At 38.4% G+C, this 72,089-nt stretch overlaps 2 protein-coding genes and 1 long non-coding RNA gene across 4 annotated transcripts; 1 reads left to right on the top strand and 2 right to left on the bottom strand.

The window, feature by feature from the left end:
• Positions 1–6,031: 6,031 nt before the first annotated feature.
• Positions 6,032–11,619, bottom strand: LOC308701964. The gene is made up of 4 exons (XR_014031540.1): positions 11,313–11,619; positions 8,564–8,956; positions 8,149–8,214; positions 6,032–7,953 (listed from the first exon to the last, which is right to left on the bottom strand). It is a non-coding gene; the product is annotated as an uncharacterized lncRNA (long non-coding RNA).
• A 4,419-nt stretch (positions 11,620–16,038) lies between these two features.
• LOC308701955 (uncharacterized protein) lies at positions 16,039–22,341 on the bottom strand. 2 transcript variants are annotated; one of them, XM_081384451.1, is made up of 6 exons: positions 22,282–22,341; positions 19,196–19,594; positions 18,307–18,372; positions 17,614–17,733; positions 16,565–16,611; positions 16,039–16,137 (listed from the first exon to the last, which is right to left on the bottom strand). In XM_081384451.1, the coding sequence occupies exons 1-6, from the start codon at positions 22,322–22,324 to the stop codon at positions 16,111–16,113; spliced, it is 702 nt and encodes a 233-aa protein (XP_081240577.1). In that variant the 5' UTR covers positions 22,325–22,341; the 3' UTR covers positions 16,039–16,110. The 2 variants fall into 2 exon arrangements, with proteins under 2 accessions (XP_081240577.1, XP_081240576.1); XM_081384450.1 differs by having other exon boundaries at positions 16,565–16,614.
• Positions 22,342–49,798: 27,457 nt separating this feature from the next.
• On the top strand, positions 49,799–54,104 carry LOC308701948 (SLAM family member 5-like). The gene is made up of 6 exons (XM_081384437.1): positions 49,799–49,900; positions 50,446–50,766; positions 50,945–51,226; positions 51,328–51,462; positions 51,725–51,777; positions 52,149–54,104. Exons 1-6 carry the CDS (start codon positions 49,852–49,854, stop codon positions 52,215–52,217), a joined length of 909 nt encoding a protein of 302 aa, XP_081240563.1. The 5' UTR covers positions 49,799–49,851; the 3' UTR covers positions 52,218–54,104.
• Positions 54,105–72,089: the final 17,985 nt, after the last annotated feature.

Consider the following 72,089-nt stretch of genomic DNA (forward strand, 5'->3'; position numbering starts at 1 on the left):
ATTTACAATAGTATTTGTCTATGTATGTCTCATTGCACTAATAACACTCAGAAAATCAGCAACCATAATGCAATAAATATATTCCACTTAAATGTCAATATTGTAATGACCTGGCAGTCAGTGCTAGCAGCTGGGTGCATTATGGGTAATTGTTTGTTGGGAGTTGATGCGTTAAAGCAAAATGGTTGGGTTTTGTGTTGGTAAAATTGTGTGGTTTTTATGCTTAAGTTAGTTCAAGTGTTCTTGGTTCATTTACTGCTTTATGTAAAAATGTGGTTCTCACTGTCATGGAAAGAGATGTGTAAGATGGGGTTTTGCCTTTGCAGTTCATAGTCTGTGTTCTGAATAGATGACAGTACTATCTCCGGCTGATCTGTGATACTGATGCTCTTCTCGGAGAGCGGTGTATGGGATGAGTGCACTTAGCTTGCGCTAGCAATTAGCCTATTAAAAGAAATAATTTAGCTCCAGTCTGCGCAAACGTTTAATAACTGGCAGTTATCACAATAATCACAAGGAAGTTAACGAAAATAGTACACAGCATAATACACTTATGTAAAGCAAAACACAATATCTTACATTTACTTGAGTACTTAAGTACACTTTTTGAGTATCTGTACTTGAGTATTATTTTTTTCTGGAAACTTTTTACTTTAACTTGACTACATTTGGAAAAACAAATATCGTACTTTTTGCTCCACTACAATTCTGTCCTTGAGTAGAAAGTAACATCAGTCAGGGGATGATTCTGGTTGCATTTTGGTTGGAAATGAAAGTCAGGTTGACATCACAACCCTGCATCTGACTGACGTCAGAACCCGACGTTGGATATTGATTGAAAATAAAAGTCGGGTTGACGTCATAACCCGACTGATGTTGGTTTCTGACATCACCCCGATTTTCATTTTCAACCACAATACAACGTCTGTCCAACATTGGAGATCAACATCAATCTGACATTGGATTCTGACATAAACCCGATTTTCATTTTCAACGTTGGGTTTGGTTTTCTAAATGCGAATTTTGTCACTTTTTTGGAGCACACTAGCTTATAGATAACAGTAAGGCTAACATATTCATACTAGAAGCCAAAAAACTTTAAATAGGGCAATATTTGGGGGAACAGTCATTTGGGTGTCCGAAACCATTGTGGACGTTATTCAGTGCACTTATTCAATCTCAAATTCAATCCCACTACTGGAACTGTGTTCTAGAAATAAATTTGATATTGATATGAGGGTAGGTATGCAGGCATAGATTCAGAGGCATACAGTACTTTAAGTATTACATACAAACAATAATAAAACAATGCACTGACATTTACTTTTTACTTTTGATACTTTTCTGTACTTTTACTTAAGTAAAAATAGGTCTTTGCAACTTTTACTTGTAACAGAGTAATATTTGACCAGTAGTATCTATACTTCCACTCAAGTAAGGAAGTTGTGTACTTCGTCCACCTCTGATATCTTGTCTGGTGATGACTCCAAGCAATGGAGTTTGTAAATCCAAGCAATGTAAACATAGGAAATTACCAATCGCATGCTCGACACATACTAATAAGGTAAAGATATATATATATATATATATATATATATATATGAACTTACATATTGCATGAACGCATCTACACAGAACAAACCCAACAGCATAAACATGATTTACTGTCATCTTCTACCAGTGCGTCACTAATAACGGAACATGCGGTAAACAATAAACACTGTTCCCAGGACTGGCTTTCTGACAGGCAGGTTATAAGGATGCTGCAGCTGCACACATGCTTCATCATTTGGCAAAAAATACATTTACATTTTTGTTCCCTGGATTATATGCAAATTAATGCATAGTAGTATTTCTATCTCAACTATTTCTTCATTTAATAAATGCTTAACCCATTCAGACCCTGCGTCCATTACAATGGACATCACATGTCAACCCCCCTTTTTTTTACTTCTGGAGCATTTCACCTAGTTTAAAGCCTGCAGTTCATTAGATTGGACGCTTGTCATCCAATCAAATGGTAGTAAAGCTTTGCATGTAGTAATTATTGAAAAAAACACTACTTTGAAGAGAAGCATGTCAGCACTTCACTCCAAACACAGAAGCAAGCAACATTTTCTGTGGTTTTATTTACTTTTTTTGATATGTTTGCCAGTATTTCATAGTTTGTATGTAAAATAGAAAGATTGAACTTATTAATTAAAGTTAAAAATCGATTGTAGAATTTCACATTTTAAATCAGGATTTTTTCAAATGTGTCTGTCCATTAGAATGGACAGTGGGTTCAAAAGCCTGTTACTGAAATCACATTCCAGTAATTGAAGTCCAGTAATGCTGATTGAAATTTCTTATATAAAAATCTATATCACAGTACCGATACATTTTTTTTTTACTTTTTCATATGCAGAATATATAGTTCTTGAAGTGCTTGAACATATAGCTGATGGAAGTATCTCAGATGTTGACTTTATGTGGAGTGATGATGAGGAAGATGGAGATGTAAGAAAAATATCCGTATTTAAAACTTTATAAAGTAAAATGACTAGCTTCCGGCCTAACGAAACATAGGATTTGACATAAATCGAAAGCGTAACTTAAAAATGAATTATTTTTTCGTACACGAACGCATCGCTTCGCTTCAATAGGCCTTTATTAACCCCCAAGAGCCATGGAGCACTTTTATCATGGATGGATGCACTTTTATGGACTTTCAAAACAGAAACAACCATTCACTGCCATTATAAAGCTTGGAAGCCAGGACATTTTTTAATATAACTACAATTGTATTCGTCTGAAAGAAGAACGATGTCATATACACCTAGGATGGATTGAGGGTGAGAAAATCATGGGCCAATTTAAATTTTTGGGTGAACTATCCCTTTATGGGGATAGTACACCCAAAAATGATATTTGTCATCACCTACTCATCCTCATGTTGTTCCAAATCTGTATGAGTTTCTTTATTTTGCTGAACACAAAAGAAGATATTTTGAAGAATGTCGGTAACTAGACAGTTGACAGTATAGCCATTGATTTCCATATTTTTTCCTACTATAGCCTATATTTCCTAATAACTACATATTATATTATTGTGATATAATATTATCATTATTAGTAATTATTTTGAAAATTATAATAACATTTATCAGTAATTTCTCAATATAGATATTACAACACCGTATAATTAATTACAGCAAAAGCAGATCAAATTACAAAATACAGTACAAATACAGTAAAGTACTATTTGGTAGTTTACAGTACTGATCTTGTGTACTGTAAAGTGAATTACAGTACATTTACTGGAAATCAAAATACATGCATCATGCATGGCAACCGCGCTGCCAGTAGAAATACAAGAAAATCGCTAACAGAGAAATTGTTTCAAGGATGCACACAGTAAATTACTCTAACGTGAATTCGTTGATTGATTCCTAGGTTTATTTTGTTATGAATAAACAAATGTGCGATCTATAAAGCAAAAACCTACAAATAAAGTTGAAATGTTGTAATGTTCAAGTTTTTGATCTAAAAAAGAAAGATTCGCAAAGAAAATGACTCTAACATGACCATATTGATTGATTCTAAGATATTTAGTTTATTACAAACAATGTGCAATCTGTAAAACAAAAACCTCAAAATTAAAGTTGAAATGGTATACTGTTGAAAGGTTTTTGACCTTGAGAAAAAGCTTTAAGTATATACTAACAATTTTTATGTTTATTATTTAATTTTATGTTGGTACATTTTTGTGAAGTACACCTGTTTTGACGTGACGTCCATTGAAATGGACAAAAAAAAAATTACAATTAAAGCAAAACATTTTTTTTTATTTTTTTATTTGGTCTCATTTATAGAAGCCTCATGAGCTGGGAAAATGTACTTTTATATTTTTCAGAAACCTAAAACATAATTCAGGTCTGAACGGGTTAATAAAACACAGGATACATTTCAGTTATTTCATTATTGTATTACCTTAATAAATAATTTTTCTACAAATAGCTTGCAGTGCCATTTTAAAGAAACCAAACACATTATGAGATTTCTTATAAAAACCTCTTTACAGTGTTTTACTCTTACATAAAGGTTTCTTATTAAAACCTCTACAGTGTTTTCCATGTATAAAGGTTTCTTATAAAAACCTCTTTACAGTGTTCTTCTCTTACATAAAGGTTTCTTTTAAAAACATAAGCCTGTTTATATGAGGCATTAATAATAACAAAATCAATTGCATGTTTCACCCGACAATACCAAGAACAAAAAAACAGGCTGCAACTTAATTGAAGCACTGGTGCATGTTTCTGAATGGCTAAAAATGTCACATCTGCATCTTAACATTAACAAAACAGTCTGTATGTTCTTTTCTAAGAGGTCCACAAGTGTACAGCAGGCTGATGTTTTTATTGAAGGAGAAAAACTCATGGTTGTTTCCTCATGATTATTTTAGACTCTAATTTAACTTAGAGCACTAAGCTCTTTTAAACAGTTAAAAGTACTGTTTTGAACAGTTTCAGTGCGGCTTCAAAGGGCTTTAAACGATACCAGACGATGAATAAGGGTCTTATCTAGCGAAACGATCGGTCATTTCAAAAATAAATAAAAAAGGTTAAGTTTTATGAGCACAAATGTTCGCCTTGCTCTGTTCTGTGATGCGCGTTCGTGACGTCACGTAATACGCAATTACGTTGAAAAGGTCACGCTTGAAAAATTGAAGAAAATGTTCTTTTTGGCTTTTTAATATTAAAACACCCAGGATGCGCACACGAAATGGGCATTTTAAACGTTAAACTGACACAAATACATTTGAAAATGTGTATATGGTCCTCCTCCCACACATTTGTGAACACTCAAACTTGACCTTTTCAACGTAATTGCGTATTACGTGACGTCACGAACGCGCATCACAGAACAGAGCAAGGCGAACATTTGTGCTTATAAAACTTAAACTTTTTTATTTATTTTTGAAATGACCGATCGTTTCGCTAGATAAGACCCTTATTCATCGTCTGGTATCGTTTAAAGCCCTTTGAAGCCGCACTGAAACTGTCATTTGGACCTTGAACCGTTTGGGTCCCAATGGAATCCATAATATGTGAAAAAATCCTGGAATGTTTTCATCAAAAACCTTAATTTCTTTTCGACTGAAGAAAGAAAGACATGGACATCTTGGATGCCATGGGGGTGAGTAAATTATCAGCAAAAGTTTTTTTAAAAGTGAACTTCTCCTTTAAGAGTTAGCTGGTTGTATAGCTACAGTTGCTACACTGCAGTGAGGACAACACAAGTATAAACAATTTAAAAAAATGATGGAGAGAAATTAAATTTTGAAGTGAACTAATTGACTTTGCCACAAGCAGAGAATCTGAACCAAATATTTATTGTGCACAAGTTTTATGAACTAAATCACAAACCCATAACTAACCCTAAACAAAACACATACACACAATCACCCAGTGACTGAAAAATTGGGACTGAAAAATTGGAACAGAACAGAGGAATGAAGTTAAGGGTCATTTAAACATGAGGCTAAATTTCACAAAATGTTTTTTTTAGAAACTTAAATATGTTATACAGTATATTCAGTCCAATGGTAATAATGTTAACCCTCTGGGGGTCTAAGGTGTTTTTGGGGTCCTTGAGATGTTCTGACATGCCCTGACATTCGTGCTTTTTTTCAGTTGCTTATAAATAAGCATTCATATTGTCATTAGAAAGATATTTATTCTTGCAAGAATAGTTCCCCGTCCACCCACAGTCCAGCTACAGGCGGAGTGAGACATTTCAGAGGTGTTTTGCTGGCAGTTTTATAATGTTTCTCCTCAGAGCTATCTCTTACAGCCCCCCAAACAGAAGAAACCCCTGTGGCTCCTCTAACCCCTCCCCAGCCCGGGAATCTTCCCACCTCTGAAGCCTCACACACACCCTTCCAGCTGTATCAACATCATAAAAAGAAACTCAAAATACAGCCAAGTGAATGAATGGCATTCATTTTGTTAAATCAGTGATATATAAAACAAAGACAAGAGAATTTTTTCCATAACACTTGTAAATATATATTTTTATTTAAAAGGTTACAATTACAACAACAATTCAAGTGCAATCTTTCTTTGTAAAAACTAAAGTATACATTTTATCATACATATTTCAAAGTTTCAAAGGACACATTACTTTGAATATATAGCTTATACATCGGAAGAAACACTATAATAACATTATTTGACAAAACATACTATAATTAACATAAGAGCAGAAATTGGCAAACAAAAGCTTATTTGATGTGGCAGTCTATAGAAATTTATAATCTATCCAAAACTAGTCAAAGAAATGTTGTCTTTCATATCTCTGTAACATATGTCTATCGTTTTAAGGAATATAAATGATAATTTGCAATTTAATATGTTGCTTATACAAATACATTTTATTTCAACATATTTCAGTCGATTTTTACTCATCTCAGTATAGCAATATAGTTTTCTAAAAGCGGATCATTCATTCACACACAGAAGCGCGATTCACTTGTGAATGAAAAAACGTACTACAGTGTATCCGTTGCTCCTCGAAATACCAGCACTTCTGAGGTACATTTTCCATTATTATTCTTAGGATAGTATTATTCCTCACAGCGCTGCAAGACGGTGTAAACAAGTACGATGATTTGAATAAACTTGATGTGTTTTCTCGAGCTGACATGTGGGCGTTCACAGTTTGAATGAGCTGCCTGAGATCATTTGCGTTTGAATAGCACGCGTTCTCCGTGGGCGGGATCACAATAAAAATAATGAGCTGAGATGTGAACGACTGGCATCTCTCTCTTTTTGTACAGATTACATAAACAGAGAATATTTGATTTAGTTTTGAATTAGGTAATTTAAAAGTACACACTTGAATGTTTATAAAGATATATTGCTCATGCCTGGGTGAATAGTTCTCGCTGAGTTTTAAGTTTAGAGATGTGCTCCAAAAAAAAGTGCTCCAAGCCGTACAGGCAGAAAGCACACCCTGTTTATTTTCTTTATCTTACAAAAACACTTTTTTTTCACTTGTAAGTGGACACATAAAAAGTATACATTTAACAGTTTATTTTTTCATATTTCTTAAGTCTGTATGACCATAAATGACGGAGTATTTTAAGTTTAGCCTATTTTGCTGCTATGTGAAAAAAATCGAGCAAAGTGCGCCGGCGCGCCGGATCTACAGTTTAGGTCAGTACAGTATCATATTGTGTGTGTGTGTGTGTGTGTGTGTGTAGTGTATTTACTAGTTGTCATATCAATGTATTGAATAAAAATAGCATCAAAATTCATATAACACTTCAAGCTGTTGTATGGTTGTTTTTACATTTCAATTCCAATTTCTAGAGAAAAATAAAGAAAGAAAAGAAAACATACACCATTTAAACAAGACAACATATTTGTCCTAGATTTGTTGAATTACTGAGGGGGGAAAAATACTCTGAACCTCAAATGAATTTACACAAAACTGAGAAAGTTAGAACGTGTAAGGTTGTGCCCCACTGTCCCCTAGTTGCAAAACATATATTTTAAACATTTTTATTATCACAAACTTATTTTGTTTATGCTTTAACTGAATTCTCCCACCATCTAGCTTTTAAATTGAATCGCCAGGACTCATGGTCACATGACGATAAACAATAAAATTACTTCCATGACCATCACATGTACCCTTCACTAACAGACTTGTGGAAGGCCCCTTGAGATTCAGTTGTTCACTCAGAAATATCTGAGCGGAAAGTCCCGACTGACCAATCAGAATCAAGTATTCCGGAGAGCCAGGTAACACTTTTGCACAAAAAGTTTTCCTATAGTATCTGTATGTGATGCTTATCTTTTTTAGAGCTCCTGTGGCGATAGTAAGTCACACCAGCAGCTGAAGCTACAGACACCAGCAGAACAGCAGCAGATATTCCTGCAACAGCACCTGAAGATAGACCTGATCCTGGATCAGCAAAAGAGAAACAGACATTAGTGTGAGTGAATCTGACTGTGATTATAATATTCATTAGATATATTTAATAAAGATATATATATTCATTAGATAAAGTGAAGTTCCCCATAAGAACAGTGTTTTTATTAAATAAACTGTAATACATGTTATGCTAGATTTAGACTAGAAGTAGAGAGGAAAACATGCCTAAGTCAGCCGCATGCTTCTCCATATATGGTTCTTTATTGGTTTCATCTTGATCAGTCAGAGAAGCTGGAAAACACAAACCAATAAAAATAAAAAAAATACGAAAGAACACAAGAATTGAAGTTTTTGACAATCTTTTGATTCAGTGTTACAAAGACACATGGATGCAGGATTGTATGGATCACAGGATCACAGTATTGCATATTTAATTCAAAAATGACTTTTTGACAGTTAGACAGTTTGACAGTTTTTTAAATGAGTGATCAGAAATGCAGTTTATTAAATTTACAGCATGCCAATGAAATTTAATGATTATTATAATAGAAAATAGAAAAATAATTGAATTAAATAATATTTAATTCCTTCAACAAAAACAACAAAAATACTTAAGGGAAAATAACATTGAGTGACTCACCACTGACGACCACACTGAATGTTTTTATGGTGTCATCATGAGAGCTGCTGATTTTTTTGGTAATTTTTGAGCTGTCACACTTTCGGTTTCTGTTTAAGCTTTGCCTTTTGCCTGAACTTTCGCTTCTGATCAGCTCTGCTTCATAACGTCCAGCATGTTCAGATCTGATGTTTGTGATGGTCAGAGATCCGGTCTCATAGTCCACCTCCAGTCTGTCTCTGAATCTCCCGTCTTCTCCATCATATAAACAGCTCGTATTGTGATGTCCGTTGATCAGAGCTATGCGAGTGTCTTCAAAATACCACAGCATCTTGTCATGATGTTGTTTAGTAATATTAGTGTTTAGAGTAACAGAATCTCCCTCCATCACGGACACTTCATCACCAAACACACCTGGGGACACAAATAAACAATTATGTATGTGTGTGTACAAATTTCACATAGGCTACATAGACTAAAGATATCCTGAAATTGTCAAAATACCACACACAGGCAACAGGGATAGATCCAATAGCAGTATTTAATCAGGGGAATCCGTAAATCATAAACCAGTCCAGTCAAGGGTCAAAACCATAAAAGCAATCCAAGAAACAAGACGAAACAATAACGAAACAAGAAATACGAACGAACAAGAAACAATACACACGAAGTTTTGTGACATTAAACAAGGACTCCGTGACAAACACTGAAACAACCAGGGTATATATCCACAGATACTAATGAGGTGACGGGAAACAGCTGTGTGCAATGATACTATGAGTGACAGAACAGGATGATGGGAAATGTAGTAAGAGTGAATGACACCGTGGGGAAAGAGGACCTCTAGTGGTGACCCAGGGAAACACAAACCAGACACTGTGACAGAAATCAGATTTTGTAGCGACTAGCTAACTGTTCCCATAAAAAAAAAAAAAAATAGATAAATAAACATAACAAATAATTAATATCTAAATGCAAAAGGTTACGATTGAAGGTGGGTTAAGGGCTATGGGACAAAAAACAAATCATTAGCTTTGATTAAAAACTACAGAATTGAAAGTCTCCACTATAGCCCTATTCAGACGGGACTAGTTTAACATGGAGAGGTGGAGTGATGTAATTTTACCACAGGACGTCTGTAATAATAATGGCCATCAATTCGCATGGGATAAGAGATTTTAATAAAACTAACAGAAGTGGAAGGGGAAACTCGATTTACGCACCGCCGTCACTCCTGTCGTCGTGTATATTTCGTTGCTTCCTGATATCATCATCAAATATAGCCTAACCTATTTGTATAAAACAGTTATGTATTAAATACATTCAGATTGTATTATGTTGGTAATAGCACTTATCTAACGTTAAAATAAGTAGGCCTATCTTGCCTCTAAAAACTGATTGTGGAAATTACAGAATATTTCCGTAGCCTACATTAACAGCGGGTCTAATGGTGTGTTCAAGGCAACCTGTAACCCATTTTTTCCAACCTTATACCCGTGAAAGTGCACTGGAACGGCAGTCAAACCCGTGACTTCCCACCCGTGAACTCGTAGATCGATGTAGCCTACTCCCAGGTACAAGCTCTGAGGTCACAGCCCGGCACATAGCACATATAAATATTATTAATACTAATATAATATTAATGATAATAATACACAAACGATAATGTATTACAATGTTATGTGTCTGAAACAATAAGTATGTCGTGAAAGTGTATTGCCGCATCATGGAAATGTTAAGGTGACATAAACCTGAACTTAACAGCATTGATCATGCTTATAAAAAATAAAAAAGTCATATAGCCTAAATATGGTTTGTTTACATCTAGCTACCACAATTCCTTGTGCTCAGGTAGTTTGGCGTGACTGGCCTGGAACGCTACAAAGTCGTGTGTCGTGTGATTTACGTGCTCAAGAACCTGCCTGGAACGCAGCATTATGCCTGGTTCAGATTACACGATTTTGGCATGATTCGACAAGGAGCGTCGACGACGCAAGATTCGATCGTTTCATCTTGTTTGTGTCATAGTGGGCGACAACCTACAAACAAACAGAGTTTTTGCTTCTCGACATCACGATAAAAAGTCTAGCATGTTTAATTTTTTTTTCGGTCCTCCAGTATGGTTCCGTCAAGTGTGTGTGTGTGTGTGTGTGTGTGTGTGAGTGAGACGGCACGCGATGACTGGTCGTAACAGACTAAGTCATGTAGGCTAATCTAAACCAATCAATGGATTATAAGGGATTAGGCTACCTGAGGTAATTTTCCCAGACCTTTTTTCCTGAAGGTAGCCTAAAACTCGCCGTAATCTTTACTGACATTGTCCGTGATCACTGATGGGACTAAAATCATTGAGAAGCTCTGGTAGAATAACTAGGCTACTTTACCCAATCTCTCCATGTTAGTCCCGTCCGAATGGGCTTTTATTCAAGCCTCTGTTTGTTTGTTTTAGCTGTGTTGGAGAAATAACTACCAACCAATGATGCTTAAGAAATAAGATATTTGTAGGCCTATGTGTAATAAGAATAAAAAGATCGTATTGTGGTTTGTAGCCTATAGTAGTCACATGATTGACTTTCCCAGAACAGGAGACACGAAATAAATGCCGTCTAAAAAATGTATACCTGTTACAAGAAACATTGTCACCTTATATTCCTAAACTATAGGCTACAAAATTATTTAAACAGAGACCAACAAGATGCGATGTTAGAATATGATGTTAACTTAAACTAGAATGCGTTATAGGCTAACCATAAATTCAAAAACGTCTTACCATCAAGGAGCAAAAACAGAGAAAGCAGAAAACAGCGTCCCATTCTTTCATCAGTTGTGTTTGATTTACATAGCCAGTGTTGCTCCATTGATCTGTTCAATCTCTCTCTGCCTGATCCAGATGAAATAAAAATAATGTAAAGTCTTAGCCGGACATATAAAAAAACCGTATGCCTATTGGTTGGTTGCGAATGACAAACATTTAGGCTAAAGCATAACATCATTCAGCGTGATGGAAATCCCCAGGTTCCCCAGATAAAAATGAGGGTTAAACACCTACAAAAGGGTTTTTCCTATAAGCAGAAAATGAAAGTCACACGTGACGCAGTTGAACGCATAGTGAAACAGGGGCGGAGCCAGGGAATTTTTAATGCATGTGCTGAGGGGGTGCTAGATCATAGACAGGGGGAGCTGCTAGGCTATACTGTATATGTAATAAATTAGCTAAACTTGGCCACTAAATATTTAATATTCAGTTATTTTAGTGATCACAATTAAAGTTTTAATTTATTCAATTGAACAAGCGCAACATTCAGTATTCACTCAAATATTCTAAAAGACTTATTAATAATAATGTTATTTCAACAATATATCTCGTTATTACGACATAATGTGTGTGCGTGCAACAAGCAAGATGTGCATTTGTGAAATGGTGGATGAAATTGTTTTTTAAATTAAGGTACAATTTGTCCAAAACGAAATTCACTTTAAAGAAAGGCTTTCTACAAAACAAAGTTTAATGAAGTGGTCAAAATCATGTCTGACCCACTCCAGGTGTCTCAATATATTGCGCCTCTTACTCGTGCTGTTCACTTTTCATATTCAATATAGATGGAAAAAAATAACATTATAATATTTTAACAAATATGAAACTAAATGCGCTTTTTTTTAATGGCTAAAACAGTATATTAGGCTTATCAGACTGTCTATTTGTAAAGATTGCTGCACATTCATTTGATTCTGAATTTTGCACACACAAGTTGAAAGGCATTTGTTCAAATCAATTTCACGGATAATTGTGCATGCATTTATTAATAATTATGATACTAAAATCATAAAAAAGTAGGCTATGCTATGTACAAAAAATCTGATAAGCCCAGAATATGAACGCAACGTTTAATTACACGTTAAGCATTTTCCTCCCATAGAAAACCTTTCTAAGAATATTTAATGAGGCTTAATGCAGATCAGAATGTCCCCTTATGTCGAAATAACATATAATATGTCAAAATAACGAGACATTATGTTGAAATATCGACTTAATATCTCGAAATAACAATATAAGTTTTCTTTTTTGTTCTTCAAAATGCGGTTCAGGGCTTCCATAGAATACAGCCTGAATATAATTGCTTCCAGAAATTATTTTTGGGGGTGCTATCGGGGTGCTTTGGTCTTTCTTGGGGGTGCTGAAGGCAAGCTCCTGCTAGCTCCTCCCTAGCGCCGCCGATGCATGCGGATTAAGCAGAGAGCAGTCTGTTTTCTTTCATTTTGAATTGTTCTGTTTAAAAGTACACATTTCACGATTTCTATAGATATATTTCTCAGGTCTGTGAGGCAGGTAGGCTACGTTAAGTTTCGATTAATTTATGAGACGAGCACGTGCCGGCACCTCCCTATCGTGATATATTGTCTGTTATAGCCTACATTCCTCTTATTTATTAAATCCAGGTAATTGGTTGATGAAACATTGATTAAAATTAAGCTACAATTAATACAAAACGAAATTCACTTTAAAGAAAGGCTTTGTGCTTTCTGTTTGAGGTCTCTGTGAAAGTTTTAAAGCAGTCTTTTAGCACAAATAATCCGTTCCGTTCTGCTTGTGTTTGTGCAAACTGGCTGGTAAGTAATAAATGTGTTTTATATGTTTGTATATACTGATTTAGTTCATGCTTTAGTTTTTATACAGAGTAACACGGAGATGCATTATTTTCAGATATTTTAAAATTGAACAAAGCATTACTTATAAATTCTGGTTTGGACACTTTAATAGCTGAAATCAATGTACAGGACGACAGAATCACTGTATATGATGATGTTCTTGATGGGAGATTCAGAGACAGACTGAAGCTGGACGATCAAACTGGATCTCTGACCATCACAAACACCACAACTGAACATACTGGAGTTTATCAACTAGAGATAAAAGATCATGTGATCAAGAGTTTCAATCTCACTGTCTATGGTGAGTTAAATAATTTTTACACACTTATTTTTGACTTTCCTTTTCAGCCCATTGAATACTTTCATTTTGAGCAGTCTATTGTTTATGAATGGCATCACAAACTCTCTATATTAAAACAATGAAAAAAAAAACTGCCCTTTTATTCACTGATGTGATTTATTCTGGATATCATCATGTTCATTGGTGTGTTCAGTGTTGAATGTGTGTGATGCGACTCTCTCCTGGTACGCAGGAATCAGTGTATTGTCCAGCATCAGTGTGTGTGATCTCAGCATCAGTCTCTCTCTACCTCTGGAGGTGGAATATCAGGATAAAAACACCTACAGCTGTGTGCTGAACAATCCCATCAGCAACCAGACCACACATCTGGACATCAACACACTCTGTCACACATGTGCAGGTACCACAGCTCTGATGATATTATTCACTAATGTGTGGATTTTATTGAGACTTATAACTTAAGATGCCAGACATGACGAATGAGCTTCTGTCATCTCATGTTTTTTTTTTTAAACTGTTCCTATTTTTTTTTTCTTGTGTGGAGCAGACAATTAGACCTTTTTTAATTCATGAAAGACTAAAGGCAACTTTTTTTTAAATCTTAATTTAATTTATCATTTGTTTCTACAGAAGGCCACGCCCCCTGTTGTGATTCAGCTGAAGCTGTGCTGCGATTGGTCGTCACTGCGCTGATGGGCGTGGCTTCTGCGGCTGCTGTTGTTCTTCTGGTCAATGACGTCAGAGCTTCAAGACGTAAAAGGTAAAACGAAGCAACCAGAAGAGATGTCATTTTTAAACGTAAAGATGAAAGTATGTCTGGTCTAATTGTTTAGTGATGGCAAAACGAAGCTTTGCTTTCATATTCTCTCCATCTGAGGCTAAAACTATGAATATTCTTGAATATTTGTTTTTATTCTGCAACTCGTTTTTGTTAAATGTTTTAAAATGTTCTTAATGTATGTTATGTTGCTATTTTAATTTCCTTTCAAAAATGTATGCAGAAACTCCACAAATAGCCTACACACATTTGTCACACCAATGCGGCACCCCAACACTGCACGTTTTCTTTGTCTCCCTAATCAAGCACACCTGATTCAACTCATCAGCTCATTAACCCCATGATTAACCCATGTGATAATGAGCTGATGAGTTGAATCAGGTGTGTTTGATAAGGGAGACAAAGGTGCCGGCAGGACAGGTTTGGGAACTGATATACAGCTATGATCATTAATGCCTATATTATCACTGAAGGGGAGTCATAATAAGAATAAACTATGAATTCAGATTCACATTGAATGACAGTTGTGTGGAAATTGCAGTCATTTGCAAGAGACAATTTCTCACGTTGAGCACACGAATGCGTGTGTCTTTTATTTAGATGCAGAAAAACAATGGCGCTGCCGAGCTCCCCACGTCATCACGCATTCAGAACATTTAAAGGGACCGCGATCCCTAAACAGTTATGAAGAAACACGCTAATAACAAAGTGCTGCATTTATAATCTACAGTGTAGAACTACGCTTAACAAAAAAGGTGAATTATGTATGTCACATTCACTACAGTTGAATAAAAACACATTATAGCATTAAACAGTTTTTTTAAAACACAGTGTAAATAGGCTGCACATCATAACACATTAGAGGAAATTTCACATTCTAGCAGCCGTCTTCATGAATAACATTACAAACTATGATTTGAAGCAAAATAAAACAGAAAAATAAGACAGAGGTAAGAGGCCACATATCAGACAATGAACACATGATTCTCTTTTCTTCAGGATTATAGATATTGTAGTTTTTCATGTGGAATTTGTAAATTAAATAAATTTTGTTACTGATAGATGTGTGTTAGTTTTATACAGAATCATTACAAATAAGTTTATGGAGAACATAAATGGGATTTTTACTTTCATAACTGATTTTTAAACATTCAGTAACATTATATAGACATTACAATTTTATAAGCTTGAAAGATCATTTCACCCTCTGAGGCCCGAAGACAGTAATATTTCTGAACAGTGACTTCATGTCTTTTTCTGATGGCATAACTAGTGACCACATGCATTAATATTCATCTGACACTTATTATAATAACTCCTGTGATAAAGTGCATGTGATGCTCATCTGTTGATGTGAATAAACACGTCTGCTAAATGACTAAATGTAAACGTGCACTGAGTGACTGTCACATTTAACATGAGGTTTATTAAATAATCTTAGTTAGTGTTATAATATCAAAGCAAAAGCAATGGAAATTACTGCTCAAAACATCATCCTGTGATTTTACCCACATTTAAATTAAGAAAATATCCCTCAAAAACAATAAAATATCCAGCAAAACCACACAATCATTAGATTGAACAGCAAGCATTGCACAGAACGAGGGAAATAATGAATACATATACATATATATATATATATATACAGTATATATATATATATATATATATATATATATATATATATATATATATATATATATATATATATATATATATATATATATATATTATATAAATGAATAAATAATTATCCAAGAAAACTGCTTTGCTTTGTCAGTATTTTTCAATGGTAATAATGTTAAAGTATAGTCGGACACTGATCCTGCTGGGATCCTCTCAAATCACACAATCTGTATTTTTATTCTGCAGAGAGAGAGAGAGAGAGAGGGAGAGAGGGAGAGAGGGAGAGAGGGAGAGGGAGAGAGAGAGAGAGAGAGAGAGAGAGAGAGAGAGAGAGAGAGAGAGAGAGAGAGAGAGAGAGAGAGAGAGAGAGAGAGAGAGAGAGAGAGAGGAGAGAGAGAGAGGGAGGAGGAGAGAGAGAGAGAGAGAGAGAGAGAGAGAGAGAGAGAGAGAGAGAGAGAGAGAGAGAGAGAGAGAGAGAGAGAGAGAGAGAGAGAGAGAGAGAGAGAGAGAGAGAGAGAGAGAGAGAGAGAGAGAATCAGCACATCTGTCATCTATCAGTGAATTCAATTCTGGTAAATGAGTTGATTTGCCATTAGGATGAGTTTGTCAGTGCAGGGGAAATCAAACACAGATCTCTGAAGTAAAGAAGTTCAGTACAGTATCTTACCTCATCTTTTTCCAGTCCTTCGTAAAGTCCTTTGGTTTTCTCCCTGTCTGCTTTAAAAAAACAATCACATACACAAAATTAAACACTCAGAATGGGATATTGTACACACACACACACACACACACACACACATACATATATATATATATATACATACTGTAAACAAAAAATGTGTGTCCCACTCTCCCCAACTCACAAAACGTATCCAGTGTTGGGGTAACATCAAACGTAACATGAGTTACATGAGTAAACCAACCCAGCAAGCCCAGCCCAGGTGAGAAAAAGTAATGCAAAAGTGATGTAGTGCATTACTCTCCAGAAAAAGTTACTAAATAATGTTGCTATTGATTACCTTGGAATGTCGAGACTGACCAGTCAGAATCAAGTATTCCAGAGAGCAGTGTAATAATTGTGTGTGAAACACATAGGGCCACAGTGGGGGTGGTGTGGCGCAATGGATAAGACACATGCTTTTGGTGTGAGAGACCCGGGTTCGAATCCACTGTGAGACACTAATGTGTCCCTGAGCAAGACACTTAACCCCTAGTTGCTCCAGAGGCGTGCGACCTCTGACATATATAGCAATTGTAAGTCGCTTTGGATAAAAGCGTCAGCTAAATGAATAAATGTAAATGTAAATAGGGCCAGATAACAGCTTGTGGCAGTGCAAACCTTTCAGCGTTAAAAACTTTACCAAAGACACGCAGTAAAAAGTGGTTATTTTTCCAGCTTACCTTCCCGATGCAAATTTATGAAAAAAAGAGTATTTAAATGAATCATGCAAGGTGATTTACTAAGGTTTGCAGTCGTCAATGTACTGGTATTTGCACCATTATTTATTTGCATTATTTGCACCCCCCTCCCCCCCCCAAAAAAAACACTTTAATTTGCGCAGATCTTGGTGGATTTCATTGGTCATTATGGAAATGATCCGGGTGTGTCTGTGTTCTTTTATTTGTGTATCGAACTTTCCATTCACATTGCCCTGTTTAGTAAATCAGGCCCCATAATGTTTTCCTCTCACTATAGTATCCGTAGATAACACTTACCCTTTCTCAAACTCCTGTGGCGATAGTAAATCACACCAGCAACTGCAGACACCAGCAGCAGAACAGCAGCACTTATTACTGTGATAACAGCTGGAAACACACCTGAATACACACCTGAATCTGAAGACAAACAGCCATTAGTGTGAGAGAATATGACTGTCTGTTTATACAATATGCTTTGGATATATTCTCTATGGACATTATATCTCTATGGACACTTTTACATTGTAATGTGGAAAGCTTACTCCTTTATTCCAATGTGAAATAATCCCATAACAGTTTATGAAATTTGTGTATGTTACCAAATCATTTTTCCAAAGGAGAATTAGAGATTAACTTCCCCTGTTTACAGCTAAACTATCGATGCACAAGAGATGCCTTTTCGCTGTCTGTGACCCCTAACATCTGTCATCTTGAACTTTACATATGTTTGATCAGCCGCATGTTTCTGTTTGCCTTTCCAGTAGCACGTATCCATCAGCATTATTAATTATTTCTGATATATTATAAATAGGTTTTTAAGATAGTTTGACAAACAATATTTATAGATATTTGAAATGTGTTTAAAAGAACAACAGCAATATCGTTTTAAGTGAACTATAAAGTCAAGCTCCCTTAAGAACAGTGCATAAATAAACTGTATTACATGTTATGCAATATATTAATAGATAAAAAAAAAGGAAGAAAACATACTCATGTTAAACTCCCGCTTCTCCAAACGGGGTTCTGCAGTGGTTTCGTCTTGATCAGACAGAGAAGCTGGAAAACACAAAGCAATAATAAAGCAATACGAAAGAACACATGACTTGATGTTTTTGATGTAATCTTTTGATTAAAGATTACAAAGACATATTAATGTTGGATTGTTTGTAGGATCACAGGATTTCAGTAATGTCATATTTAATGTATATAAAAGTCAGAGTCATCAAAAATACAGTTTTTATGTTGATGAACTATTCAATTTACAGCTGTCACAGGTCTGTTTTAGTTTCATTTTCATGGACTTTTTGTGTTTTTGTACATGAAAGTTTATAATACATCATGGAAGATGGACAATTTGAATAGATGTGTAATATTAAATATTCAGAATATAAAAAATAACTGTTTCAACATCTCTTATGACAAATACACCATAACAGACAGTTCTGCATGCCATTCTCTGATATATTTAAGAGACTCTAACACATCCTCTATGTGCCACATTATGGAAAAAGATGAAGAGGGTGCAGAGATTTCCAGAACGAAGGTTTTTTATCTAAGAAAAGTCCAAGCAGAGCGACAGTGTTCTCGACACACACACACATGCTCTTGTACAAACACTAACACATTCAACAACCGACCACAGAGAATGAATGGGGAGGAACTTAAATACACAGAGGAATCAATATAAAGAAAAAAGAAACGCGTTGAAAGTGAAAATAAAACTAAAAGTCCATGAAAATGAAACTAAACAGAAATGTGACAACATCATGCCAATGGCATTGATTGTGGTTTTATATCATCTTTTTCTAATAGATCATTTTATTTCTTAAAAAAAACTTATTGAGGGACTTATTGATGTAAATAACATCGAGTGACTCACCACTGACGACCACACTGAATGTTTTGATGGTGTCATCATGAGTGCTGCTGATTTTTTTGGTGATTTTTGTGCTGTCACACTTGCGGTTTCTGTTCAAGCTTTGCCTTTTGCCTGAACTCTCGCTTCTGATCAGCTCTGCTTCATATCGTCCAGCATGTTCAGATCTGATGTTTGTGATGGTCAGAGATCCAGTCTCATAGTCCACCTCCAGTCTGTCTCTGAATCTCCCGTCTTCTCCATCATATAAACAGCTCGTATTGTGATGTCCATTGACCAGAGCTATGCGAGTGTCTTCAAAATACCACAGAATCTTGTCGCGTTGTTGTTTGGTAACACCAGTCTTTAGAGTAACAGAATCTCCCTCCAGCACAGACACTGACACTTCATCACCAAACACACCTGAGGACACAAATAAACAATTAGGCTTCTTGTGTCTGTGTGTAATGTACAGGTTTCACCATAAAAATATAATCCTGAAATCATTGTGTTGACCAGCTAACCATCCCCATGAGGACAACAGATCAATAAACATAATAAAACAAACAAAGCATGAGCACCCTCAGTTATTGTAAAAAACCCATATTAACTAAACAGATTTGCCAAATGCTTTAAAACGTATTAGTGTTTGCGCTCTAGACTAGAATGTCAAATGTTTCTATTTACAGTGTGTTTTTGCAGCGGTGAGAAATGTAGCCAATCACAGACATGTTTGTTGATCTCTTAAACGCAGTGGCCAATCAGAGGTGTTTAATTTAGTCAATGTCAGTACCACTCAAAAACGCCAGAGTTTTTGTTCATTACTATGCACCGCGAATCCTCTCATTATAATAAACTAAGTGTAGACACGATGTAAATAAGAGATTCATTGTGCAGTGTAGACAGCTTCATTGGTTATAATGGAACTTGTGAGATCGAGATGAGTAACAGCTTTGTAGTAGGGATGCACCGGAATTTCAGCCGTCGTAAATTATCGGCCAAAATGGCATTTTCTTTTTTTGCTCGAAATAAAAAAAAAACCTGAAAATATAAGCCGGAAATATGCCGCGCCGCCCCTCCGTGTTCAGCGATCAGGTTTCACTCTGGTTCAGCATGTTTTTCAAGCGGCTCCGCTTCCGAAGATGCACATCTTCAAAGTGACTGCAGTGTTTCACTGTGTGTGTGCTGTGCTTTCCGGTCCATGTGTGCGCTGCGCAAGTTCTCTGGACTTGTTTCTCTTTGCAATAGCTTATGGCGCTTACGCTTTCGGTACAGCACGCTTTGGCACTTTTCCAATGCATGGTATGGTACAGCTCACTTCGACTCGCTTTAAATGGTACCACCTCTGCTGAGGTTCCAAGCGTACCGTACCGATACTAAAATGTGACGTGAAAACACTGCAGATCACTGATTGGTCAGACAGAATCTTCACTACCAGCGTCATTGCATTTGCAACACGAGACACCAAACCCGCTAGATTTAAATAGCCAGTAACAGCCACCGCTGTAGCACTTGTTTTTAAACTACTTGCTTGACTTGCTTGAAGAAAAAAGAAAAAAAAGAAATGGCTGAATCGTGGTCAGAGGACGAAGTGCAGACGTTACTCTAGTTGGTTGCCGCAACTATAACAATCAGTCTATAATCCCACCCACTTTGAAGCGGCACTAACTGCAGTGGAAAAGCAAACCGAGCTCATGCCAAGCTAAGTCGTACCACGCAGTGGAAAAGCGAAGCAAGCCGAACCGTACCGCGCAGTCCCGAACCGTACCGTACCGAGCCGTACTATGCAGTGGAAAAGCGCCACTAGTCTCAGCCTCAGACGTCTCGCCCACGAACTGTTGGATGACCATCTGATGCATATGGCACACTTTTCTGGAAACACTTCAGGAGTTTTGAAGTCCCGATCTGATTGGTTGAATTCGGGAGACGTGTGTGTCGCGTTCTTTAACGGTCCGCCTGGAAACAAATACCGTGACGCCTAAACCCGTCATGGAACAAGAAAGCCATTGTGTTTACAACCGTGACAATGAGCGCTTATCTGGATCAACTAAACGCTGGATTTTCAAAAGATATGAATATCGTGGCTTCATCGTTGCAGTAAACTTGCACAACATTCTTGAATTAATTTATTTGCACGCCGGCCTTTTATTGTGGGGAGATTAACATTATATTGTCACGCCCCTAAACATGACACGGAACCAAAACAAACTGTGATTGGTTGCGTTACATGTCAGTCAAATGTCCTCTGGGACAAGAAAAGCTGCGATAGAGTCCAGACCTTCTGCCGTCAGTCTGAAGATCTGGCTATGCGAGACTAGCAATAGCCCTACTCTGCTGTAACATGGTGTGTATAGCAGTGCTGGGCAACGCTAGTAAAATGGGATATCTCATTCACTGATCCACTCCCTGCTATCTGCTCACATGCTCTTATAATAATAGCTTTGTGGAACTGTGCATTAGTTTGATTGGTCAAAAAATAATCAATTAAATGTTTCAATTGTAATCAATTAAAAAATATAATTAACTACATGTTAAATCTGATTATGTTGCATAGAACTAAATAAAGAATAATACAGTATATTGATATATAGATATGAAAATATTGATATTTAATATTTTAATATAGGCCTATTTTATGTCCAATGTTTGTGTTATTTTAAACAAATGTGTGGCTATTTTAGTGGCTTTTTTATTTTTTTATTCAGATTCAGTAAAATTATTTAATTAAAAAAGTCTAATAATAATAGAATGTTAAAAAAAAAAACTAATATAAAATAAGAAATGAATAATAAATATTTAAAGGTCATTTTCGGTTTCGGTTTTCGGCCAAGTGCATCCAGAATTTTCGGTTTCGGGCCCAACATTTTAATTACTGTGCATCCCTACTTTTTTTTTTTTGTGTGTGTGTGTGTGTGTGTGTGTGTGTGTGTGTGTGTGTGTGTGTGTGACGGCGACTCCTTTCGCCTGTCCGGAAGAGGAAGAACTAGAAATTGCCTGTTTAAAACAGTGACAAGTACAATACAATGTAAGGTTTTAGATATTATTTTTAAATAACATTCATCGGTGAAAAGGGAAAGCATTAAACGACAAAATCAAATGGTCTGTCTTACCATCGAGCAAAACGCACAGAGTGAGCACAAACCAGCGACCCATCTTTTCATCTGCGGTGTTTCTCGGTTGCTATTGAGAGTGAGGAGTCACGTGCCGACTTGGGTTGATTTGGGCGGGGTCTGAGCCTGTCGGCCATGATGGAAGGAAACGCTATCGGTTGCCAGGGGCAACGCCTTCAGAACTACACAGAAGCGCGACTAAACATTCCAGAGCTCTTTCATTTTTGCGCATTTATTAGGCTATTATTATTAGGCTATTTATTATTTCAGCGGGACACAGACTGATCTACGAATACGAAAAAGAAAAGGAAGAAAGTAAAGCAATGCAAAAAGATAAAGCGAAAGAAAAGGGACCTTACAGGAACAAGCTCACACCAAGCGCAAAACAGCGGTATTTAGAGAAGATAACATATAATTCGTCTTGTGTTGACCTAACGGGCGATCTTTGGTCTTGTGAATCTTGTTCCCTGGCCAAACTGAGGGCTAAGTGAAATTTCATAACTTTATATTTAGGCTATTTAACTTTACCGTTGTTGTAATATTAGACTAGAGCGCTGACTTTGTATGTTTGACTGAATCGTTTGCTTTATTTCTTATTGTATAGCTTCTTGTACTTTTTACTTATAGGCTACTTACTTTTATAATGGCTATTATTGATAAAACTGAAATTCAACAAAAAGAGACAGGGTTTAGTTTTTTTATTATTATTTTTTTTTATTACAGTGATGATCAGAGTACAAATGCACATTATATATTGCCTGAACCATATTAATAAGTTTAATATTTTTAAAATTTAAACGGAAAGAACAATTTAAATATAACAATTTAAAAAAAAAAAGTTGTGTTATAAATATGCTAACGTTACATGAAGTGAATATAATAAATATGCGTTGCCTGAACCACATTTGTGTAATGTTTAAGATTTCTTTAAATGAAAACGAAAAGAGGCAGTGTAGTGTTTTATAACATATTTCGTTTTATTGTTGCCTAAAATGTACATACAGAGTGAGATAACCGGAGTAGCAGAGCGAGCTGAGTGACGCGCGTCCTCGGGAGTCATTCTCCTGAGCTGCACTTGACATTGAAGTCCGAACTTTGCGTACTTGCTATAGAGAAATGCCTAATGTCGGCGCTTGGCTTCTTGTGACAAACACTGGAGCAGTTTTTACTTCCAGGCATGGTAAAACAGTGCGGAATTGCGAAAACCTCCTCTACTACCGAGTTAACAGCACACGTAAACAATGATGTTTTGCCGCTGGAATCCTGCCAACATGGCGGATCGAGGGGAGGGGCCAGTGTTGCCAACTAATTTTCTGGGGAAGTTGCTAAAGGCAGATCAATTTGTTGCTAAAAGTTGCTAAATGACGTTGTGACGTCATTGCGCTATGACGTCATTACGTAATCGCAACGCAACACTACGCCATTATGTCATACGTATATTATTTGAAATGCTCATTTAGATTTGTTTGTAAAAAAAAAAAAAAAAAAAAATAATAATAATAAAAAAATATAGGCCTACATATATATATATATATATATATATATATATATATATATATATATATATATATATATATATATATATATATATATATATATATATATATGCACATGTATACATAGGCGTATATGCATACAGTATTTGTAAAAACAACACTTTTTCATGATCAGATTTTTTCATTTTTAAATACAACATTGATATTGTACAGTTAAACACTTTACAATTACATTTAATTTTATGTTTAAATTATTTTGCCAAAAATGTGAAATGCGTGCTACTGCTGCTGCTGCCGCCCGCAGCCTCTCTGCCTGGCTATATAGACCAGCCCCGCCCCTGTGCTCGTTGTCTTTTGTTTTCTGGTTTTCACAGCGATTTCCACATTTCCACAGGAATTATGAATGAACCGCTCTGTCTATTTAGCTAGCTTGTACGTGTGTTGTTTGGATTATAATCACTTTTCAAAAGTTGCTAAAAGTTGCCAAATAAATTTAAAAAATTGCTAAATTTGTTGCTAGGTGCTTTTTGAATAAAAAGTTGCTAGGGTAGTCTGAAAAGTTGCTAAATCTAGCAACAAAATGGCTAAGTTGGCAACACTGGGAGGGGCTCTATACCGTGACGACAACTCCTCACTCTCAATAGAGTCTGTCTTTCTTCCTGCCTCACAGAAACGCCCTCAATAATATGATATTTAGTGTAAATATAAATTTCGGATAATAAATACACGACCTGTTTAATATTTATTCACATCAAATTACAATAATCACTATTTCTTAGACCAAATGAAATAGCCTACTGCATTTAATTCTCGTCAGGCGAAAGCGAAAGCAAAAAGAAATCCGCGTAAATCCCCGTCTAGCCCAGGGGCGGGATATCGTCAACTAAACCCACACACCATTATTTTCGACACAATATCTTGTGAGACGTAATCAGGAAGTCTCTTTGAATAAGCTACACATTCCATTTAAATAGACCCAAAAAGCCACAGTGATTTTCCTTAGCAGAAAATGAATGTGAATCACTGAATGCCTGTGACGCAGTATAGGCTATATATTATTCATAGTGAAACTGCAGTAGACTATAGGCCTGAACTAACATGAATACACTATTTGACTCACTCCGAGTCCACGCAAAGCACCATTTCAATTGAAATAAGATGAATCCATCACTGATTTTAGGGAAACATTCTAATAAGTCGAAGCCTGGATTCATGCATTCCCCTATTCATGAACTTTTAAGTTTATGGACGCTTCTTTCTCTCCAACACAATGTAATGTATAATTCAAAATTCAGGTAAGGCCTTTGAAAAATCAGTAAGAACATTAAGTATTAAAAAATGTATTGTTAATATACGTGGTCTTTCAGTAATGGGTGGTCAGGTTGTGTTGGAGGATATGAGGATTCACACAGACACACACACACACACACACACACACACACACATTAGATTATCTCACTTCTGCTGTGTCGAAGCAGTCTGTTTTCAGACACTTCCAGCGTTCACATCTTATAGTGCTCAGAGAGATGGTTCATGTTGTCGTTCTGTTCTGCTTGTGTTTGTGCAAACTGGCTGGTAAGTAATAAATGTGTTTTATATGTTTGTATATACTGATTTAGTTCATGCTTTAGTTTTTATACAGAGTAATAACATGGAGATGCATTTGCTATTATTTTCAGATATTTTGAAATTGAACAAGTATTATTAATTCTGGTTTGGATTCAGGACTATCATCTGAATAACTTTAGGGACAGATTCAGATTCCTTCAACTTTTCTCATTTTTAGCTTTTATGTTCATTTATTTGTTCTTTCGCTTGGCTTCTGTTCTTGATTTTACTTTTACATAGTACTGAATCTGATCCTAAGTAAACCAACAAAGTTATTTAGGACCCTTAATCTGCGATCAACTCTGTTCTCCAGGAGTGTTTGCTGACACAGTGAAGTCAGTGTCAGTGATGGAGGGAGATTCAGTCTCTCTAAACTCTGATCTCACTGAAATGATGGACGAAGATCTGATTCTGTGGAGGTTTGGAGATGAAAACACTTTAATAGCTGAAATCAATGTACTGGACGACAGCATCACTGTATATGATGATGTTCCTGATGGGAGATTCAGAGACAGACTGAAGCTGGACGATCAAACTGGATCTCTGACCATCACAAACACCACAACTGAACATACTGGAGATTATAAACTAGAGATGAGCAGTGTGAGAAAGAGTTTCAGTCTCACTGTCTTTGGTGAGCTAAATCATTTTTACACACTTATTTTTGACTTTCCTTTTCAGCCTATTGAATACTTTCATTTTGAGCAATCTATTGTTTATGAATGACATCACAGACTCTCTCTCTCAGCACATTAAAACACTGTAAAAAAAAGTATGATTTATTCTGTATGATTTATTCTGATTTATTCTAATCTTTCTCAGCTCGTCTGCCTGTTCCTGTCATCATCAGTAACTCTTCACACTGTTCTTCATCATCATCATCATGTTCACTGGTGTGTTCATCAGTGTTGAATGTGTGTGATGTGACTCTCTCCTGGTACAGAGGAATCAGTGTATTGTCCAGCATCAGTGTGTGTGATCTCAGCATCAGTCTCTCTCTACCTCTGGAGGTGGAATATCAGGATAAAAACACCTACAGCTGTGTGCTGAACAATCCCATCAGCAACCAGACCACACATCTGGACATCAACACACTCTGTCACACATGTGCAGGTACCACAGCACTGATGATATATGTGTGTATTTACTGACCTGATCTCTGTTTTCTGTTGTAGATCAGACTGATGCATTCAATTCTTTCTTTATCATTACAGCACCGGACACACAGTCTTCTTCACAATCTCCAGTGTCTCTGATAGTGTTGATCTCTACAGCTGGATCTCTGATGATTGTTGCAGTCGTTGTGATCTTCTGCATCTGCAGGAAATGTAGAAAAACTGATCAAGAAGGCAAGTGTTTGGCATTTATCTATAAAATGACACTGGGCAGCGCTCTTTACTCATCTCACTCAGAAAAACACTTTCTGCATTTCTCAAACTGCATCAAAACACAGTGGAATTACAAAGACAAGAATTTCATTTACCATGGCACATGTTATTTAGTGGTGTGACAATAAAAGTGATTTGAAGACAGACATGCAAATCTGCATTAATGTAATGATACAATAACAATACTACATGTGTAAAAGATGCAGCACTCAACTGGTGTTTAAATTCATTTCTAGAATAGCAGTGACTATATAGAGCTTGGTTATGTAAGACTATAGTTTGAATGAATCCCTTTTCTTTGCATGACACATTGACATACAGTACACACTGGCTCTTTCAGCATTATCCTGAACATTGTACAAGCATTCATTTAATGTGTCATTGAACGGACAAGAGGCTCTCAGGAGCGCATGTGATCATCACATCCTTTTCATTTTCCCACAAACAAGGTTTCAATTTCTTCACATTCAGGCTTTTATAGACAAACAGGAAGTCAGGGAAAGTCTTGTTTTTTAAGTTTCATTTCAAGCTATTCACACATTGGCAATAAAAAGTGATAAATAGGCCTATATTAAAATTCTTACATATAGCCCCTTTAATGCTGTAACTTTGACAGCCATGATAATAACACATACAATATGTTGTGAAAAAAACATATCTAGTTGTTTAATGTATCTTGTATTATTTTTGAAACAGATCAGACTCTTGAAAAAGAGATCATATACTCTGAGCCAACGTTCATTGAAAGAAATGCACATAAAACGGTAAGATGATTTTTTTCTAAGTTATGTTGTACATCTCTGTATAACTTTAGCAGGCAGTCAAATGTATGTATGCTTTGTACAGTATCATGATACAAAAGAAAACACAATAGAACCATTTCATATAAATAAAAGCCATAAGATCATCATTCAATGCAAGACATATCCCAAAATCTATCATCAGAAAAAAAAAAATATTATTATTGTTGTTGTTGTTTTTTTTTACAGAATTTTATAGAGGAAGATCAAGTGGACTATGCACCAATCGCCATGAGAAGTTAATTTTTCTCCTGCAACAACCTTTACAACTCCTGCTGACAAGTTCTTTAAAACTTGTAGATGAGTTTTGGGATTGTTGACAATCACTGCATGTAGCACCTAAATATGGAAGCTTGTTTCCACCACTGAATAATAAATAAATAATAATAATTGCGACTTTTTATCTCACAATTGCGATATATCAAGTCAGAATTGTGACTTTTTTTCTCAGAATTGCGAGATATAAAGTCGCAATTCTGAGAAATAAAGTCGCAATTGCGAGATATAAAGTCGAAATTCTGAGAAATAAAGTCGCAATTGGGAGGTATAAAGTAAGAATTGCATGATAGAAAGTCGCAATTGCGTGTTATAAAGTCAGAATTGTGAGATATAAACTATTCTGAGGTAAAAGAAACAAACAAAAAAAAACTTTTTTTCCCTTAGAATTGGACTTTATATCTCACAATTCTGAGAAAAGATGTCAGAATTGCGAGATATAAACTCGCAATTATGTGTTATAAAGTCAGAATTGCGTGATATAAAGTCAGAATTGCGAGAAAAAAAGTCACAATTCTGACTTTATAACACGCAGTTCTGACTTTATATCTCGCAATTCTGACTTTATAACACGCAATTGTGACTTTATTTCACGCAATTCTGACTTTATATCTTGCAATTCTGACTTTATAACACGCAATTGCGACTTTATTTCACGCAATTCTGACTTATAAAGTCAGAATTGCGAGATGTAAACTCGCAATTGTGAGATAAAAAGTCGCAATTATCTTTTAAAATGTTTTATTTTGTGGCGGAAACAAGCTTCCATACCTAAAGCCCCGTTCACACCGGCAGCAATTTCAGCCGCCCACTATCTCCGACAAACAACAAACTAAATTTTTTGAAAATCGAAACGTTTTGAGCTTCGGGTGCATCGAAAAATGTCACTTTATAACTTCAGACGAGAATAGTGCGTGGCGAGAATTACCAGTATTTTTCCACAAAAATGTAATCTTATTCTTCAAACACTATTTATGTAAAATGGATGGCTATGATTAATTGTGTAAAAAATGGTTAAATAATTATTTAGGGCCTTTTCATGTTTAACTATTACAGGCGCAAATTCTGCAAGAGCGATTCGTGATTACGGTCTTGTGCACACTGCAAGTGCACATGAAGTGTGCCATTTGGGACAGGGCCACAGTTGTTTCATGATTGGTCGAATTCCCCGAATACAATGATCACATGTGTTTGGTGTTTATTCTGACACATAGACTGAGTCCGAAATCGCATACTCTCTTGTATGTACTTTGCGACCACTGAAAATGTACATTATGTAGCCTATAGTATTACGCACTACATTTGCCATGTTGTCATTATCATGTGATCTACCAGCGTCAGTTGCATCGCTTCACTGCCATTCATTAATCCTCTCCCATGGCCTCATGGGATATTAAAGTGTCCATCATATGCACATTTCACATTCTCACCAGAACAAGCAATCATCCGGGTACTTTGTGCCTACTCTTATATGAGTACTGTGAATTCAGACATACTTCTTTTATCACATACTGTTGTTTTGCCTAGTATAAAATTGGGAAATATGCGATTTCGGACGCAGCCAATTTTTTATAACAGTAAAAACTCTTTTCATGTAGCCTAATCTTAATGTAAAATTGAGTCATGTTTATCAAAATAAAACTGATAAAAGATATAGTACCACTTTATTGGTATTTAAATAGTATAGTCTTATGTTGAACTTTATTTTTGTACATACATGCGCTGTATTAACCAATACACAAAGTACTGAATGAAAAGAGCCATGGAAAACATCTGAGATGTCTGTGTATTTGACAAACAGGCTTTTGCATCTAATCAACTCCATCTGTGATAAAATAGCCTACGCAAAACGTCTCTACAGGAAGCAGAAGGTGTTTGACTTTAACTCTCTGTTTTCAATTCCTCCCCAAATGAAACGGCAAATCTCACCGGTTGAATCCAGCAGGAGTCGAACACACCTAATGTTGATTTGGCTAAAACAATGAGGAAACTTGTGATTTAGTTGCGGTCAGATGACTCCTGGAGTTTGAGGATCTGGTCCACTAACATCTCAGTATTAGAGTCACATTGAAACCTGTGGTTAGATATATTTACTGCTGAGCTGTACACAAATTGTGGTTTGACTTGTTGGGTAGATAAACAGCTTGTTCATGAGAATGTGTGTACCGCTGGATTTGTGTGCTTGACGTCTGTTTGTGAGTGTGTGTCGGAGGTGTGAACAGCTTGTGGTTGAAGGGCTTTTCCATTCCTGCTCATATGAAGCTCAGTCGACACAAAACAGCTTCACTACAAAATGCTGAACCCATCAATAAAGTCTGACAGATAAAAGATTCTCTAAGACAGTGATATGTTAGTGTGAAGCTGAACATGTGAAATGTGAAAATATCATGTGTAATCAATACTTATTACTTATCAATACTCATGTACACGCTCCTCTCCATGACCTCACATATAGTCATGGCAGATGAGCAGTGCTAGTTTCAGTGGTTATTTCTAACTCCAGTATACGAGAAACCGAAGTTAGTTCTAAGCAGATCTATTCTTGACATCACACTTTTTTTATAAAGTTCATATCCGGTTTTTTTTTTTTTTGTTTTTTTCTGTCAATGTCTGGGGACTTTAAGAATAAACACAATTTATAATTGTTGCAATGTTGAAATTATAATTCTGATGTTCAGAGTATTTAATAATTTCTTTAGTTTTCATCAGTCTCAGGAGTAACTAAATGTATATAATATAATAAATTTGTAAATTATATAATAAGTATAGTAAATTTGGCAGACAATTTTCAGCACTGCTGTCCAAAGGCAAAAAGCAGTAACCATATTTAGACACTTTTTGTCTTTGTGTGGGTGTAACATGATACTGAGTCATAATGCGTTGTGACTGATCACTCTATTAAAACCTTTACAGGGAAAAAACCTGTCAATGTGGAGAGATGATTCTTGATGTAAAATAGTTAAGGTTAATGGGCCATGTTAGCCAGAAAAAAAACCTTGACACTTTAAGGGGTTAATTAATTTTAAGGCTTTTATTGGTAAGTAGAGCGCCATCTAAAGTCCAAAATTAGACTTCTGGAACAATAACAACTCCGAATTTGAAAGATCGGGTGAGCTATAAATACATCTCACAGTTGAGAAGCCAAAGCCCCAATAATAAACATGAAAGTGGTGTTGTTTTTCATATATTTTATGACTGTGATTTCCACACACTGGAGTCCAGTTTATGAACACTAAAAGACAGGACCTCTTTCATGAAACAGGAGCAAAACAGATGTCTTTGTAATTGTCCAAATCCCTTAATAATGTTCTCAAAGGATTCACATAAAAACGTTATTTATACATTGTTTGTAGAAGGTTTTTAAAATGTCTACATGTTGGAAGAAAACATTCTCAGAACAGCATTCTTGGACCATATATGACAACTAACTTCAAATGTATAAGGTTGTGTGTCTGTTTTAAAAGATCATCCTCTGAAAGTTTAGCCTGTCCCATTAGTTATTCTTCCTAACTTTTCTCTTAAATTGATGTAAAGGCTATGCAAGTGTTAGAATGAAACACTTTCATAACACTGATCATGAAATCACCACATATTGTCGTTAGTATTTGATGAACGTTCTCATAATGTTGGCAAAAAAATTTTTTTTTGGACAAGATTCTTTGAACGTCCTTTAAATATTAAAAATCACTATTAAACTTTCTGGCTTAAAGTTAGTTCTTTCATGACAACTCTCGGAGTGATTGGCATGGAAATGGGTATGACAATGTTGTATGTTTGGTCTTGGTTAAACAGATCAAGACATGCTGCTGTACAATATAGCGTACATGAATTACCCGTAGCGGATCTATACAGGTGGAGCTGGGGAAGGTGGAGGAGGGTTTCTGAAGTGTGCTGCACTGCTAAGACAAAATGCTACCTAAGTATTTGAAGGTGAGCAGCGAGCTCATTGGCTGCTGATACGGCAGGAACCAATCAGCTGCACCCTATAGATGACGATGTGATTATGAACAGGTGAGTTAAAGGACCTATTAGCCTGCACCATAAAGTTTCATGCCAGAACTTTGTATATGTTACACAGCCAAATCCCCTGTGTCATGTCATGTTACTGTGTGTGTGATCTCAGCATCAGTCTCTCTCTACCTCTGGAGGTGGAATATCAGGATAAAAACACCTACAGCTGTGTGCTGAACAATCCCATCAGCAACCAGACCACACATCTGGACATCAACACGAGAGAACGGATAATACAAATATTGTGACATGATGAAGTTTTAAATTCAAGTTGTCAATAAAATCAACAAGAGGTTTAATGTGTTGGTGCAAATGTATTAAAAAAAGATAAATGTTTTGTCAAATTATATGGAAAAGTAAACCACACTATATGAGGAAAGAAACAATACATTCAAAAGATAATGTGGTCTAAAGGTAAATGTTAGTAATGCAAAACGAAGATTTTCTCACAAATGCTTTCCTCAATACTGTATATACACTGCGGCCATCTGGTGGCCAAAGTATTCTTTAATATTTCTTCAATATTAATACATTTAATAATGTCTTAAATGCCATGCATTTTATATTTATTTGTCAATGATATGTTTTAAAATGTATTTTATGCTGCTTTGCACTCATTTCCTTTAGCACCGTTTTAACTGTACACAGCAAAACTGCATTTACTTTGGCAACAACAACACAAATATTTGTCATGGTAATTAAACACCTTATAATTCAAACTGAAAATTAAATAGCAACTGCTAAACTGATATACATCTATGAATCATACATCATACGCCCATAATATGCGTAGGCCTATATTTATAATTAAAGGAGTGTCACAATAACAAGAAGTTACAAATTCAAATTGAATGAATGATTCATTTGACCTGATGTTACCATATGTTTAAAATTGTTATTATTATTTAACTCAATCAATTATAATTATTATTGAAAGATTTCTGTACTAATTGTGAGTACATCTTACCCCAATGGTCTTCTTTAAACTTTCATTACAGTTAAAATTAATTGTGTGAATTAAATCACATTTACAGCATTTGCCCACATAGACAGTGTAAATAATGTACACATCATAATAACACAAAAATTAATTCTAAATATGATATGATTTATTTGTTCTTTAAAGAGTGCAACTGTCAAAGAACAATTTTCCAGTGGTTTGTTTGTATATATTTGTAAATATTTTCCCATTTATTTTGATAATATAGATTTCACAGAAGTATTTTTAAGCCTGAATCAAATCATGAACCTCAAATACGAATTATACAGCATTCATTTCTCTATGGCAAAAATGAATGGGATTGTATCTTCCAGAAAAATGCTTTGTCTTTAACAGTAAAAGTGCTTCAATACAAGTTTCAAAGTCATACAGTATATCGAGTACAGTCTACAGATATGTAGATTAACAATCTAGATTAATTAACAATGTAGATTAACAAAAGCACAATCATTAACAAAAACACTTACCATTGTTTTTGTCTAATAAACATATCTACTATAATAGTTTAAATAACTGCCCTGCAAAACTGACCTCAGATCAATCAGACCTACAAGGCCTATGAAAAAGAAATACAAAACCTGTGCTAATTGAAAGAAATCAATGGATAAAAAGATTGAATCCAATATTTGGTAATAATATAGCATATTATAAGCAATTTTTCAGAGGTTGGACATTTTTGGCATTGAACACCACAAGTGTAAAAAGGTAAGAAAAAAAAATCAGCAGTCATTCTACCCTGTGTAAACAAAAACATTCAGTTTTAGTCTAATGCAGTATATTAACGAACATTTTCAGGAAAAAGAAAATCTCCAGGGCCAAAATGTCCAGAACACAACAGGCACATTTCAGCAAATTGCACAATAAAAGAAAATATTGCCATGCCAAACAGCTAAAATTGTCTACAGTGACTGTTAAAATTGCAGATGATACCAGATCTTTATCTACCTTTTAATGCAATATGAAAAATTAACGAAACAATCAAAAATAAAAAATCTTAATAATAATAATAATAATAATAACATCACCTGGTTGCATAAGTGTGCAATATAATTATTTATATTTGAGGGATGTAATAATGGGGGATGTTGAGAAATTAATCAACCACATCCAAACTCTTAATGAAAAGTACCGTAATTATTTAAGTGATGCTAATTATCCATGATATAAAATAAGCCGTTTCTGTAGGATTTTCTTAGCCATGGCCTGCAACAAGCTTAAAAATGATTTGTTGGGATCTCGTTGTGAAGAGGTAACACTCAGGAGAAGGGTGCAAAAGTATTTACAAACCATTAGATGTGCCATGGAATACCATGAAGGAAGTCATCAACCTGTGGAGGCAATACCCAAACAGCAACGTCGGCCCAGATCCGGCCCACATCTGGTACGCGTTAAATCCACATCGGGAACCAGACAGTACATGTGGCCTGGATCTGGGAAGAAATTATGTTGCTGTCTAGGTAGGGTAACAATGACAAAATGTATCAAGGAGGCTGCCAAGAGACTTACAGTAACATTAAAAGAGCTGCATGAATGTCTGGAAAGTACTGGTCATTTGCTGCATGTGAAAACAACATTCAAGCCAATAATCTAAGCCCACCTAAATTTTGACTACATTTTATGGTCTGATTAAACCTAATTACCAACCACACAGATAGTTCCTAATATCAGAACATTTGGCACAAAACCTGTAGGCCTCCATTAAAAACCTGAGGATGAATAAGTCATTAAAAATATGGTTTCAGATTAGGAAGAAGACTGATTTGGAAAGGCCCATTCTGAAGCAAGACTTCAAAAAACTTAAAGAATGTTTTGAAGAGGGCTGTAGACAGACAGGAGATCCCCGCAATATGATCAATCTAAAGCTCTTTTGCAAGGAAGAGTGGTAAACATTTTCAAATCAAGATGTGCTAAGTTGATGGACATTTTCAAAAAGACTGGCTGCTGAATTAAAAGCAAATGGTGTTTCAACCAAGTTAAGTTAAAGGGTGTGCACACTTCTGCAACCAGGTTACTGTGTCTTTTATTTATATTTGTTTGTTACATGAATTTTGTTGGTTTAAAACCACATTAAAGGAGGAAAAAGGTCTGACATGATTTTACTTGGATTCAATTTTGTTACATCTCAATAGTCTGCAATTGTAACAGGGGTGTGTACACTTTTATAGCCATTGTAAACATCCAGTAGCAGGTCATTTAAATCTGTGCTTTGGACGATGGCATTTAAAAGTGCTTTATCATGGTATTGTTTGGTAACAATGGATCAGCTATAATCCGGCTTCAGTGGGTGTACTGTTGGGTCGTCATAATCTGAAAGACCTGAAATATAATCACACACATAATTAAATACTGATTTTGCTCAATAAAGATGATGTTTTCTTCTCACTACAGTATCTGTAAGTGATACTTGCCCTTTCTGGGGCTCCTGTTGCGGCAAAAGTAAATCACACCAGCTACAGCTACAGCTACAGCTAGTGCAGACACCAGCAGAACACCAACAGATATTCCTGCTACAACAGATGAAGACAGACCTGAACCTGGAACAGAGAGACAGACATTAGTGTGAATTAATCTGTCAGATTGATCTATAACAAATGAGATATCAGAAGGTCTGAGATGTGAATCTCATTCAGTTTAACCTTAACATTAATAGAACATCATTTAAAGGTTAGTATGATGTTGCTGAAACACTCTTTTAAACATTCAAACACTTGCTGTTAACAAGCAGAATGTTTACTTATTACTAACCAGATTGACTTTATTTCTACATCTACAGTGGCTCTTGTTGAGAATTAGAGGTTTAGATGTAAATAATGTTTTTGAAAATATTTCATTTGAAGCCACCATCAGCCTAACTACAGGAAACACTGTTTCCTGGTACTGTCAAATGTTTGTTCCTGCTTCAGTGTTATTTTAACCCTCTGTAGTATGGAAACATATGAACACTGAATGGTGTTAATGAATCACCGGGAATTCTGCATTGTTGAAGCCAGAATGTTAGTGGTCCTTAATATTTAAAGGACGTTTGAGGAATGATGTTCACATAATGTTTTCTGCCAGCATTATGAGAACATTCATTCAATACTAATGACAATACGTGGTGATTTCATGAAGATTGTTTTGAAAGTGTTTAATTCTAACACTTGCATAACCTTTACATACATTTTAGAGAAAAGTTAGGAAGAATAACTATGGTACAGACTAAACTTTCCCACGTTCCAAGGATGATCTTTTAAAACAGCCACACAACCGTATTCATTTGAAGTTATTGTTATTCTAATGTTTAAAGGATGTTCTAAGAATGTTTTCTCCCAACATGAGGACATTTTAAAAACCTTCAACAAATAATGTATAAATACGTTTTTGTGCAAACCTTTTGAGAACATTATTGAGGACCAGACAACATTGATCAAACATTCTATTAACATTACTGGAAGTACGTTTGTTCGTAACTTTGAGAGAACCTTGCCAGAACATTAGCCAAAGTTATTTTCTCTGTCAGCTTGGGCTGCTACAGTTCCAAGTCATCAAGATAGTATATACACACCCTCACTGTGGAATATAAAGAAACATGATATTGTTACATTAAAAAGTACCAATATCGTGTTTCTTTATATTCAACAGTGAGGGTGTTTTCACTGCCAGATGGACAAATGCCTGAATGTCTTACCAATGACAATAACGTCAAAGCTCTTTACACTGCTGACGCTGCGACGACGGCGACGGAGGCTGCTTCTGCTGATCTGTAGTTTATAGAGTCCAGAGTCTGTTGTTCTGGTGTCTGTGATGGTCAGAGATCCAGTCTGATGATCCAGCTTCAGTCTGTCTCTGAATCTCTCATGACAATGAAAATCTGTGCAAGTCTTATTGGGATCTCCACTGATTTTAGCGATGGAAGTGTCATTAAAATACCATGTCATCACATCATTTGGGTTGTTTATTACACCAGGATCTAAAGTGACAGGTTCTCCCTGCTTCACAGATTTTTTCTTCATTTGATCTTGTTCAGCAGCAGAAACACCTGAAACACAAACCAACAGATAATTGAAGGATCTTTTGGGGAAAGAAACACCACAACGAGAAAAAAAAAACTTGAAAATATTTGTGCAAACTGCACATTCTTTTTTGACCTTCAGTCTGTAAAGCAACTCTAGAATGGTACAGGCTATAAAAACTGCATTTATGAACTAGAATGCTTCAGATCCAACACATGGCCAGAGGAATTTCAACAAAAAACTATTCTACCAAATTCGATGAGTTATTTTTTCGAACCTGTCCCAGGCAATTTGTCCAATTTACACAAAATTTGGCATATATCACCTAGGTGTCATGGGCCATCTGTTCTTGTGTTTGTTTTGGGGTGCATGGGTTTTGGTTCAGTTTCATGTGGTTGTTTGTTTCCATAGTTTTTCTTTTGATTGATTATGTTGGATACCTGGTGATCGTTTTGTTAATTAGTTTGTTTGGATATTTCAGCCCTGTGTTTCTTTCAGTCCATTGTCTGTTCTCAGACATACTGGTTGTTCTGCTCATGGTTTACCAGTCTTAGGCCCTGTCCACGGGTATTTTCAAAACCACAGTTTTTTCTATGCAGTTTAGCCGTTTGTCCACAAGCAAATGCAGTATCCGGTCACTGAAATCTAATTTTTCAAAAACTCCTGCCAGGGCGAAGATTCTTTGAAACTTCAGTTGTGTTGTCATGTAGACGGTGAAACCGGAGAAACCAGAGAAACCGGAGATTTTGGCTTGTGACGTCGGAGTGCATGCTATTATCTCCTTTGTTTGATGCTAGACTGTGCGCCACTATCTCCTTTGTTTGATGCTAGACTGTGCGCCACTATCTCCTTTGTTTAAATGAGGCGAGACTGTGCATTGGCAGACATAGCCAAAATATTGATGCTAATAGCTGTGCAAACAGGGCTTATTACATGTATACAGATACATGCACAGTTCTCCCATTATATTGTGGAACAGAGGCATCAGATCGCAATACTACACAGCTCACTGCTTATGACAACATGTTGTTAGCCTACCAGAACCGGTAGGCTAATAACCTTTTTTTTCAGGCTTCTGATTGGCCAACGAGGCTTTACGGTTAGGGTTATATCAATACCTGTTGGTTTAGCATGCTCTTGACAGTGAATATATATACATTTTTTACTTTTACCGTGCTTGTGTGGACATGATTCTTCTTTTTCTTTTTTACAAAGGAAAACTATGTGTGGACTAGGCCTGAGTATCCTGAGTATTTTTGGTTTGAGTTTAATAAAATCAACTGCTGCCTGCAGTTAGATCCAGCGCTTTTCATTACCTGCTTTAACAGAAGAACAGACTGACTAAATGGACATAGCGGCAGTAAAGATCCTCCTCTCTCAACATCTCGTCCACTATGATAATGCCAGCCTCTGCCTGTTTTTCCTGGCAGGTTTGAATCTGCAAAAACCAAAGCACACATGCCTGGAGATGGCCCTCAACGGATATTCATGGAGTTTGTGGACTGGGTCCATTTTTGCTGCAGATCTCCCTTTACCATCAGTAAGATGGAGGAGGATCACAAAACCACAGTCCACGCCGTGAGCATCGCCACTTCAGCCAAGCCTCCGGCATAATTAAAGCCTAACCCTACCGCAGACATAGAGCCTTAGCTGAGTTAATGTTGTCTGTGATGTTCCATTCCATTCCGATGGTCTCTGCCTGTTCCGTATCGCCAAAAAGGCCATTCCTGAAATGTATGTCTGTCCCATGTCAGCCAAGAAGGCTGATCCCGAAGTGTCTGTCTGTCCCATGTCAGCCAAGGAGGCCACTTTTAATCTTTCTGTCCATCTTGAATTGGTTTTGTAACCCTCTGCCCATGCTACCCAGTTCTTCAGCCCTATCTTCGCTGGCTCCTGCCAGCCATTTGGCTCTTCCTAAACTGTCTGCTCCTTGTATCCTGGATCCACCTGGGGCTTCTAGTTCACCAGGTCAGCCCTGGGGTGTCAACTCTTCAGCTCCAAGCCCATAACTCCACCTCAGCCTGTCGACCAGTCGGCTCCACCTGAGACGGCCGTCCCTAAAGCTCCTTCCTCATGCCTCTGGCTCCACCTTGGCTACTCACTCCCTCGGCTCCACTTGAGATGGCCGTCCCTAAAGCTCCTTCCTCATCCCTCCGGCTCCATCTTGGCTACTCACTCCCTCGGCTCCACTTGAGATGGCCGTCCCTAAAGCTCCTTCCTCATCCCTCCGGCTCCACCTTGGCTACTCACTCCCTCGGCTCCACTTGAGATGGCCGTCCCTAAAGCTCCTTCCTCATCCCTCCGGCTCCATCTTGGCTACTCACTCCCTCGGCTCCACTTGAGATGGCCGTCCCTAAAGCTCCTTCCTCATCCCTCCGGCTCCACCTTGGCTACTCACTCCCTCAGCTCCACCTGAGACGGCCGTCCCTAAAGTTCCTTCCTCATCCCTCCGGCTCCACTTTGGTCAGCCATTGCTTGTCGCTCGCCATGGACTTCCAGGCCTTCATCTGCGACTCGTCCCTCCACCCATCAGGCTCCGCCTTCCCTCCAGCTTCACTTTGGTCCTCAGTCAGAGCAGACTGACTTCACCCTTTTCTCCCAGGCCCCACCCCTACTTAAACCGTGAGTGGTTGTCGCCTTTGGCTTTTGGCTTGCTTAGTTTGGGGACATTTAGTTGGGGACATTTAATATTCAACATTATTATTGATCTGCTTGAATTGACACCATTATATGAGAACTGAATTGAGCTAGACGATGGCATCACTGTTCTCTACAGAGCAGATATATATATACACTAAATTAATAACTTTCTTACAACAAAAATGGAATGAACTTAAGCTGGACTATGACACTATTTTCTTCTAGATCTGTGGTACAGCCGAAACTTTGTTGCATTCTTTTCCTGTTATCACTGTAAAGCTGCTTTGAAACAATCCATATTGTAAAAAGCGCTATATAAATAAAGGTGACACCACCGGTTTTTTTTTTTTGTTTGTTTGTTTTTTGCCTACAATGACTAATTTATTGACAAAATGTATCTATTTCCAAAGGTAAGTGGTGCTATAATCTAAGAAACTTAAAAAAAAAAAAAAAAAAAAAAACAGCTCTAATTGTCAGTTTCAAAAAATGTGATTTAAACATATAATCTGCATTTAAACATTTGTTACATGACTTACCAGTAACAGAAACACTGAAGATTTTTTCACTGATGCTGCTGATGCTGAAGATCTTTAGTTGATAAACTCCAGAGTCTGTGTTTCTGATGTTTGTGATGGTCAGAGATCCAGTCTGATGATCCAGCTTCAGTCTGTCTCTGAATCTCTCAGTGCCTTCATTACATTTAACATCTGTACAAGTTTTACTGAGATCTCCATTGATTTGAGCGATGCGAGTGTCATTAAAATACCATCTAATTCTGTCTTGTTGGGTTTTTACAACACCAGTGTTTAGAGTGACTGAATCTCCCTCCATCACTGACACTTCATCAACACCAGATACACCTGAAGAAGAAATTAATTGGTGATAATGCGGAAAAAATATGCAATAGCAAAAAAAGTGCTGTGAATTTACATAAAACATATCATAAAGATTGTGAGTAAAAAAAGAGCCTGGATTAAAAATGTAATGCATGACACATGCAAACAATTCATAATGGATTTACATATTCACTCATTAGACAAACATACAGGAGTCTCATCGATAATTTTAAACAATTTAATGAACATCATAAAACCGACATCCTGATCCATATTTTACCTCCCTTCCCTATTTTTTTTTTTTTTCACATTTGGACTTTCCTAAACATCTGCATTTCACTTTGTACATCGAGGCCAGCAATGCAACACTGCTCTGCTAATTTGATCTAATATTTAATGCTTTTTAAATGTTATAGGAAATAAAATAAAATTACTAAGGGCGAATCTACAAGATTATTTATGACAAGGGGTGGCAACATAAAAAAAATGGCCTTGTGGATTTATGGCCTGACTTACACATCTGTCTCTATGACTTTGAGAAACAGTTGCAGTAATCATCCATACTGTTTAAAATAATTTTAATGAATCACAACATATTAAAATCCAGGGCACCAAGATCTAAACACATTAACAGATTCTAAATTTCTTTGAGCTTGTAGGTCTATCATCAGAAACGTACTCGGTTACTAACGTAACCTCGGTTCTCTCTAGAAGAGGGAACGAGTACTGCGTTTGATAAAACGCTGCGGGAAAAGTCTCTTTTCACGAAATACTGAAGCAAAATTATCCTTAATTTTCATATTTGTAAAACGCATTGCGGCAGTGCACAGCCATGGCGAGACAGCTCGCTCACTCATTGGCTGTTCTGCGGCAACTGCATGAGCCTATCGAGCGAGGGCTGATGCAACATCAGACCAATGAGAGCGCTTCGCGCGCTCCTCGTCACATCCCGCCGAAACGGGTGTGGCCATCCCCTATAAAAGGAGCTCGAGTAGGCTGATTCAACTGGTTTTCATCGCCGAAGCGAACCAGAGCGAACCGCGCGCACGGCAGGGAACGCAGTACTCGTTCCCTCTTCTAGAGAGAACCGAGGTTACGTTAGTAACCGAGTACGTTCTCTTACGAGAGTTCTCTCGTACTGCGTTTGATAAAACGCTGCGGGAACCACTTGTAAGACGCCGTGCGTGCTGGGATGAGAAAACACCGACCACTGGAAGCTAGTCCAGGTATACAGTGCATAATCACCCGGTAGACTCAGAGAGTCTGGAGGGGGGGGGGGGGGACAACCACCCTCAGATAGCTGCGTCCTAAGACGCGATATAACATCACATAGGCAGGGGAAGGCCTGGCTAATGTGGGAAATGTGGGTCTTACGCAAATTTGCCCAGATATATGCGCCCTTAGGCGCGAAACAGCGCCACATAGGCAGGGGAAAAACCTGGCTGATGTGGGAGATGTGGGTCTTACGTAATTTCGCCCAAATGGATGCGCCTTTAAGCGCAATACAACGTCACATAGGCAGGGAGAGCCTGGCTGATGTGGGAAATGTGGGACTTACACACTTTCGCCCAAATAGGTGCGTTCTAGACGCGATATAACATCACATAGGCAGGAGGGAGCCTGGCTAATGTGGGAAAAACATGGGCCAGAAAACTTCGGCGGCGCTGTGCGTCTGCGATATCAGTGCCGAGGTAGACAGCTGATTCGGCTAAACCGAAAGCAACCTGGCCTGCAAGGCGGGAACCTCTAGGTTGTAGAACCTTATGAATGTAGACGGCGAGGCCCAGCCCGCCGCCGTACATATTTCCTGTAAGGAAATCCCGCTAGACCAGGCCCACGATGAGGCAACGCCTCTCGTGGAATGCGCTCTAATGCCCAACGGGCACTGAAGGCCCTTGGTAGTATAAGCCATTGTTATGGCGTCAACCACCCACCTGGACAGGCTCTGTTTCGAAACAGCCGTTCCCTTGGAACGTCCACTGAACGAGACAAAGAGCTGCTCCGTCTGCCTGAAAGCAGCGGAGCGGGACACATAAGCTCTTAAAGCCCTAACGGGGCAAAGACAGCTCGAGTCCCCTTCCTCGTTTGATCCCGGCAGGGCAGACAGGGAAATAACCTGAGCCCTAAACGGAGTGTTGAGGGATTTCGGCACATAGCCGTGCTTAGGTTTGAGTATGACTTTGGAGTCATTGGGCCCAAACTCCAAGCACGTTGGGCTCACAGAGAGCGCGTGCAGATCGCCTATGCGCTTCACCGAAGCGAGGGCCATCAAAAACACCGTTTTGAAAGACAGATGTTTGAGACTGACAGATTGGATAGGCTCAAAGGGGGGACCTTTCATGGCTGCCAAGACCGTAGAAAGGTCCCACACCGGGACTGAGGGAGGTCTGGAGGGATTCAGCCTCCTAGCTCCCCTGAGGAAGCGGATGACTAAATCGTTCCTTCCCAGTGACTGGCCTGGCGTTGCTGTCGAGCACGCCGCGATAGCCGCCACATAGACTTTGAGCGTGGAAGGGGATCTGCCCTTGTCCAACAGCTCTTGTAGGAAGGAGAGAACCTCCGTCACCTCACAATCGAGGGGTGACAGGCCCCGAGCTGTACACCAGCTGGAGAAAACCGACCACTTCGAGGCATAAAGCCGCCTGGTGGAAGGCGCTCTAGCCTGAGTGATGGTGTTCAGCACTCCATCCGTGAGACTAACGGGTAACCGTTGAGTGTCCACGCATGAAGGGACCACAGCTCTGGGTGTGGGTGCCAAATCGAGCCCCTGGCCTGCGAGAGGAGATCTCTCCTCAATGGCACTGGCCATGGAGCGGAGTCTGCTAACTGCATCAGGACTGGAAACCAGGCTTGGTTGTCCCAGAACGGTGCTATAAGAAGTACTGGGCATTTCACTTCCCTGACTCGCTCCAGCACCTGAGGTAGGAGGGAGACTGGGGGAAACGCGTATAGCGGGCAGTGCGGCCACTTGTGGGACAGCGCGCTGTCGTTCTTTGAAAAGAACACGGGGCAATGAGCGTTTTCTGGGGACGCGAATAGGTCCACCTCCGCCCTGCCGAATCTCTGCCACAACAGCCGGACTGTTTGTGGGTGTAGAGACCATTCGCCCGTGGGAACATTGTTCCTGGACAGCCTGTCTGGACCCAGGTTGAGTGTCCCGGGCACATGCACCGCTCTCAGCGAGCTCAGGTTGCGCTGAGCCCATATTAGGAGGCGCTCGGCCAGCCTGTAAAGGGAACTGGATCCGAGACCGCCCTGGCGATTTATGTAGGACACCACGGCCGTGTTGTCCGAGCGGACTACGACGTGTTGGTCCTTGATGTGGGGACAAAAGTGCGTCAGCGCGTTGTGAACTGCTAGCATTTCCAGGCAGTTGATATGATGGAGCTTTTCTCGTTCTGACCAAAGGCCAAAGAACGGCCTGCCCTCGAGCAGCGCTCCCCATCCCGAGGTGGATGCGTCCGTAGACACCACTTTCACTCTCGAGGAAGTCCCCAGGCTTACACCTGAACGGTACCAATCGCCCGCCGCCCATGGTCTCAGGGCTGCTGCGCAGTCTTGATCGACTTTGAGGCGCAATCGGCTGAGTGCCCACGCTCCGCGTGGCACTCGCGCTTTCAACCAGAACTGCAGAGGGCGCATGCGAAGCAGGCCCAGCTGGAGAACTGATGATGCTGAGGCCATGAGGCCCAGCATCCTCTGAAACCGTTTGAGCGGGATAATCGCACCGCAGCGGAAGGACCTCGCTGCGTGCTGTATGCGCAGCGCGCGCTGTTGCGACAGCCGCGCCGTCATAGAACGAGAGTCCAGAACGATGCCCAGAAACGATATAGTTTGGCTGGGGTTCAGGGAGCTCTTCGTCCAATTGATCGTGATACCAAGATTCTCGAGGTGATCGAGTAACATGGTTCTGTGCTCCACGAGTTGAGATCGTGATTGAGCTATGATCAGCCAGTCGTCCAAATAGTTCAGCACTCGCATGCCCCTGAGTCTGAGGGGAGCGAGCGCTGCGTCCATGCACTTCGTAAATGTACGGGGTGCCAGGGACAAGCCGAATGGCAGGACTGTATACTGGTATGCCCGACCCTCGAAGGCGAATCTCAAGAATCGCCTGTGGCGTGACGCTATCTGTATTTGGAAATACGCGTCCTTTAGATCTATCGACATAAACCAGTCTTCTCGGCGAATGTGCGCGAGGATTTTGCTGGTCGTGAGCATTTTGAAACTGCGTTTCACTAAAGCTCTGTTTAGTCGTCTTAGATCTAGTATGGGTCTGATACCACCGTCCTTTTTGGGGACTAGGAAGTATCTGCTGTATAGCCCCCCTTCGCTTTGAGCTTGGGATACATGTTGTATCGCCCCTTTGCTCAACAGTTTTGATATTTCGGCGCGAAGTAGGTGTGCTACTTCTGAATTCACCGAAGTTTCGACGCGCGCTGTGAAGCGTGGAGGGCGCCGACAAAACTGTAGCGAGAAGCCTCTCTTTATAATGTCTAGCACCCAGTCCGAAACCCCTGGAAGCGCGGCCCATGCGTCTGCATGGCCGGCTAGGGGTTGGATGCGAAGCACGCTCTGTTCGCTGTGCGATGGCGGCGCTTCGGGGTGCGCTAGCATAGGCGTTACGCCTGTGACATTTGAGGCGGGGAGCGCGCGTAATACAGCGGGCAAAACGCTCATCCTCGACCCCGCTACAGTGTTTATCTGAACGAGGGAGGTCTGAGAAGGTCTCATGGGACTCATGCAGCCTACAAGTGAACGTGGGCGGGGACCGGGCACGTTTACTGCTTTGGCCGCGCTGTCTGCTTGAACAGAGCGGGCGCGCACAGGTCCCGTTTTTACAGGGAGCCTGTGGCTTGCCAGACATAGCGTTTGTGGGCACTGGGAAGTGGGCACTTTGACTATGTTTGGGGCGCGATCGAGCTGCGTCGATCTTATGAGTACGGGCCCTGTGTGCAGGGCTGTGCTTGTGTGTAGGGATGGGCACAGAGAAGTGGGCATCAACACTACATTTATAGCACCATCGGCCTTGGCCGGGACACCAGAAAATACACTCTTTTCGGGATTTATCTGGGTAGCCGTAAAAACGGCTTTTGTGTGCAGGCAAGCGGGCAGCTGTGCGGGCTTGTGCTCTGCTGAGAACGCTGAAGCAGTCGCAATTCCTGGGACTGAGACAGCGGTGCGCTTTGGTGAGGGCCCGGTCGCAACGGGGCTTACACACCTGCGCTTTCCTAGGCGTGCTAGGATTTCTTTGGGGCTTCCGGCTTCAACACAACCCTTGGTCGCGGCCCGCGGTGAGTGGGGCGGCGGCTGGTAGAGCGAGAGCGAGGGCGTGAGCTGCGCTGCTGTCGCTGTGAGGGGGCGGCCGGGGGCTGAGGCTGTGAGCTCCGAGGGGCCTGTTTCTCACGGCCCGCTGCAGAACTGGAGCGCTTCGGCAGGAAGTGCTTGAACGCCTGTGACGCTTTCTGGGCTTCGGAAAATCTCTCCACGAACTCGGAGAGAGAAGATCCAAAGAGGCCAGCGGAGGATAGCGGGGCGTCGAGGAACGCGTTGCGCTCTGCATCAGCCATCTCCGTGAGCGTCAGCCACAAATGCCTCTCGGCTACGGTAGCGGAAGCCATACAGCGTCCCATGGCTTGTGCTGCAGCCTTGGTAGCGCGGAGGGAAAGATCCGACGCGCTTCTCAGGTCCGCGATGCAGATAGCCTCAGGTCCTATCTCGTCCAGTTTGCGGAGGAGATCGCCTTGGAAAACCTGAAGCGTGGCCATGGTGTGCAGAGCCGATGCCGCCTGCCCAGCGGCGGAGAAGATCCGCGCGAGCAGCGACGACGTCATGCGGCAGGCTTTCGACGGCAGCACTGGCTTAGTCCGCCGTCCAGCAGAGGGCGGGCAAAGGTGGGCTGCTATCGCCTGTTCCACCGGCGGCAGAGTGAGGTAGCCTCGGTCCTGAGCATTATCCAGGGAGGAAAATGCTGGGGATACAGACGAACGTGTTCGTGCAGAAAAGGGAGCGTTCCAGGCCTTCGCCACTTCTTCATGAAGCTCAGGAAGAAACGGAGCGGGCTTAGACACAGGAGAAGTGCGCTCACCAGGGAGGAAGCTACCATCAAGCCGGGTGCGCGAGGGGAGTTCCGGTGCAGACCACTCGAGGCCGAGGCTCGCCGCGGCCAACGCGAGTACTCGCATGAGCTCCCTCTCGATGCTAGCTCTAGCCGACGGCTTTCGGGCAGGAGGCGTGAGATCCGCAGAGCTCGCCCAGTCCTCACTGCCTGAAGCTAGCAGAGAGCAGGAATCCTTATCGACCGACTCGACTTCAGAAACAACTTCCTCAGATGAAGCGGCGGCAGACTGCGGGCGCTGTGCATCGGGAAGTGCATCGGGGGAAGCCGGTGAAGCTGACGGGCGAGCCGGCGAGCTTTGTCGGGAAGAGGTGGGTTCCGGGGCCCGCTGCGAGCGGCGCTTCTTACGGCGCGGCACCGCGGCGGGGGGCGCAGGCTCGGAGAACTGTGCCAGGCGAGTCCGCAGAGTCGCCATCGGCAAGAGCTCGCAGTGAGGGCAGCCGCCGTCAGCGAGCGCGAGCGCTGCGTGATCTTCGCCCAGACAGGAGACGCAAATAACGTGGCGGTCTCCCTCGGTGAGCGGGGCTCGGCACGAGCCACAGGATGGCATCTTGAAAAAGACGCGGCTCTTTTAGGGGTGAGTGTTCGGGGAACACTGCACACACACACACAGAACAGAGCAGATAAAGGATATGAAGCGCCGGAAAGCGCAGCAGGTACGGCAGTAGAAGGTGGCGAAGGCCAGCGGCTTCAAGGGCTCGTCCCGCTGAAAAGCTTGCTTCGACGACGCTTGCTTCTCCGTGATCCAGCGATGCGTGAGCTTCGCTGAAGAGATGAAAATCAGTTGAATCAGCCTACTCGAGCTCCTTTTATAGGGGATGGCCACACCCGTTTCGGCGGGATGTGACGAGGAGCGCGCGAAGCGCTCTCATTGGTCTGATGTTGCATCAGCCCTCGCTCGATAGGCTCATGCAGTTGCCGCAGAACAGCCAATGAGTGAGCGAGCTGTCTCGCCATGGCTGTGCACTGCCGCAATGCGTTTTACAAATATGAAAATTAAGGATAATTTTGCTTCAGTATTTCGTGAAAAGAGACTTTTCCCGCAGCGTTTTATCAAACGCAGTACGAGAGAACTCTCGTAAGAGAACAGAAGACTACTGTATGTGGACATTATGGAAGGTCACCCAGAACACCCTAGCAACCATTTAGCAACTGCATAGCAACACCCTAGCAACAGCCTACTGTCTCTGTATATCCTGACCTTCAAATTTCAAACCATTGTATAGGCTATTTAAACTAGGCAACCTTTTCAAACCAATAAACTTAGTCTTTCAAACTGAAATAACTTTCAGTTAATTAATATTAGACTCTTCAGCAATCTGAGAATCCACGTATCACAAGAAAATAGTTATGGTGCTCAACAAAAGTCAAAATTATAAAGGAGAATGGTTGTGGAAAATATAACAATATGTATCTGAATGGGATTTTCTTCTACACTCACAACCCCATACATTTATAAGATTTTTAAAACAAAGCCAAACCACTTATGATATATTTTACCACAAAATGTGTTGCTCCATCAATGTTCAATAAATAATTCTTTTTTCTGCAAACATTTTCTTTAAGGTGCTTTTACCCCTTTTGTGCCCTACATATAAGAATACATCAGAAAATAAATTTATTGCTAATTTTAACTAAATTAAGAGCCAAATAGGCTAATGTGTATGCATTTGACAGAAGCTATAATATAATATCAATATCAACAAAAATATCAGCAAGATGGATGAGATGTTTTTTTTATTCCACGTCATTTTAACCTAAGTATAGGTCCCACCCCTTTTCAATGTTTTCCCATTGTCATTCACGATATGAATTTGCTCTTTTTATGTGCCAGCAACCTCAGATATGTGTCGAAAAATAAATATGTGATCACATATATCACAAACACATTTCACCTAAATGTATCCTCGAATTAAAACAACAATAATTAATAAATAATTAATATTTTTCGAATATAAAGTGATTAGAGCTCAGTCAGCTGACACAAAATGAAACTAAAATTCATCGTTCGAAAGAGTGATTGTGACTAATAAATGTTTTACTATAAACAAGCACACACACACACTCACACTCACACACACACACACACACACACACACACACACACACCAGAGAAATAAAAATAGCCTAATAAAATACATTTCCATCGAATGTAAAGCAATTAGAGCTGATAGAAAAAAGAAACTGCGTCGCGTTCTTTGTTCGTTTTATCGTCGGTAAAAGAGATTGTAACAAATAAATGTCTTACCTTGGTCAAGACAAAACAAAGGTACTGACAGCAAAATAAAAAGAAGCTTCATTTTCACCACCTTTTGTCCAAAAAAATTAAATGCAGATTCTGTGAAATAAAAACGTCTGGTTCTTCCGCATTAATGGCGCCTATATGAAAGCAAAACTTTGGTACTGATGTGAGTAGGCTGGCCTACAGATAAGCCGTTCAATTTAATTTGTTATTTTCATTTGTTTTATCAAGATACACAATTCGTCTAACCCATTTCACTGTCAACCCAATAGAAAAAAAAAATGTCACAGTGAAAAATAAATTAAATATGACATCTATCACTCAAAATTATAAGCAAAAAAAAAAAAAAAAAAAACTTTTTACCTAACTATTTTAAACTATTTTAAACATGCTGTATGAGTGAGATCTTACCGATTGTTGAAGGTTCCATGAACTGTAAGATCATCAGCTATCAGTCTGTGTATGTTATCAATAATGCATTATGGGTAAGAATCCTGTTTGACTTCTGACCTGTGACACTTCTTTTTCAAACATAAGTTTGGCTTGAGTATTTTATTTAATTGTACATCAGTTCTATCTCGAGAGGAAGTCAGACTGAAGTTAATAACTACTAGGACAGGAAGAACATCTCCACCTACAAGTTACATGCACATGTTTGTCTAAAACTTCAAAACACATTTCTGAAGAAATCAAACCACAGCAGGTTTCAGTTTGACTGCTGAATAGCTATAGCGATATATAGTGACATATAAAACTGATAATGTGTGGTTTTCAACGTTTTTGTTTTGCCAAACAAAACAATTGACAATCGAGTTATTATACCTATAAGTTTTGTTGTGATTAAATTCAGGGAGATCCACTCAATATTCTTCTTCTTCCGAGGGATTCTACATGATAAAAACAGCCAGGCCATTTCAAAAATGATAAAGAATTAGGAATGTATGTTTTCTGCCATTAAGTTAAAGTCATCAAACAGTTATAATCGTAATGAGGGCCAAAATAACACTTATATAACCATATTTTATATATCATGTAACTATACACATCATGTGTTCAGAGAGTGTGTGTGTGACTATAGGAGGGGCGAAGTCTGTCAGGGGACGATTGAGATTCACACATCAGATTAACAGTGTTTTTGGTACGTAGTTCAGACACAGACAAAGAAAATGTTTCCCGTGTTTGTTTTGTTCTGTTTGTGCTGTTGGCGTCTGAATGGTAAGTTATAAAAGCATTTAACAGCTTCATGTTTTCAGTTCAAGAGCAATAAGCTGTTCAAATTACTCTGCTTTCATGAGACATTAATGTGAGATCTACTTTGGATTCAGGTCTCGTTTCGTGATCTCTGTTTGGGTAGAAATTTTTAAAAGTCTTGGAAATGTGTAGAATTGTAATAATTTTCCATGACTATTTCACATTAAAACTCACAGAAAAGTAATGGAGATTTCTTAAGAATGTAAATAAAACTATTTGAGGCTTTGTAATCCTCGGTTGCTTTCAAATGGCAGGTATTTTTTGTGGGTTTTAAATGACTGTTGATCATGACATGAAAATGGAAATCCTCGACAGCCATAAAGATTAAGTTATTGGTTCACAATCACATTTATCTGTTTGTTCATTTAAATCATTTTTAATTTTCTTATGTGTGTCTGCTGCTGTTCTACATCTTACATTTAAAGGGTTCAAATTACAGCTAAATTCAGGCCTTATTAACAACAAGAACCTTAATCTGCGATACATCTGATTTTATGTTTGTTCATCAGGTGTGTTTGGTGATTCAGTGTCAGTGATGGAGGGAGATTCTGTCACTCTAAACACTAATCTTACTGAAATACATGAAGAAGACGAGATAGTGTGGAAATATGGAGCTGAAAACTCTCTGATAGCTCAAATCAGTAGAGCTGCTGGAATCTCCTCCACATATGATGATGTTCCTGATGGGAGATTCAGAGACAGACTGAAGCTGGACGATCAAACTGGATCTCTGACCATCACAAACACCACAACTGAACATGCTGGAGTTTATCAAGTAGATTTAAATGGAGTGAAACTGACATCAAAAGCATTCAGTGTTTCTGTCTATGGTGAGTAGGGATCATTTGTTCTTTACATATTCTTATTTTATTTTTTACATTCTGTAAAAGTTACAAATTTTATAGTTTGAGATGACAAACGTTATGAACACTCACTCAACACAATGAAATGAAAATGAGATTGTTGATTAGATTTACCTATTTCTGTTTATTCTCTCATGTTTCTCAGCTCATCTGCCTGTTCCTGTCATCAGCAGAGACTGTTCTTCATCATCATCATCATGTTCACTGGTGTGTTCATCAGTGTTGAATGTGTGTGATGCGACTCTCTCCTGGTACGCAGGAATCAGTGTATTGTCCAGCATCAGTGTGTGTGATCTCAGCATCAGTCTCTCTCTACCTCTGGAGGTGGAATATCAGGATAAAAACACCTACAGCTGTGTGCTGAACAATCCCATCAGCAACCAGACCACACATCTGGACATCAACACACTCTGTCACACATGTGCAGGTACCACAGCTCTGATGATATATGTGTGTGTTTACTGACCTGATCTCTGTCTTCTGTTGAAGATCAGACTGACGCATTCACTTCTTTCTTTATCATTACAGCACCAGACACACAGTCTTCTTCACACTCTCCAGTGTCTCTGATAGTGTTGATCTCTACAGCTGGATCTCTGATGATTGTTCTTATAGTCATGATCTTCTTCATCTGCAAGAAATGTAGAAAAACTGATCAAGAAGGCAAGTGTAACCTATCATTTTAAACAAGTAAATAATACTTTAAATGTACAGTGTAAATATTGTAAACAAGCTCTAATTATCATTTAATCACAGTTATTCTCATACATTTTCTAGATAATGCCCTCTATAGTTTATTTTTATGGAACGATTAATATAGTGTTATAAATGTATTGTAATATAGTGTAACTTCACTGCCCTGTAAACTCAGCTAGCAAAGATATAGTTTTGTTGTTCTAATGAATCTATTATTACTGTTATACAGAAGAGATCACTTACACTGAGCCAACATTCAACAAAAGTAAAGCACATAAATCGGTAAGATCATTTATTCCTAATTTATATTGTGTGTCTGTGTTTGGTTTCAGTGGTGATTCAGGTATACTTGGCATCAGGTATATTAGGCTGCTGTCACTTTTAGACCTGACGCACAGATCCATTATACTGTCTCACAAGTGTTTTCTTTTCTTTTCTTTTCTCACAATTGCGAGATTATATCTTGCAATTCAGACTTTTTTTACAGAATTGCGAGATATAAACTTGCATTTGTGAGAAAAACCGCAGTGAAAAAAACAAACAAACAAACAAGCGGGCAATTCTTATAGGAAAAGTCCGAAAATGTGAGATACCGTACAAAAAAATGGAGATAATTTTTGTTGTTGTTGTTGTTGTTGTTGTTTTTTATACAGAAAATAAAAGCGGAAGATCACGTGGAAGAGGATGATGTGGTGTACGTTTCTGTCGCCATGAGTAGATGATCGAAAACCTTTTTCTGAATACCAGATCCAGCTTGCTCTACGAACCTTTAGTATGTGGTTGAGTTTTGGGATTCAGAATCACCACATGTAGCAAGAGAATTCAGCACAAATTCCAGTGGAGTAAATGTAATTAGTTACTGTCCTCAAGTATCTTTTTGGTTACTTTGTAGTTTTACTGAGTATCAAAGATATTAGCCACCTTTACTTTCTACTTGAGTACCTTTATGAACAAGTATATGTACTCTTTACTCCAATACATTTGAAAAGTAATGCAATAACTCGTTACATTTTGCGTGGCACCTAACTTATTCTGCAGCAGTTTATTGCTGAGGTAATGAAGTGATATCGCCATCTACAATGCATTGAAGGTACTATAACTTGTGCATTTTGTCCTTACACAAACTTGTCAACAAGTCTGCTTTACATGAATGCGAGTGCATTAGCGGGTAGTTGCTGAATCGCACGTGTTTCATATCTGAGATGAGGCTGAAGCCAGGACGTCCAGTGCCAGTAAGCTTTGACTTTTTTACTTAACATTATTTTATTTATCCATTATATTGAAGAGACTTTTTTACTAAGACTCTTCACAAATCAACTGTTTCTTGTTTTTCACTGGCATGTCTCTTTGGTGTTGAGGACTAGTTCATCTTTGAGCCTATTTCAGTATGAGTAAATTAGTACTCTTAAAATCAGATACTCTAAGACTTTCACTGTAAGGTATCTGTACTTTTACTCAAGTTGGGTTTTCAGGTACTCTTTACACCTCTGACGAATTCTGAAAGAAAGAAATTTCATAAAATCCCAGCAGAGATACAGAAGGATGACTCTGAGGGGTTTGAAGTGAGACGTTGAGGGATGGACGAATGAAGCGCTCTCCTGAAGACTTTGATTTGTAATTCAATGACTTCTAGCAAACTATCTAAATCTAGTGGCACATTGGAACATTTTCATGTTTGACTCTTAAAGCCTCAAACCTATTTTGTTTTCTATTAGAAAAAGTCTAAACACAACAACAAACAAACACTTAGCTTTCTCATAATCAAAAAAATATAATAAGCAGGACTTGGTCAAATTAATGGGACTTTGTAAAATTGCATTAGTTTAGAGATTGGTTTGATATGTTTGATGGACAAACATCTTCTGCATGAGCTTGTGTCGGAGGTTTGTGGTGTGTTCATGCTCATATATCTTGATGTTTCAATAGCACGCGGTTGAAGAGTGTTTTTCCATTTCTGCCCACACCAAGTTTAACTTCTGCCATTCAATGGTTTAACTGCTTTAACTAAGGTGGTCTCAAGTCACACTGTAAAATATGGAAAATCATACTGAAATGAGCCTGAGTCATTTGTTCATTTATTCCATTCTGTCTTGTGTATATTGTCTCTGTGTATGTGCATGTTTGTGTTACATGTGGACGGTTTCTTGAGATCATTTGTTGCTGATCCAGATAAAAAGGCCGGCCGAAACACTCGACCTCTGCCATTATCGTGCCATTGTGTGATTGATTGTAGACTGTTTTGCTATTACTTTGAGTCGTTGTTTTGTCTAGCTTAGAGTGTCGTACTAGAGAGATTGTGAGTGTGATTGTGATTTTGGAACTGTGATTATTCTTGTTAACCCACGCCTGATTGACAACAATTTTGGATTTTGATTTGGCATTTGTTTGCTACGAACTTGTATTTTGTGCCAAATTAAGGGAGGGGGTTTGACGACATTTTATTTTGAATATCTTTAATAACAATATATTTTTGCTTTGTTTTTGGTTTAGGGAGGTATTTTGTGTGTGTGTGTGTGTTAGGAATTGTAGAAAAAAAAGGTTGTTTTATTTTGGCCTTGTCTGCCCCTGACGCTAAACCCTTTTAAAAATAATATATATTTTTTCTTTGCATCTCTCTGGTAGAGACTTTTCTTCCTTTTCCTGCTGACCCCTAGCGGTCATAACAATGCTGTTTTGCATATGCATCATGACTTTATCCACAAGCTGTGAACCTGCAGATAAGCTGTGCAGTCATTTAAAAAAAAGTTATGTCTAAGATCTATTCTAGATATCACATCTTTGTTTTATAAAGAACACACCCTGTTTTTATTTTTTTTATTTTTATTTTTTTTATTTTTTATTTTAAGAATAAATGCAATGTGTTTTCTGTTGTGATATTTATGGTTTAATGCGGATTATAACTAACAAGTAGCAACACTAACAATCTAGACATTTTGTCAAAGTAGTAGATTTAAACGACTTGAATGCCATTTTCTCATTTGCAGTTGTTACAGTGTTTTAGTCTTTGTATGTGTGTCATCTGAGCTGTAATGTCTCATGACTGATGACTCAATATTAAAACTCCCAGATAGGAAAAACACGATACACAACTGGAACAATAGCAGCTCTACTTCTGTCAGATAAGATGTTGATAAGATAAGGTGGGTGATTGTTTACTAGTCAAAAGAGTGATTGAGGATTGAGGAATGCAGGACCGTTTACACACTGATGGGTATATCTGTGTTCATTTCAACTCCGAAAGTCATTTCCAACTTCTACAAAAAAAGGTGCATTGTGGGTCAAGTGATATATCTGGTGGGCCGCAGGTGTTCAGTTAACTAGATGGATTTGTTCAAAAAAATATCATTGTAACAAATTTAATTATTATTTGAAACAATAAAAAAAAATGGCTGGGTTACCTGCAAAAGGCAGATTTCTACATTTTAACAACAAACCGTGTTGAAAAGCTTTGAGTAGCCTAATTAACCATTTTACGATACAGTTAAAGAGAAAGCCTCAGTGCTTCACAAAGCTTCATTTCACCATCATTATGTATTTATTTCCACCAAATGCTCCTGTATTGTAAACATATCCTCCAGCATTTCCATCTCAAAGATTCTGTCAGTTCATAGCTCAGATCACTCACAGAGCTCGATATATCAGTATATAAGTGTTACTTTCATCTACTGCCTCACTGTCTTCCTACATGTGCTGCAGATGTAGTAAACATCAGCATGACCATGGACAGCTCATGGACAGCTCCTACTCACACTCTCCGTCTCTCCAAGTTTCGGAAGGGAATGATTCAGATTTCTCTTGGCACAGCTACTAGAAAACTTACAACTGTCAGATTGGTTCTACGTCATCAAGGTCATTTTCAGTCTGGACAGTAGGCCTACGCTCAGCCATCAGGAAGTGAGTGCTTTTAATTTGCTTCGCTTTTCTCCGTTGAAATCTATGGGGTCGCTGTGTCCATTTCTTTTACTGTCTATGATATTATACTACTAGTGCGCCATCTAGTGTCCTAACCAGAAACTCACCATTCCATTAGCGCCACCTTCCAATAATAATAATAATAATAATTAAAGCTGCAAGCAGCATTTATCGGGGTTCAAGCAGTTAAGGCCTTTAAGGCCTTAAAGCACAAAAGCTTTAAAATCTATTAAGTTTTATTTAGCAAGCATGTAACCACTGACATAATAGATGGAAAAGACCATTTACAGCCAATACAGGCAATGTAACATAGGAAATACATGGTTTTAAAGCTGTTTAACATTTATACACTGAAAAAAATGATTCTGACCCCTTGTAAATGTTACATGTTTTTATCTGGTTAATTTCACTGAATATAATGTGTTATTTAATCCTACTTATTTTTTATTATTAATTTTCAAATTCACTGCTCTTGTTTAAAACAAGTTAATTTCATTCAATTAAAAGTAATTAGAAAAAAATAAGTTTAATTTAATTTCCATATTCACTGTAAAATGAATACGCTATATCTACTCAATAAAATTGTGCAGATTACAAGCAATATTATTAATTAAATTTAACACATTAGAATTGAGTAATAATTAATCAAATTAATTCCTTAAAAGTTAACCATTTTACAATTTTTAAACAAAAATATCTGTATAACAGACAGACGTCAAAGATGAATTAAGAACTCTTTATTTTTTATTGCCAACATTTGAGAAACCTGATGGTAACAAGCAGAATCACTGAAGGAGAAAACTGTAATGTTACAACCGTAATTTTAAAGCTGCCGTCGGCAACCCTGGAAGATTGAGTGGACTTAGCCAAATTTTGAATGTTTACAACTCTCATGCCCCTCCCCCACTATCAACTAATACCCTCCCATCGAGTTTGTGCTGGTCAGTGCGTGCACCAGATTTTCGGTGAACGCGCCCTTCTCATCAGCATCGATCAACACCATGGAGTACTTATAAAGTAAATGGTTGATTGCAAGCTCTGACCTCCTAGCTCTTGAGGTTAACCGAGGAATTGGAATCTTTTCCGCCATCACTCTTCCTTACTGCGCGAACTTCAGGCGTGTGCATGTGATTGTAACGTGCGCGAGGGGGTAACGGGATCTGTGGCGTGTGCACGACCTGTGATTGACAGTCAGATCTCACACCCCCCTGCGCTGATTGGACCTGATGAAGCGGGAGCGGTGGATTTTTGCAAAACAAATAACACGCTCCAGGTGGAGTTAGAAGCTCGGGTTTTTTTCTAAAACCACCTTATTAACGTTGTTCTGTCGGATTATAGTGTCGATTACACTGAATATGATAAAAAAAAATGTTGCCGACGGCAGCTTTAAGTTACAACCATAATTTTAAGTTACCATCATGGGGATCAGTGGGTGTTTAAGTTGGGCTCTTTACCCTGAAACCAATAACTTAACACTTTGTTTGGCGACTGCACTTGAATTGTAACAGTCAGTTGAACTAATGTGTAAGGAGATCTGATGGTATTGGTTGTGTTTAACATTATCATTATTTCACAATCATCTGACCTGAAACAGATCACCTTCGAACATAAGCTCATTATTTATTCATGCAGCAATGCATAGTGGGGGCCATGAATGAGTTTTGATTGGTGGCACCCAGAATTCCCTGCAACATGCTTTATAATTGTCACCATTGTTGAGATTCACAGGCTAGTTCTTGAAAAAATTGAGTAAATTCAACTTAAAATAGTTTAGCTAAAATTATGAATATTATTAATCTGAAATTACTTATAAAATATAAGTACAACCAATTTACAAAATATAAGTACACTCAACTTAAAAAATATATCTGGATTTAGATAAATTTATTTCGTGCAACCCCTTGACGTAATAAAATTAAGTAAATTCAACATAACATTTTTTTCAGTGTAGGATTTCTATACATTTCTGCACTGGTTTGGTTCCGATCGGGCGAAAAACCTAGGACTAGTTAGTAAAAGTACGTTGTTGACAAAATTCAAAATGGTGGAAAATTTATCATGGCGGAAATTAACATTATCTAAATCTCGAAGATCGGATCAAATAATGATAATCGATTCAAGATCTTGAGAATCGGAATCGAATCGATTCTTGAAATTTGAATCGAAACCCAGCCCTACACAACACTGTGTAGCATGTTGTGCGCAACTTGACTTGATGTGCTACACCTAGATATAGTATTCGGTAGGGCATAATTAAATCAGAAGCAAGGATCATCTACTGGAGGGAGGAAATGGTGCAACAGGAGAGCAAATAATTGACAATTTTGTTCTGATTCAAAGAGAAAATTATATTGATAAATTAAAAAGTTCTCTTTGTAGTTTGTTTCAGAAAGATGAGTGACAAATAAGAACAATAGAGAGTTAGTAAATGAAAACAGACATCACCGACTTGTTTCTTTTTAATGATTCAACAGCCTAAAAGCTTCGATTAAATTAGGTGAAGTTCGAAAGTGGAGCTTAAAGTTAAAAATAATTACCACCTAGTTTCATCACATCTATCTTTTTAACGAATCAGTGTTTTTGAACATGTTTGTACATGTACGGTTTAATGACTCAAAGACAATCCGTTGCTGTAACAATGTGATTGTGCACTGAGTGACAGCCTTTCAATGCGCAGAGACGCTGTTTAGTTTTCGCTACATTCGTTACAAAAAATGTCCTTGATTTTTGTGCATGCTATACACATCGTAACACTTATTTATATAGCAACACATAAATATAAAAAACAAAAACAAACAAAAGAAAATTGTAGTTATCCTACCAGTTGATGGTTTCAAATTACAGTTCAAATGGGAAACAGGTCCATGGGCACTGGTTAGCATTTGTGCATGTAATTGCATCCACTAGGCAGGCGATTCACCTTCACAGGATTATTTATGGCACAAAACAGGATACACTTGCCGATCACGTTCACATAGGGAAAAAAAATAGAGAACAAGAAAACGCAGCCTTGGAAAACACAAGGCAAACGTACAATAATTAATTTCTGACTCAACATTTCAGTAACAAATGACATGCACAGCTCAAATGACACATTAATCCAAATTTATTTAACACATCGATTCGACACTCATAAAACAGTCACTGTCACAACTCATGATACAAAGATGTTAGCTCAAGGGCGTAGATTTGGTTTGAACATTGGGGGGGTTGAAGTTTGGGTTCTGCATATTTTTCATGTAATCATGATATACATATTGAGGGGGTTGTAATGCATAGATTTAAATATTGGGGGGGTTATCTCCCCCCTAACCCCCCCACAAATTACGCCCCTGTGTTAGCTACACGCGGTAGCTTTAGCACACGGCTAACTAGTTCAGCTCGCGCTGTGACTGCGGCCTAGTCAACTCAGCTCATATCAAATAATTTCTGAAATAGATATCTGTCATAAGATAACATATGACAAAAAAAAGTCACTCACCAAAACGAGACTGCATCACATATTCAATTAAAGAAGATTGTTCAATAAAGATTATCACACTATAAATCTTTACTCCGATTTCACCTTTTACACCTTTCTCTGACGACAAGTTGATGCATCCAAAGTTTCCAAGTGCACACAATCACAGTTCCCGATAGATTATGATGATCATTTAGTACAAGGAGTTTCTGAAGAAAGTTTCCGTGCTGCTGTCTCATCTGATCTATTCTGTTCTCTCATCATGCTGACAGCAGCAGCGCCTGCGCGAACAGTGGGCGGGCCTTAAGAATATGCCGCTACTGTTGGCTCTCAGGGGTGGCAGTCACTGCAGCACAATCAGTGATTGGACGAATCGCGTGTTTTTGCCCAGTGGTTTTTACCAGTGCATCAAGTAAATAAAAAAAAATGGATGTAATTGAAAAAATAAATTTGTCCAGAACAGAGCGACAGGACTGAATTTAAACTGTTATAGAAGAGCTAATATACTGAGAATGAACTGGTGAAGGATTGTCTCTCTGCTTTATTTTATAAGAAATATTTCTGTGTCTAGAGTTCCTAATGCGCTGTACTCTCAACTTTTGTATAATAGTACTAGTCATATTTTTTTACACCAGGCATGAATAAAAGGAATGTTTTTTATTTCCTGTTTCGAAAACCACTGGAAACCAACGGACAGTAATGTATAGAGGAATGAAAATATGGAATCATTTACTATTGATATCACACATTTTTACAAGAAAAATTAGTTTTAAAAAAATATTCAAAGGAATATTTAATGGCAAAATATATTAAATTGTTGATTTTGATATTTGGAATGGATGATGGGTTAGTGCGTTTCATTGACTTGACTTTTTATTGTTGTTGATTAAATGTAGTTTTGTATGATTTACTTTTTGGGACCCCAGGAAGAGTAGCCACTGCCTAGAAAGAGGCTAATGGGGATCCAAATAAAGAAATAAACTTATAACATTGATGGAAAATACCATTTACAGCCAATACAGGCAATTTACTGAGGAAAGTTTTTTTGACAGTTATAGCACCACATCTTGCCTGATCTCCACCACTTCAAGTGTCCTCAAAGTGTGCCCATGCATGTCTGTCAAATTTGTTGTAAATATCTCATTTTGTTTTGAAGTTTAGACAGTTCTGTTTATGAGAGAATGAAAATGATCCATGGGTGACAATGATTTAAAAATTTTATTTGTTTATTTTTGTCAGTTCCTATCTTAATTGTGACATTTGGGCGTTATTGTTTAGCTATTGATCTATGTTTTCAAATTTCAAGAAATTTGGACTATCGGTTTCGAAGATAATTGCAAGTTTTTTAAGTGCTTAATGACAATGATACACAAACTATAAGGAGAAACCTGGCATATTTGGTATTGTTGGACTCGGGAAGGATTGAGGATTTCAAAGGACTAACGGTTGGGTGCGTTTATAGCCATTTTCATAAATTTTTTTCCATGTTGTAGCGCCACCAAGTGGCCAATCGTCGCGATTTTTTTCAAGTAATCTCAGATTGAGCTCATAAACACGTTTCCCAAGATTAGCGAAAATATCTCTTTCCATTCACGAGTTATAATTGTTTTAGTAAAAGTGGCCCTGGTGCCATCAAACATTTTGATTTCCCTTAGCGACCGTGAATTTAAATTAAGAATTTTTTTGATGATTATTGATAGTCTCTGTCCAGAGAATATTTCTGCATTGGTTTGGTTTCGATCGGGCAAAAAATCTAGGAGTAATTCGCAAAAGTAGGTTTTTCAAAAAACCTCAATTTACTCAAAATTGGCGCCAAAGGGCAAGCAAATCTGAGGCATGCATCTGGTCCGCCTCGAGCCAAGGATTCCAGCGATATAAGACACTTGAGCCTACGCCTCACGGTTGATGAGTTATGAGCCGTTTCGTACTTTTGCCCGCTGTAGCGCCCCCGTCAGGCCGATCGGGGCGGGCCTTGGTGACGCTGTAGGCGGTGTGAGTACTATCAGCCCCCAAAGTTTCAAGTCTCCACGACTTACGGTTTGGTCTGCCCGATCAGTTTTATGTCTGAATGTTGCATCATGGGAAAATTAACAATTACAATAGGTGTTCAGCACTGAAGTGCTTGAACCCCTAATAAGTGGCTAAAAAAGGGCCACAAAAAGGCCTCTAAAAAAAAAATTATAGGGTCTAGGCGCTTGCCGTCTGCGCTGCTGCGTTCCAAAAACTTTATCCAGCCTTCTAACATGTGCCTCGGAGAGGAAAAAGAACGTTTGTTGCCCTTTTAGCTCATTTATCATGGAAATGTGGTGCATTTTTTTTTTTACCTTTTGAACTGTGACACCCCCACTGATGGCCCGATCTCCATAAAAGTTTGCACGCTTCTTTAGAATAATATGGCGCATGTGCTCAGCTAATTTGGTGAAGCTCTGCTCTTTTCCCCCCATTTTTCAGTCATTTAAATGTCATTTTGCATAGGGTAATACAGAGGCCTTCTCACCTTTATGACAGTTAAAGCGCCACCAATGGCCCGACGTCCATGAAAGTTTTCAAGCTTCTTCAGGATCACGTGACGCATGCGCATGCCCGATTTTGTGAGCTTGTATGCAAATCAGACAGCAAGATGGCCGCTTTCAGCCATTTCATGTGTTTTTTCCATAGAAATACATCATTTTGACACCCTTTTAACAGTTATAGCGCCACCAAGTGGCCAGTCGCTGCGCCCTTTTTCACGTGACCACAGAATGAGCTCGTACATGCGTGTGCTGAGTTTGGTGCAAAAATCTCGTTCCGTTCACGAGTTATAGCCAATTAAGCAAAATGGGCTCCTCCCACTTCGAACATTTTGCCGGCCCTTAGGGACCGTGAAGCGAAATTTACACTTTTTTTTGATAATTATTGACAATCAGACTCCAGAGAATCTTGCCGCACTGGTTTGGTTCCGGTCGGGCCAAAAACCTAGGACTAGTTCGCGAAAGTAGGTTTTTGGAAAAACCCCAAATACCCGAAAATTTTTCCAGGGTGACGAGCAAATCCGAGGCATGCATCTGGTCCGCCTCGAGCCAAGGATTCCAGCGATATAAGACACTTGAGCCTACGCCTCACGGTTGATGAGTTATGAGCCGTTTCGTACTTTTGCCCGCTGTAGCGCCCCCGTCAGGCCGATCGGGGCGGGCCTTGGTGACGCTGTAGGCGGTGTGAGTACTATCAGCCCCCAAAGTTTCAAGTCTCCACGACTTACGGTTTGGTCTGCCCGATCAGTTTTATGTCTGAATGTTGCATCATGGGAAAATTAACAATTACAATAGGTGTTCAGCACTGAAGTGCTTGAACCCCTAATAAGTGGCTAAAAAAGGGCCACAAAAAGGCCTCTAAAAAAAAACTATAGGGTCTAGGCGCTTGCCGTCTGCGCTGCTGCGTTCCAAAAACTTTATCCAGCCTTCTAACATGTGCCTCGGAGAGGAAAAAGAACGTTTGTTGCCCTTTTAGCTCATTTATCATGGAAATGTGGTGCATTTTTTTTTTTTACCTTTTAAACTGTGACACCTCCACTGATGGCCCGATCTCCATAAAAGTTTGCACGCTTCTTTAGAATAATATGGCGCATGTGCTCAGCTAATTTGGTGAAGCTCTGCTCTTTTCCCCCCATTTTTCAGTCATTTAAATGTCATTTTGCATAGGGTAATACAGAGGCCTTCTCACCTTTATGACAGTTAAAGCGCCACCAATGGCCCGACGTCCATGAAAGTTTTCAAGCTTCTTCAGGATCACGTGACGCATGCGCATGCCCGATTTTGTGAGGTTGTATGCAAATCAGACAGCAAGATGGCCGCTTTCAGCCATTTCATGTGTTTTTTCCATAGAAATACATCATTTTGACACCCTTTTAACAGTTATAGCGCCACCAAGTGGCCAGTCGCTGCGCCCTTTTTCACGTGACCACAGAATGAGCTCGTACATGCGTGTGCTGAGTTTGGTGCAAAAATCTCGTTCCGTTCACGAGTTATAGCCAATTAAGCAAAATGGGCTCCTCCCACTTCGAACATTTTGGCGGCCCTTAGGGACCGTGAAGCGAAATTTACACTTTTTTTTGATAATTATTGACAATCAGACTCCAGAGAATCTTGCCGCACTGGTTTGGTTCCGGTCGGGCCAAAAACCTAGGACTAGTTCGCGAAAGTAGGTTTTTGGAAAAACCCCAAATACCCGAAAATTTTCCCAGGGTGACGAGCAAATCCGAGGCATGCATCTGGTCCGCCTCGAGCCAAGGATTCCAGCGATATAAGACACTTGAGCCTACGCCTCACGGTTGATGAGTTATGAGCCGTTTCGTACTTTTGCCCGCTGTAGCGCCCCCGTCAGGCCGATCGGGGCGGGCCTTGGTGACGCTGTAGGCGGTGTGAGTACTATCAGCCCCCAAAGTTTCAAGTCTCCACGACTTACGGTTTGGTCTGCCCGATCAGTTTTATGTCTGAATGTTGCATCATGGGAAAATTAACAATTACAATAGGTGTTCAGCACTGAAGTGCTTGAACCCCTAATAATAATATAAAAAATAAAAATAAAATAAAAAATACAGTTGATTAGACTCTATACTTCTGATTACAAACTCAATAATTACATGACAAATTAAATCATCATAAAATCTGTTTTTATTGGTATTTGTTTCAGAAAAAGGGGCAGCAAAGTATTTATAGTCTTTATATAAAAAAGATGTGTCAAATATGGAGAATGTCCCCATATCTGAATTGTGAAGATAATGTGGTACACAACATAATATTTGACAGTAGAAAAATATAAAATTATATAAAATAAGGTGAGGAGTGAAACAATATAAAGGAGATAAACAGTGTAACATCTGATTTACGTTTGCTCTCTGCCACACACACGCTATTAAGAATCCCTGTAACATGTATCCCCAGATGACGGGTGTTTTTTTTTATTTTTATTTTTTACTAAAATAAGAATATCTTGGGGACCCCCAATTCTTTTTTTATTTTTTTTATTAGTGTTATGTGGTGTCCCAAATCACGAATTTGGAACCGAAAGTTGAGGTCATCTGCTTACTCTGAGTAAACTTACACAGGAATGTCGCATAACAGGTTATCTGGAATACCCCTGCGTTAAAACAAAACTCATTTACATACAAACACAGACAAGATTCAAACTTCCAAATGACCAATGACAAAGTTAAAAGAAAACAGATGGTATGACATCAGCAATCAAATAACATATCAGAGAAACAAAGACAACATTTAAAGGGATAGTTCACTTTGAAATTAATTTTTGATATGTTTTAGCTTACCTCAAGGGCATCCAAGATGTAGGTGTCTTTTTTTCCGCAGTAGTTTCAATTTGGATATTTTTAGGTCAAACCGTTCTTGTCTGTCAGTCATATAATGCAGGTCGATGGTCACTGTATCAAAACACAAGCACAGAGTCCAAATTAAAACAATTCCCCATCGTCCAAATTAAACAATTCCCCATCGTAAGTACACATTGATGGCCTAAGACACGAAACGAGCGGTTTGTGTGAGAAAACGAACAGTATTTATATCGTTGTTATCTCTTGAAAACAGCACACGTCTAAATGATCTGACGGCGCGGGCAGGTATAGATATATATATAGATGTCGCCTTGGCTACTGCAGTTCATTGGAACGAAACCGTAGCCAAGGGACATCTAGTGTATATATCTATACCCGCCCGCGAGCGGGTATAGATGTATACACTAGATGTCGCCTTTGCTACTGCAGTTCATTGGAACGAAACCGTAGCCAAGGCGACATCTATGTATATATCTATACCCGCCCGCGCCGTCAGATCATTTGGACGTGTGCTGTGTTACAAGAGGTAAAAACAATATAAATACTGTTCATTTTCTCACACAAACCGCTCGTTTTGTGTCTTAGGCCATCAATGTGTTCTTACGATGGGAAATTGTTTAATTTGGACGATGGGGAATTGTTTTAATTTGGACTCTGTGCTTGTGTTTTGATACAGTGACCATCGACCTGCATTATATGACTGACAGACAAGAACGGTTTGACCTAAAAATATCCAAATTGAAACTACTGCGGAAAAAAAGACACCTACATCTTGGATGCCCTTGAGGTAAGCTAAAACATACCAAAATTTATTTTCAAAGTGAACTATCCCTTTAAACTTACAATTAATCATTGAAAATTGTAAAACAAGTCAGATGGTAGCCTATCCCAGATAGCAACGTAACATTGATACAATGTTGAGTTTTGATCCAAACCATCATTTGGATGTGACATTTTAAAGTGTGTTGGATCAGCATTGAAATTTTGATGAAAACCAACAGCACACAATGGGTGGAGACAGTGAGATTGAACTAACAGTGATTTGTAGTTGATCACACAATCATTCAGGCATGTATCTCTGCAGAACACTAGTGCGTGTTTCTCTATCAGTGGGGCGTTTTCAAACCACAATGGGCATTTTCAACCACTTTACCTGATTTGCTCTAATCCACTGGGGGCTTGGTTTAGGGGTGGGCATTCATGATTTTAGCAAGTCTGTTGAAAAATGGTTGAAAAAGTGTAGTTTGAAATTGGCACTGATTGGTAAACGCCTATTTTGGTTTTGCATGTGCACTTCTCAGTCTAATGCTTCACTAGAGAGAAAACATACAGTAGGTGCATCCTATCCAGAAGTATTGTTTGTTGAAGCACATACTTGCATGACTTCTCAAACAATGGTGCATCTACTTTATTGCTCTGTTCCTTTGTTTTGCGTGCTTATTTGCGTTTGATTTGTGTTGTTACTCACTGTTATTAGATAAAGTTATTAAACTGTTTGAATAAAGCATCTATTTTTCTACATTCTTAAAAAATGCACCTTGCTTTAGTAAAGTATAGTTTAGTATTAGGAATTTCCTGAATAAAGTTCTAACGTCATTTAACAGAAGTGCAGGAGACATGATTTCAACAATTTTCAACAATATTGCCATTGATTATTTTTGTTAATTTCAATATTGATTGAGCATTGGTGATGTAGAACCAAACATAGTGTAGTGTTGATTCAACAGCATTACCATAGCATTCACATTAACTGAGGGTGCACAATTGATTTTGATAAAATATCACTGTAATGTTGAATCAATACTACTACCGTTGATTTTTGGGATTCTATGCCTTGAAAGGTTTCTTTTTACTTTGTAAAAGATTAAATAGAAACTCTTGGCGCTCTGTGACATTAGAAGTGCTGCAATAGTTATATTTGAGTTGCAATAAGTTTTGAGGTAGTTCAGAGATGTGTGCATAACTGTGCAAACATATTACAGAGTTTTGAAAAATAAGAAGAGCCTTTGTTGAATCTTTAGACCTTGTGTGCACTACAAGAGCACTTCTGCAACTTCTGAGGGTCAGTGAAGGTGAAAGTTCAGAACAGCAACTTGTCATGTCTTTGTTACAGTATGTATAACCAGTCACTGCATTCATTAATTCACATCAGCAAGCTGAACTGGTCAGGACTAGTTCTGTCTTTTCTCTTTGTGTTTTGTGGTTGCACACAAAGACAAAGGGATACTTCACTCTAAAATTTAAGTTAAGTCATCATTTGACGTATACTGTATATCCGTTTGTCAGATGACAGTCAGAATGACAGTCTTGTTACGACGAACACAACAGGTACAAGGATTGTATTTCATGTCATGTTTTTGTTCATCTTGATTTCTCACAGCTTGTGTGTTTTTCTAGGCGAGTCAGAGTAAACTGAGGCACTAATAGTCTCTCACAAACATGCAAGTCAAGCACAGAAGACCAATGAAATTTCATATTGTATAGCCCCAGAATACATGTACTTTGTAGTGCTTGCAAGTACTTGTTTTATAAAATGTATCTGAGGGTTAAAAAGCCTTCGGTGTCACACATAGTTAAAATGAAAAAATATAAAATATTTTATATAAAATATATTTTAAATGTATATATTTAAATTTATTTTAAATATATTTTTAAGTCTAAATTTTGTGAGGCTTATAAAAGTAAATGATTTTTATAGTTTTAATAAAATGAACATTGTGTTGTGGTAGCTGCATCCTGTTGGGATTCTCTCAGATCATGTGACCAAGTTTTTCCTGTAAGAAAGCAATGAATCACAGAATGTAAATAGAGCTTAATGAACATTATAATTTAAAGTTACAGAACATCAGCACATATGTCATTGAACAAGTTCTGTCTGAAATGTTGATTTTTCCATAGGGATGCTTTTGCCAGTACAGTGAATCAGAGGAAATGTGAAATTCAGAGTTTTCTACAAAGAAACGCTAGTAGAACAGTATACAATATTGTTGGACTTTCTAGTCCATCATCGGATTCTTTTCCTGTCTGCATTGAAATTTCTTTAGGTGTTTCTTACCTCTTCTATAGATGATCCAACCAACAGTTACAGCCAGAAGCAGAACAGCAACACAGATCAGTGAAATATAACCTGGGTGTTCAAGATCTGCTGCAACCGCTAAAGAGAGACGCAGGCTTTAGTGTGAGCGTATCTTATCTATAACAAACTGTGAACTATGACTAAAACTGCATGAGTTTTAGGAGTCAGTTAAATAAATGAATAATTATAATCATCTTTATAATGAGTGTTTGGTATCCATCTATTAAAATACATTACAAACAAATTCATTTTAATATAATGCAAATGTGTTATTTTTAGAACATCTTACAAAGAGAGTAAGAGGCCCAAATACAATTGAAATATAAATAATTATTTCATTGAAAGGTGTAAGGTACTCACCAGTGACAAAAACATTGAATCTCTTGACTAAGGTGTGTCTGCTACTGATGATTTCCAGATGATAAAATCCAGAGTGTTCAATTCCAATGTCATTAATGGTCAGAGATCCATTTTCATGATAATGGATTCTGTCTTTGAATTTCCCATCACGTGAAAAGACTTTGGAATTTGTTCCATTGAATTCAGCTATGAGAGTATCTTCATCTCCAAACGTCCATAGCAGTTGGAAATATTTCGGTATTTTAGTGACACCACTGTATAGAGTAACAGGTTTTCCCATATTCACTCTTATGGTTCTCACTGCATCTGTTCAAACACATGTGAATGACAAAGATCAACATATACTGAGTAACATCTCACCAACACAATCATTCATCCGCCCTCCAGAGTGAGCCTTTCCCTGAGTATTGACTCATCCACTTATAGTGACAGGAGAAACAAAGCTTTCTGAAACTTTGGCTGTGTCTGAAATGGCCCCCCATACACTTACATAGGCCTTTATTTGAAGGGACAGCCATGTGGTGTCTGAAACTATAGTGGACATTATTGAGTGAACTCATTCTATCCCACAATGCATCACAATAACAAGTGTACAACCAATGTATGATCAATGGCTAGAGAACACCCATAATGCACTGTGAGGGTCGTGCTGAATGATTTCTCGCATCTGAGCAGAAGATGGCCGCAGCCGAATCATCCATCCGTTTTCCAAACCACTGGTCCAATGTGGCTACAGCATAATATCGTACAGGTTTAAATTCCTTTTTTATTGATTTTTAAATTGCTTAATTAAGGTTTAAACATGACAGAGTTCAGGACAAATCTTTTCATTACTACTGGAGCTGCTAGTTTGCTACGTTTCAAATGATTATTAAACCGCAAACACAAACTATGCAAAAGCGGCAGCCCTTCCGGCGCACTCAGTGTCTGAATTCATTCACTCATTTTTCATTCACCCCTTCAAGTGCACTATCTTTGTGAAGTAATGTAGGGAATGGTGCATGAGGGTATGGGGGCGATTTCAGACACATCCCATGAACCAATTGAACCAATGGACCTTTTTCACAAACTGTAATGGCGCTTTTTAACAGTCATCAGCATTGTAAATTCTGCAAATGTTTGTATGTTTTTTTTGTAATATTATGCATGTACATTTATAACACTACATTAGTGTTGGGTTCTCGATCTTGGACTCATGTACAACTCGTCGTGGTATTGGACTCGGATGCATTTTTACTCGGACTTGACTTCTCTTTTGACTCAACTTATTGTGCTTCTACACCTAAATACACACAAAGTTATGTCAAAATGCCTGTCTCATTGAGTACTCACGTAAACGGTCAGTCATGTCTTAAGTGAACGTAAACATTTGAGAGAAACTTCGGATATGTCAGTATATTAGATCCGTGCATTAGATCTTAAAGTGACAGCAGCCTAATAAAGCTACTGCTGTCTGTGTCCTTAATACAATCAACCAACAAAAGAAAAAGAGAGAATAATTCACTGCTCTTGACTGAATTTGACTCAACTTAATAATTATCATTTATATTAAATTCATAGAGTGAAGATTATGTGGTTTATTTTTTTACATTTACTTTGTTTGTTTGCCTATTAAATGTCTTTAATAGGCAATTTCTGTTGTATACTATAGACCTAGATGAAAACCAAATTTCATTTGTATTTTTGATTTGTATTTGTCTTTTTGCTTGAACTTTTTACTAGTTTTTTTCTAATTAGAAGTAAATTACTTTAAAAAAAAAAAAAAACATGGTGACAGCGTTTGGTTTTGTTCTTGTTTTTTCTTCTTTTTCCCCTCTTTTGACTGCCATTATCAATCTCCCTTCTATTTGTATCCAGTGTGAAACACTGTTTTCTTTTGCTACTTGAACAAATGGGAACACAAAAAAATATATATTTAATGTAGTCTCTAATTCAATAGAATTTTACCCAACTATGATGACTTCCGCTTTTGAGAAACCGGAAATGTGAAAAGGGTCCGTTGCTTTCCAAAAATGATTTGTAAAAAATGTTTTCCAAATTTGTAAACCTGATCTAAGATGATGTAAACCGATATAGACACTGGTTTAGAGATCGTTACCAACATTTCAAAACAATTGTGACTTATCTAAGCTTGTTTACTGAAATCACATGACTGACATTTTGATACATGATCCAAAAGCACCCACCAAAAACTCCACTTCCCTTTACTCACTTCTTGATGATTCTTGTTGTCACATTTCTCTGTGTTATGACTCCTGCCTGTGTACTCTGGCTATGATTATCTGCTTTGTGACTTGAACTTGTAATGTTAGTTATTTTTCTATAATAAACATCTGTAAATGGATTTAGCAACCTCTCCCAGAATCAGTTACATACTCTAAAGAGATTATTTTTATATATAACAGTCGGTAACGCTGACATGTTTAGCTGATGACCAAGAGCAAAGCTGTCTTGAAAGACAGCAGCTTTAGGGAAATATTTCCCAGGGGCTCAAAAGGGAATTGAGACAGAGCCTCCAGCACCATGGAGAGGTCCCATTCAGGGACCGTTCTTCTGATGACTGGCAAAGAGCGATGGGCACCCTTTATAACTCTGCGGATTAGAGGATGCTGCCCAACCGTTGAGCCCTCAAAACCCACATGACAAGCAAAAATCGCTGCCAGGTAGACCTTAATCGTGGAAAAGGATCTGCCCTTATCCATAAGGTCTTGAAGGAAACACAAAATATCAGGAACTGCACACTGATATGATGTGAGACTATTGTCATCACACCACCCTTCGAAACATATACACTTTATCAGTATGTTTTTGGTAGTCAGTCCTGATAATAGTGAGCTCAGGCCCTCTATAACCTTGGGGAAACTGCTATTCCCTTGTGCTTTTGTGTATGCGTTGAATGCTCTGTACAGGTCTCGTGATATGTAGCAGCAGAACACAAGACGCCTTTCGACAGCCTTCGAGGTTATCACCAGAACAAATCATGGACTCGGATGGCAATTATTTTGATTAATGTCGACGTACCCTACTATCTATCCATACATATAGAATTGTTTAGACTTTTATGTTCTCTTAGCCAATCAGAAGTAGTAATGATGTAATGTATGTCCTTGGAAAAGGTATAATTGGTGTGAGATTTTGTGTAAGGTAGAGTTGGCTTGCGACCTCCTCGTGAGACTTTGATGCTGTCTGTTTTTTTGACCGATGAAACTGCAAACTATTCTTCAGTAAACTTTTCTCTTTTTGATTGAACTTCACGAGTCCTGGTCTTCTTTCATCATATCTGTTCCATGGGTCTTAGAGCTGTTAACCCCCTAACAATACCAATAATCTTAATTTTGTGTTCACGCACAGCATCATACCAGTAATTTACTGGTAATGTTAAAACTTCCCATACTGGTAAATTCCCAGAACTGATTTACCGGTACTTTCTAAAAGGTCCTGTTCACACATGATTTCTCACTGGTAATTTAGTTAATTTACCAGTAAAGACTGTATGTGTAAAAGGGGCTATTGTTATTATCTGTTTTAGGCTTGTTTGAGATGTGCCTCACCTCGCCTGAAATGTATGTGAGAGTATGCAAGAGTATTAGAGGAGGAGAGAGAAAAGTGCAGGCAAGCCGGATGGTTTTCTCTTCTCGAGTACATTTACATTTATTCATTTAGCAGACACTTTTTCTCCAAAGCGACTTACAAACGAGAACAATATAAGCAGTTAAACTAACAACAGGACAACAATTTGCAACAATGTTCTATGACCCTTACCAGTTTAATCTAATGCAGTTAGATTTATATATAAATAGATATAGAATAGAAGAGAAAGTGTTAGTATTAATGGTTCAAGTGTTGCTGAAAAAGATGCGTCTTCAGCCGTTTCTGGAAAATGGCCAGTCTCAGCAGCTCGAGTTAAGTTGGGCAGATCATTCCACCAGCAGGGAACAGTCCAGGTAAAGGTGTGTAAAAGTGATTTTGTTCCTCTTTGAGGTATGGTGTCTTTGCGGAACTAAAGTGGGCGTATCTAAATTTGTGGGTGTTTTCAAACTGGTGGGATGAATAAATCATTCAATAAAAATGATGCCCTTCACCCGACCCCACCCTAAACCCTAAACCCTAAACCCTACTCTCACTGGGACTTGGGCAAATCAGGAAATGGGGTGAAAAATGCCTCTCTGGTTCTGGCCTCGTCCACTGATCTGGTAATTCCTATTACTGTCCTGCAGAGACCTAAAGCTTGTTCGACTTCATGCAGCGCTGCACAGACCGATCGGCAGCTGTCTTGAAGCAGTGCATGCCGGTTAGAAATTGTGTCCGACTTGATACAGCGCTGACGTCATGTGACTGTGAAGTATGTCATCAAAGTACCACGAGAGCGATTCGCAGTGTTGGGAAAGTTACTTTAAAAAAGTAATTAGTTAGTTACTCACTACTTGTTCCAAAAAGTAACTGAGTTAGTAACTGAATTACTC

Source organism: Scardinius erythrophthalmus (assembly GCF_964197995.2).
Source record: "Scardinius erythrophthalmus genome assembly, chromosome: 14".
NCBI lineage: Eukaryota > Metazoa > Chordata > Actinopteri > Cypriniformes > Leuciscidae > Scardinius > Scardinius erythrophthalmus.

Excerpts from the sequence above, each read along its gene's own strand:
- LOC308701955 (XM_081384450.1), bottom strand. The coding sequence starts at position 22,324 with ATGGGTCGCTGGTTTGTGCTCACTCTGTGCGTTTTGCTCGATG. Across the intron at positions 17,734-18,306 it reads GAAGCGGGAGTTTAACATGA|ATTCAGGTGTGTATTCAGGT; the intron begins GTATGTTTTCTT and ends GTTTGTCTTCAG. Across the intron at positions 16,138-16,564 it reads AAGGACTGGAAAAAGATGAG|AATAAAAATACAGATTGTGT; the intron begins GTAAGATACTGT and ends CTCTCTCTGCAG.
- LOC308701948 (XM_081384437.1), top strand. The coding sequence starts at position 49,852 with ATGTTTCCCGTGTTTGTTTTGTTCTGTTTGTGCTGTTGGCGTCTGAAT. Across the intron at positions 51,463-51,724 it reads TAGAAAAACTGATCAAGAAG|AAGAGATCACTTACACTGAG; the intron begins GCAAGTGTAACC and ends ACTGTTATACAG. Across the intron at positions 51,778-52,148 it reads AAAGTAAAGCACATAAATCG|AAAATAAAAGCGGAAGATCA; the intron begins GTAAGATCATTT and ends TTTTTTATACAG.